At 48.8% G+C, this 72089-nt stretch overlaps 2 protein-coding genes, 1 long non-coding RNA gene and 1 pseudogene across 4 annotated transcripts; all 4 read left to right on the top strand.

The window, feature by feature from the left end:
- The first annotated feature begins 34908 nt into the window (after positions 1-34908).
- Positions 34909-45115, top strand: LOC144139678 (uncharacterized). Its single transcript, XM_077671968.1, has 2 exons — positions 34909-35098; positions 42116-45115. The coding sequence occupies exons 1-2, from the start codon at positions 34909-34911 to the stop codon at positions 43504-43506; spliced, it is 1581 nt and encodes a 526-aa protein (XP_077528094.1). The 3' UTR covers positions 43507-45115.
- A 3036-nt stretch (positions 45116-48151) lies between these two features.
- LOC144139216 (uncharacterized) lies at positions 48152-49878 on the top strand (annotated as a pseudogene).
- Positions 49879-59796: 9918 nt separating this feature from the next.
- LOC144138197 (dnaJ homolog subfamily C member 9-like) lies at positions 59797-66716 on the top strand. Its single transcript, XM_077670373.1, has 2 exons — positions 59797-60293; positions 66044-66716. Exons 1-2 carry the CDS (start codon positions 59953-59955, stop codon positions 66456-66458), a joined length of 756 nt encoding a protein of 251 aa, XP_077526499.1. The 5' UTR covers positions 59797-59952; the 3' UTR covers positions 66459-66716.
- On the top strand, positions 60805-64161 carry LOC144138198 (uncharacterized). Of its 2 annotated transcripts, XR_013315833.1 has the most exons (4): positions 60805-61189; positions 61735-61878; positions 61960-62043; positions 62243-64161. It is a non-coding gene; the product is annotated as an uncharacterized LOC144138198 (long non-coding RNA). The 2 variants fall into 2 exon arrangements; XR_013315832.1 differs by having other exon boundaries at positions 60805-61878.
- Positions 66717-72089: the final 5373 nt, after the last annotated feature.

The raw sequence follows: 72089 nt of genomic DNA, 5'->3' as shown, positions 1-72089 counted from the left end.
TATGCGAAGCGCGGATGATTTTAACGCATGCCCTTTGAATTGCTGGATGAGATGATAGCTTGCGTTTTTTTTTTTAGATGCGACGCATCTCTTGCTCTCGGGTATGTCCCCGCGTTGTCGTCGCGGCGTTGTCCGCACGCTCACTGCACATGCGCAACTCTCCTGCGTTCTTCTCTCCGACAGCTGTGCGCAACACTCTCACTCCGTCTCATTATCATAACAACAGTTGCGCGTGTGCGCTTCGCTGCTCTGGGTGCGCGCATGTGTGCGCCTGCGCGCAACTCTCCCCTCTTGGCTCCTCTCCTTTCAAAAGCGGGAATATAAGCGGGGGAGCGCACGGCGCCGGATCAGTCCAGTGCTCGCTCTCGCACTTGACTTGACTTTGCTTGACGATACCTCCGTGCAAGATCTTCCGATGAAGACGTGATGGAAGCGACAGTCCCTTCAGCGAGTGGACTGACGCAATCCAATACCAGCGTCAGTCCAAACGCTCCCCCCTGATGCGTCGCATCACATCAGGGTTCCCTCGCGGGAAGATGGGCGTAATTTTTTTTTCTTTTACAAAAACTCTTTATTTTCACGAAGGAAGACTAAGGGTACGGGGACAAAAGGTCCACATAAGTACCTGACTGGGTCCCTGCTCCCTTGCAGCAGAACCATGCAGCAGTAGTCATCACGAACGAATTCTAACAGTAGAGCTGTTTAAGCTTCTAGTTCCGCTGTGTAACGTTACCAGAAAAAAAAATGCCAAGAAAAAAACCGAGCTCACGTGAGCGTGCGGCTCGTGAGGAGCGCCCGGCGTCGGCCATCTCGACCCAGAATATTCTGCCCAGCGTACGTAGTAGCGTGACCTCTCGCGTGCTCTTCTACTCGCTAGTTTACGTGCGTTCGCGCCTGAAGTGTGGAGCACAGACGCCGAGTTTGCGAAGCCGGTCGCCGCTGTTTCTAGCGCGTGATAACGCGACTCACTTTTGTAGGGATGTGAAAGGCAGCGGTCAAAAACGATTCCGGCCTAGCAGTCATGGAAAACTTTCAGCGGCAAGTTGGGAAATCCATGTGAGGTGCAACAGCCGGGTCTCCGACGGAGGGAGAGGTGCCGCCAGCTCTGCTGTTTCTTATGCCTTGAACCAATGGAGTTCAAGCTTTGCCAATTTTTAGATACGAAGGCATCTCATTCACTCGCCTTGTCCCTGCATTCGGCGTCGGCGTCGTCGTCGTTGTTGTCGGCGTCCACCCCTCCCTCATTTTCCTCGCCGCGCCAGCTGCGCTCTCCGCCGCTCACCCCCTCTCCTCTCCGATAGCGAAAACTCTCTCGCGAGGGGCATTGGATTGGATTCGATTGGATTGGCTTATCCTGGCTTGGCTTGGATTGGATTTGGATTGGATTGGATTAAAGTGGATTGTATTGCGTCATAGCCGCGGCAGACGCACTGGCGCCGGCGCGCCCCCTCACCGTTATGCGCGCTATAAAACGCGGTGCCTGCGCCGCTCAGCTCCATCGTTCCAGCGCCGTTCCTCCGCTGTCCAACGCTGCAACGTGAACCCCCTATGCGTCGCATCTACACAGGAGTTCCCGCGAGGGGAGGTGGTAGTTTTTAAAGACGATAGTCTTTCTTGGGCTACTGAAACCCTGAAATTTTGGTCTGTCTGTATGTCTGTCTGTCTGTCTGTCTGTCTGTCCGTCCGTCTGTCTGTCTGTAACTCGATTCAGCCACCCGACCAAAGTAAAATGCTTAATGCGCAATAGTCTTGTATACTCACAGCCAAATATAAACGTCTAAGCCCGGTTTATATGTTCATACTTGTCAACTTTGTTGAACAAGAACAAGACATTACGCAAATATAAGACAGGAAATTAGTACACAAGGGATATTTACAGTGTTCCTTTGTTAAAAAATTCCTGGATGCTTGGTTTTGCGATGGCAAATGATATTCTACATCTACTGCAGAACAACACGTACCGCCTGCTGTTGCCCGCGCCACCTACGGGTGGCATATGAGAAATCACGCGGCAACAGCAAAGAAGGTTCCACTAGCTAGGTTTCACGTTCTGCTTGGAACGCAAGTGGAGCACGGCAACGCGGTTCTATAAACCTTGAATTTGGCCGCCTCGATTCACGCGCGTCTCCGCCGTACTGCAGCGCTGGCATCGAGGAACCTCGCCTGTAGCAGTGGAACGCGGTAAATTCAAATCGCTTTGAGCAAACCTTTAGTGTGTTTCCCTTGGGATGAGCCCAATGGAACAGGAACAGCATGAGAGGTGAGCGGGAAAACGAAGGGGAGCATTTCCTTGGCAAATGTCTACAAAGACTATCGTCTTTTGACGACATTTGCAACGAAAGGAGCAGATACGCAGCCAATTTTTTTCTTCGCAATGCTGACAAAGTAGAATCAACGTTGGTAATAAAGATAGAAATTATTTTCGGTATCACGGTAAATGACAAGAAAATGTTGCAGAGTATCCTCAACCGACTGTTTGGTTAGATGTCTGCGAGAGAGCGTTTCTTTTGGATAGTTTCATCAACGAGTCGCCTGCCAATCTTAACTCTAAGGCTACAATCTCGCCATCAAACTAGCTGCAGCTAGTTGCTGTGGGATCACTATATATGCGTCTACGACGCTGTCTCAACACATGCTGAAAGCCAATCGGAGAGTGTGGGCGAGATTTGATTCACGCGCTTTTGTGTCAGTTTTATTTTTCTCTCCGGCACGCGCTATGTAACGGGTTGCAGCAAATGTGACTTGAGCTCGCGCAGAGGGTTAAGACACGTTTATTCTCCGACGTAGCCTAGGTGCTCGTAGGTGCCGACGTAGCGTAGGCCCCGTAGGTCGGCGAATGCGCGCCTTGTACAGTCCGGCGTCATACAACCGCCAGCGCGTCCGGTGGCCCTCAGCGCACATCCGCGGCACAGGCGTTGAGTTAGAACACGTCTCTATTCGGCACCAGGCGCGTCAGCCACGTCGGCCCCGTACCCAGAATTCACCTTGCCAGATACTGGGAGAACGGACGTCCGCTAGCTCGGCCACGGCCCGGCGCGACTCGACGGCTTCGTAAAGTTTATCGGAGTTGGCGCTCCTGTCGCAGAATCTTCTGCGCATGCGCCAGCCTGAGGGCGCGCTGGCTGCCATCTTCTTACGCATAGCTACGCTGAGCCGGCCGTGTTTGAGGGTGCGGAGGCATAAATTGCCGCTGGAGCAGCCTAGCCAGCGTGCCATTGCCGACCGCGCCGACGCGCGCCAGCCCATCGAAAAAGTCGGAGTATAAACGCGCCTTGGACACCTATTGCGGACGCCAGCTGGGTGCGCGCTTTCTCCAACGTAGCCAAGTGGCGCTTTCGCTTTAAAAATGTACTGTAATGTTTTCCTATGCCTCACAAATGCACTTCTACTGTACGAGTACGGTTTAACGAGTCGAACTGAGCACAGACGCCAAGGAACAGCTTACGTAGCCAATCATCATCACCATCATCATCATCATCATCATCATCACCAGCCTATCTACGCCCACTGCGGGGCAGAGGCCTCTCCCATTAATATCCAATTATTATGGTCCGGTGCTAACTGCGGCCAATTTGTCACCGCAAACTTCTTGATCTCATCTGTCCACCTAACTTTCTGCCGCCCCCTACCACGCTTGCGTTCTCTAGGGATTCACTCTGTTACCCTTAATGACCAACGCTTATCTTGCCTTCGCGTTACATGGCCTGGCCACGTCCATTTCTTATTCTTAATTTCTGATAATAATATGTCCTTAACACGCGTTTGTTCCCTGACCCACTCCGTTCTCTTTTTGTCCCCATACATGTCCAATACACAGTGTTAAAACTTGGGCTGGTTGGTACAGTCATGGGTAAATGAAATGTGAACAAAAAAAAATGAACAAGCACACACAAAAGGTGTGATTTCTTTCCTTACAAGTGAAATTGGCGCGCAGCTTTATTAGAGTAACAAAGATGGAAAATGTGTCCATAGAAACGTACAACTAGCGGGCCATTATTTTAACTCAACTATCCATATTCTTTGACTTTGTGTGCTCTGGTTCATATTTTCGTGTTCTGATTTCATTTGTGCATTTCAGTACATCACCGTTGGAATGAGAATGACGCGTTAATCAGGACGCGTTAATCAGAATTGGTCGCAGTTAGCACCGGACCATAACATTTGGATATTAATGGGAGAGGCCTTCGCCCTGCAGTGGGCGTAGATAGGCTGGTGGTGATGATGAAGAAGATGATTATGATGATTGGCTACGTAAGCTGTTCCTTGGCGGCTGTGCCCAGTTCTTCTCGTTAACCGTACTCGTATAGTAGAAGTGCATTGGTGAGGCATAGGAAAACGTTACAGTACATTTTTAAAGCGAAAGCGTTACTTGGCTACGTTGGCGAAAGCGCGCACCCAGCTGGCGTCCGCAATAGGTGTCCTAAGGCGCGTTTATACTTCACCTTTTTCAGGAAACAAGGGACACGAGAGGCGGCAGTCTTAAGCACCGTGTTTTAAAGACGATAGTCTTTCTTGGGCTACTTAAACGCAGAAATTTTGGTCTGCCTGTCTGTCTGTGACGAGATTCAGAACTACCCTGCCAAAGTGAAACAGCAACTGCATAATAGTCTTATATACCAAGAGCCAAATCTAGACGCCTAATTCCGGTGTTAATGTTCGTACTTGACAACATTGTTGAAAAAGAAGAAGACATTATGCAAATATAAGGCAGAAAATTGCATGAGTGATATTTTCAGTGTTCTTTTATTTAAAAAAAAACTGGAGAAAACCGTCGCCTGCCGTTTCCCGCGCTATCTAGCAGCCTTTAAAGAATGTCATACGGCAACTGCAAAGAAAGGTTCCAACCCGCCGCGGTGGCTCAGTGGCTAAGGCGTTGCGCTGCTGAGCACGAGGTCGCGGGTTCGATTCCCGGCCGCGGCGGCCGCTTTTCTGATGGAGGCGAAAAGCAAAAACGCCCGTGTGTACGAGATTTCGGCGCACGTTAAAGATCCCCAGGTGGTCAAAATTAATCCGGAGCCCTCCACTACGGCGCGCCTCATCGCCTGCGTTGCGTCGGCGCGTTAAACCCCGCAATCAATCAATCAAAGAAAGGTTCCACCAGATAGGTTTCACCTTCCGCTTGAAACGCTGGAGTAGAGAAAGGCGGTTCTGTAAACGTTGTAGTAGGGCGCTTCGATTCACGCGTGTCTCTGCCGCACGGCGGCGCCGGCATCGAGGGACCCGACGTGGAGCAGGTAACCCGGTAAATTTAAATTAGGCAGTTTCAGCATATCGTTACTGTGTTTATGTTAACGTTTACAGCGTTTTCGGGAGTAGACTGCGCATCGCCAGAGTTACCGCAAACGGTAACTTACCGGCACAGGCTTCACCGTCGCCAGCGCTTCCGGTAACACGGTAAACGGTAACGCAAACACTGTAACGATATACTAAAACTGCCCGTTGACATGAGCAAAACTCTAGTGTGTTATCTTGGGAGGAATGAGACGGGAGAGAAAAAGCATGAGATGTGAGCGGGAAAGAGAAGGGAGACATTTACTTGCCAGGGGCGCCAGTAAACTATCGTCTTTCGTCGACATTTGCAACAAAAGGAGCAGATACTTGGCCAATTTTTTAGATAGGTTTCACAGGAGTCCTCCGGTGCTTCTTATGAGGACTAGATACTTGGACGTTTTAAGGAATATTTATTATCTTCTTATAATTTGATAAGCAAATCCTCTCCTTTTTTATCATCTCGATGAACATAACGATCAGCAGAATATGGATAAAATCTTGGAGGTCTTTCAGGTTGAGTTGAATTTCTTACAGCTGATGTCCGGAACCCCCGTAGTTCACAGACATGATTTGAGGCCTTGAAGTAACGTTTAATAATTCACATGTGTGTTGGACTGACACACATTTTCAAAAGCCTGTTACCCTACTCTTTAGCTGAATCGAAAATTTCGTGCATTAGGCGCTCTTGAAATCTAAAAAAATTAGGTATAACGTAGCGACTCCCATTTCAGCCCCCCAAAATTACCACGAGCCATTCCAGCCAGCCTGCCAAGGTGGATACCCATCCTTAGTGCACGACGTTGAGGGCACACAGAAAAAAGTAGAAAACGCAGTATCCGACGGCACTCCATACGACATTCGAATATTTCAGACTAGGCTAGCACTGGCCAAACCGTCTGTCGTTGTATAAAGAGGATCCGTCTTAGCTTCCTGATACCAGGGACGGTGGTTCGAGACCGCCTCTTGCCTCGGTTGTTGTCTTTTTTTTTCATCTGTGAGTTGAAATACAATTTTTATCACACGTTACTTTTGGTGTTTTAAGTGATTTGTTTGTGTGCGTTAGGTCATGTTATGTTACGTTTAGTTTACATTGCCTAGTTTTACGTTATCTACTGCGATGTAGTGCCAAACGAGGCAGTTTTGTTACAGAACGCCGGTGGACGTCGATATAGTGGAGTGCTTATGGTGCCGTCGGACGGCACTCTGGACACGGCCAAACGAGAAACGTTTGATCGATGTTTATGGCTCCCGAGCGTTGATAGAGGTCGTTTTTGTACGACGTACACGCAAGCACGCACTTTTACTTTGTTCTCCTGATCTTGAGAAATAATGTACATTGTAGTGGGGTTTACTGGCAGGACGTTGTAGCAAGGCCTTGCAGCCGTGATGTGCAAACGCGTCCAAGCGAGCTCTCGGGTATCAGAAGCAGACTCGCGCACAGCCCGCTCGATGGGGCTGCCTAGCCCAGATCCAACCACACACCCACTTGCGGTGGATTGTTCCATATTCAAGCACATACCCACTTTGCGTGAATTGTCCTAGAACTACACACATACCTTGTCTGTCTTGAGACGCGTACGGCACATTCACATTTAAGAATGTGCAATTGCTGCCCGTAGTACCTTCATTACCATGTTACCACGTAACCAACTCAAGGTGCATATCAAAATGAACAGACATATAAGCTTGCGGTCTAATTCAGGCTCCAATCTCGAAATGGTGGGCCTCCTCGATTATCATTTGCCGATCGTTCTCGGGAACCACCGTCTTTGTTCCAGACCGCAACGAGATCACTTCCGAGGCGTTTCTTTCGCCTAAGGACTGCAGCATCCCTGTTGGTATCACCGGCGCTGAAATGGGTGCGGCGGCTGTGTGCTTCTAAAGTACGGCGCGCTCCTGACTTCATCGCTTGAGGTGTGCGGACTTGTGAAGGGTTTGTGTGTGTGTGTGTGGGGGGGGGGGGGGGGGTAAATTTTTTTATGGCTTTATTTGTTGTCCGACTCGCGAGATTTTTGAGCAGGAATTTTACGTCGTCACTCGTATCTTTCTGTTTCCACTCATACAAGGATCATATATGCAGTTGTGGTTCCCACCTTAGCACCAATATAAAATCAGCTGTTCCACCCACTCTGTGAATGGGAATGAACAGCTGGGTCCTTTGCCGCGTGACATTGGGGGGACACAGAATTTAGGTGGACACCACGAGCGAATGGTATTGCGCTTGACCTTTGAAGGCGGCCATTCCTCACGAATACATAGTTTCAGCTTTTCAGCCGTTTTCTGTTGAGAATTTGCGACAAAGTTGGCCTTGCCGCAAGACGTTTTTTGCAGACGAAGAGCAAAGTTCAGTGCCTTTCCAATCTGTGAAGAAGTATGACAAGCGGAGGAAGGCGTTAAGCAGTGCATGAAATAAACACTTAGCAGAAAGAAACTCGGTGTGATTACGCAGTCCTCTTAGCTGGTATGGTGATGATGACAATCTCAGCTGGTAATTTCAGAATTTTTCTACGCAGCACTTTGGCGCCCGCTACTGTGCTTTGGCGGCACAGATGTTCTCGTAACCGAGGGAGGGAACGAGCCACCGAAGGTAGAACGAAAACATTACACCATCTTCCCGTGGGGAACCCTGATGAAGATGCGAAGCATCATGGGGGTTTCGTGTTCCATTGTATTGCCGTTAGGTTGAGTGATCTGGTGTTTAGTAGCGCCAGAGGGAATTCCGCGTCCGGGTCCACACCGATGGCAAAGGCACGCAAGTACTGTTGTATTACGGTGAGTAGGCGGTGGTTCTCGAGGCGCCGAAACTCGTCCATCATGTTCTTGTCGATATTGTCGTCTCTGGTAGAATCGGTAGTCTCCGTCAGCGTTGGTGAGGTAAAGGTTGTTGACGTTGGTGCACCGGCTGAGAGCAACGTACACGTCCTCCTCTTCGCAGCTTTGTCTTCTTCTCCTTCTTCTTCAGCGGTTCCCCTACGGGAAGATGACGACGGTGGTTGAACGCGAAGCTATCCCGTGATGGATTCTTTGGTTGGCCAATCCCTAGGGGCATCCTGCCACAATCATCATCAGAGGCGCTGCGGACGGGGCACGGACGCGGGACATCGCCCGACCAAGAGATGCATCGCATCTAACTAATGAGGAGAGTCTGCCGAAAGCGCGAGGAAGAGAGCGCTTCACGGCGGCGACCAATGGCAAAAGTGGGAGGGAAAACAGTGAGACATGCTGGACCTTGGTAATGCGCTGGGAAATGACGCCGTAGTATCGCGTGCCGTCGTGCGCTCGACGATGACGTGTTCACTTCCTCAGACACATTTCGCGCAGCTGACGCATAGGCTTATCATCGCTGCCGTCGAGAGAAGACACTAGTGGATGCTGCCTCAGTGCACTACAGCCCTAGGATTGAGTGCTGTACGAAGAGTGAGGCAACCGGGTGATGTGCTTCTCCTCCCCGTCACGTGGCTCATCATCCGAACAACGTGACAAATTTGCACGGAAGGTACAAGCACGAATTACAACAACATGCTCGGCGGCGGATGCACTGCGACATAAGAGTAGCGCGCGCCGCCGCACGTTCGCCGGTCACTCGATTCCTTACATAGTGAGCAGCTATGCGTGGTGACATAGAAGACTACAGTTCGAACTGCGCGCAAATTTCGCATTAGGGAGTGTAGTAATGATCAGTTGCTTTAAGTGCAATGCACTTCTTAAGCGACCCTGAACCTGCGTCCACCGGCGATGTCCGCGCACGTGGAAATGGGCGCGCGCAGCCTGGCCGCTGACATGGCACATACCAACGTGGGGGATTGACCAGGAATCTCCTCGTCTTCCTTGGCAACGGGGGGAGATGGGCGCGCGCTGCCTGGCCGCTGACATGGCACATACCCACGTGGGGGATTGGCCAAGAATCGGGCGTGAGAAGGGCTACTGCACCTGCTTAAAGGAGTACTGACACGAAATTTCAAAGCTGAGATCCGCTCTAGCAATCAAGTACAACGACAACTAAAATAGGTGTCTGTGAATAAATGCATCTTCCTTTCTTTGTAGTTGTGTGTATGTGTGTGTGATCTCTCTTTCGCGAACATTACCGAACCGCGCAAATTCAACTCGTGCATTTGCACTTTCACATTCTTCCCCTCGGGGAAATGCGGGGAATTTTATTCTTTCAAGACGGCTGCTATATATTGAGATCTACAGAGCATTTACCAGAAAGCTAGCTTTGCTGCAGCATTAAATTTTCTCGACGCGACTCAACTTTGACGCTTGGCTTCGCAGCTCTCGAAAGTCTGGATTTGCGTGTCGTCGCTGCTGCCGTTGACTGGCGAGCTCCTGCGGCAGCTCGCTTCATGCGGACTGCATGGTGCGAATGAACGTGCGCCGGCGATACACCCTTTTCCTTCCCCGTTGCGTGCTCTGATTGGTCCGCTCCTACTGCAGTGACGTATGTGACAACATGGCCGCGTGGGCGCACCCGAAGTTCGCCTCATTTTCGTATTTGACTAGAGGAATCGAACAACTATGCACACATTTGTATGCTTAGGCGATCTTAAAGACACAAATTATGCTTACATTCGGCAAGAATGCATACAATTGACCTAAAAGAAGATATTGCAGCACAAAAATGCCTGTGCTGCGAAAAGGAATCGAGATCACTGGGGATCGAATTCAGGGCGTTAACATGACGTATATACAGCCTACCCCCTACGTCACTGTCAGCGGTTTGTTTCTACTTCTTGCAACTGTCGAGATTCGCCTTCCGCCAATCATTTCGCTAGGATCTCATTGATTCTTATTCACTGGGATCAGCTCGCCCACTGCTTCATCATTTATCTGCCTTCTGTGCTTGTTTTAACGGCGGGACTGTTGTGTAAGCCCTAAGTTCGTCGTTGCAGAAAAAAATACCAAGAAAATGCCGAGCGCTCGTGAGCGCGTGCCTCGCGTCGTCCGCATGCTCAATGGCTTTAGCAACAACAACAACAAAAAAACAGCCCTGTCTTTAACCGCTGCAGCGCATGTAAAAACAAACTCCAGTGCTAATGCTAAAGATGAAGGGACACTCCACTTGAGACAGGGCACCGCGGCCACCGCATTCCGTGGACGCCATTAAGGATAATTGGACACGCGGCTACGAGAGGGCCAACCCTTCCCGAGACGACTTGCAGATCCCGCCACCGCTGCCTCGGGTCGATGACGGAGAGCTGGTGGAAGTCTACAATGCCGAGGATGACTTTGCATCCACCACTCGCCGCGAAGAAGACGACGAGCTCTTCGATGCATATGACGATGATTGCTAGAGCCGCAGCTAGGCAAACAACAGTGATACTGGAACTCACTCATTCCAGCATTCAAACTGATGAGTCCTAACGCATTGTGTGAGAGCTTTATATTTACGTTCTCCTATATAGCAACAACGATTTACTGCTCATGTCCGTATTTCTAACGCATTTATACGATCGACATGTCTGAAGCCCTTCATTCAAAAATCCCGCTTCACGTGTTTTCTTCGTCTTCATTTTATTGGCAGTGGTAAAGTACCACCCTCCGGCTTTGCAGCCATTCACTCCTTCGCTCCTGCAGCTTGGTTCACTTGGTTCAACCTTTTTTCCGCTATTTTGTTTGTGGCTGTCACGTGTTTAAAATATTTTCAGGCAATGCTCTGATTTTTGAGATTGTATTGTAGCCAGCCGGGTTCAGAGGCTAGTTAACCTTTCTTCCTTCACTTCACTTCGAAGCTTCCTGCTTCCGAGCTAAATCATCTAAGACCAGAGCATTTAGGGTGCCCCTAGTGCGGAAGACGTATGCGCTATTGCAACCAAGGTAGCTTTCCAGATATAGACAAGCTAATGTACATTAAGATTAAGTTTTCATTTGAATCTCGGTGGTGGCAGGTGGTATGCTTGAAAAACTTCATTCATATATTCATAACTATGGCCATAATGATAAAAACGCTGGTTCATCTTTTTCCCGGAGAGGCATCGAGCGGCTGAGGCAAAGGCTAACTTCCCTAGTGAGCCACTCAACTTGAAAAGCAAGAGAGAGAGAGAGAGAGAGAGAGAGAGAGAGAGAGAGAGAGAGAATAAAAGTTTAATATAGAAAAAGGTGGCCGTTGAGCCGTCACTCGGTGGGGTTGCTTCGCGTCAGTCGAGGTATCATTGGGCATTGGATGCAGTCCTGGTACAGTTGTGCGGAAAGATCTTGTCAGCGTGTAGTTTTTACAAGCCCTGTCCATGTGCGCAACGGTGTTCTTGAACGTATGCATGAAATTATTATGCAATGTTACTCGAGATTTCATTTAGTTTATGCCAATGAGCGTATATACTTGCGTAAAAAAGAAACAAAAACAAAAGGCTCCGGCTGCCCCGAACCCAAACTTACGCATACATGAAATATGGAACATATCCACACAACAGATTGACCAAACATTTTAACGCCAATACGTTACAAGTGTATCTTTCAATCACATGCCAAATACCAATGACCACTTTATTGTCACGCAGAAACGAATGACAATTAACCAAACAACGTTTATTAGGGGTGAACTTGTGCACAAAACAAGACAAAAGGAACAAGCGTGGCGTTTACGTTGCGAAGCACTGCCCAACTGCGCCCGCGTGATCCTCCTCTTCTTTTTAAATGCAGAGCATTTCAGTAACTCACGATGTCACCCGCGTTGGCGTCCGTAGTCCGCACCGCACCCCTCCCTACTATATAAAAAAAATAATACTATCCGGCGCCCGGTTTCGATCCCTCGACCCTGCGGGTGGAATGCACTGTACATGGTGCTTTACCCACTGCGCCACAAAGCCGACACAGAATGGGACGCTATTAACGCGCCTTATATCGTTGACTCATTCAAATTACTGCTGACGAGCGCTCTCTCGTCAGCAGTTGCCACAAGTGCAACAACATTAACGTAACGCAAACTACTTAACGTCGTGCGCCCCCGGAAATGCTCTGCATTTGATCGTGCCCCTCGGGAGGGGGATGTTTACTAAACGCAAGATGTGGCAGTGCAACGCCGGCACGTGCAGGGAGAAAAGCACAAATAGAACAGAACTCAGGCTGGCGCAGTTTCAAGCAGGGGGCGCGCGAGCACTGCAAAGGCGGGAAATTGGAATTGCATTTGGTGGTAACAGTGAGCGGAGAACGGTGCTACAGCCCGTTATGGCGAAACCACTTCTCTGCGCTCCCAACAGCTTTTATGCAGAAATGCATTATAGTCGGGGTTGTCGTGCGTCCTTTGGCCGGCGTCCGCAGCGCGTCTGATGGTGATTGTGGCATGATGCCCCTAGGGATTGGCCAACCAAACAATCCATCACGAGATAGCTTCGCGTTCAACCACCATCGTCATCTTCCCGTAGGGGAACCGCTGAAAAAGAAGAAGGAGAAGAAGACAAAGCTGCGAAGAGGAAAGCTGCGTGAGTTTTGGCTACCGTTATCCTCCTTGGCCGGCGCATCTTCCCGATCTGAACCCGGTCGAAGAGCGGCTCATCGCGCCTCGACTCCCCTTCATGAGCATCAGGCGGCTGACTCGAGGCAACGGGCAGTTTGGAATCAAGGGACAGGCGGTGAACGTGCCCATCGACGTATCGAAGGTTGTGCGGTGCCTTCAGTTAAATTTCGCCTCTCCATCTTCTTGGCGAACTGATGGAGGCGAAATAGGGATGTTCTTTTGATGCGCGAGCCGAGAGGACGATCTCGACTCGCTCCGATGATCGACGACCGGTGCTTGGAGCGGGTGAGGGATGAGGACTGCCTTCCTTGCTGGATATTAGGTTTATTTACACTTATTTACATTACTCCAAGTTTACATCAGGTCAGAGTGACGGTTACATTGTCACTCTGACAGCAGCAGCCTGTTCGGCCGAGATCTATACTGAACTAGATCTCCTCTCGACCGACCCTCGACAAAACCCAACACTCCGGTTTTGATAGCAAAAACCCCGCCTCCAAAAAGGGGGCGTACAAGAAAGAGAGAAAAAACCTTTCAAACAATTAATAGAAACCATTGATTGGCCACAGGAACCAGCCAATCACACACATGTCCCCACCTGCGGTCACGTGACCTAACACTCTCTCTTACACACTCATAGTGCGTTTCCTACGCACGCTGTTGCACCCGGCCAGAAAATACAGGCCATCTGCGGCCTAAAGTGAACCATCCATTACGTTCAGCGGGCGGCATCTGCACAAACAACAGCCAAGCCGAGGGCCCGGAGCGGTCCCCGCGCGGCTGACCTCCCTCCGCGCGACGCCTCCCACGACGTCGGGCGTCTGCGCGCGCGGCGTGACAATGAGGGTTGCTAATTCCCTCCCAGACTAAAGGGGCGCCGCCGGCCACCTGAACAGACCACGGGGAGAGACGCTGCCAGCCGAGGCGACCATCGTCGAGGCGAACGACCCGTCGACGAAGAGCGCCCGCCGCCGGAGTCGAAGATTTTCCAAACTTACACCGCGCGCGCTTTCAACACTAAGAGATACGATCATCTGGCCGCCCGTCAGCTTGTTATGCCGAATGACCCCGCCACCCTCGACGCGACAGAGGCACTCAGGCTAATCGCCCCCATCCTTTGACACACCAAAGGGACGGGCACAACAGCTCTCCGCGGCTCCGAACTTGGCGTCCGCGCGCCTACATGAAAGGGACCCGGGAAAGTAGCCACCAGCGGAGGCGACGCCAATACATGGGCCACCGGCGGCCTTCATTAATTACATGCGGAGCCCGAACTTAACACCTTCCTCACATGGTACCCGAGGACGTTGCGTTCGACGTTCACATCAAGCGGAGGCTGATGAGTCCGGCAACGTACAAGCGCGGGTTGGTGAAGCGCGGCAACATCCTGGCTTGGCTCAAGCACCTGGAACACACCCCGCTGTATCGCGCCATCAACGTTCGGGTCGATTGGAGTCGGCTCGATCACTTCGATGACGGCGGCGAACGAGAGGAACCGCAGGAAGACGACGTCGATGATGCTGACGGGGAGTTCGAAACGATTCCCGACGACTTTGACGTGAACGTACCTCTGCAGTTGGCGGTTGCGCTCAACGCGGTCTCGAAGACGCTTCTCTATAACGAAGCGGAAATGACGGGTGTGGGAAAAGAAAAAAATAAATGATTACGCTCACACTCTCGCCTCTCTCTTCGCCATTAATCGCATCACACTCATCGGTGCACCCAATGCATTTCTGCATCCTCACAATCCCCCTCGGGGAGGTGCGGGGGAATTTTTCTTCCCAGAGACATCTCAGCGCGTGCTCACGTGAGACCCTTCGCCTGAGGCGCTCGCGAGCCCGCTGCGAGACTAGGAGGGCACGCGCTGATGCGACTCGCATTCCGCCAGTGTATGTGGCAATATGAAAGCGTAAAACATGCCCGAGTTCAAGCCGAGATTAATTTCGGCAAACGTCGCCAACAACGATACCGCCGGCTGAGGCAGTGAGAGTTGACCGACGTACAACATGTGGCTAAACTATTAAGTACAGCGCACCTTAGGGGCTTGGCTTGTCGTCGTAGCTCGCTCGCTGGGCCAAAGTAGAGCCACACGGCGTTCCGTCGTCGCGGCGTAACCCAGAGGCGTCGATCGCCAAGTGGTAAATATAACTCATAAGCGTTCGAATCTCGTGTACCGCTGGCGCTTGTCATACATCTCCCCATTTTTTTTGCGCAAAGTAAACTGTAGGTATATTTGAGGCAAAATATACGTTATTAACCGGCAGCGCCCACGTTCATCTAGTTAGGTATGGTTGTTGGGTCGGTTTTTACGACTGTAAGCGAAAAAAAATACTGGCGATTACGATACTCCCGAATGCGATATTTGGGTGCAGCAGCAGTGCGCTGAGGCAGCACTCACTCGCGGGTTCTCTCGAAGACAGCGGTGACGATCCTCTACGCCGTCGGCGCAAATTGCGTCTCAGGAAAGCACCGCGAACTGCGTCTTAAGTGAACGCCAGGCGTCACGCCGTCGAAAGCCTCGTGCGGGCACAGCATACTGCCCCCTCCACTCCCCCACCGCACACTTTCGGAGAGGGCCCGCTGGCGCCGCCACGGCGAACCACCCTCCACTCCCGATTTCGCGACACTCTCCTGCTTTCACTCATCCTTCGCTGTTTCTGTCACTCGTGCAAGCGCAAATGCAAGCGCAAATAGCTCGTTCGGCAAGCGTATATATGCTCTGCCTAAGTTACGTTTGCTTTTGCCGGCCTCAGCCAATCGCAGAGCTGGGTGTTATGACATCATAGGTTCTGTTGCAGGAAATGAGCTAGTGGGTTGCATGGTCATTCCGTTATTTCCTAAGTACATAGCTTATTTTAGCGAAGTTCACGTTAAAAGTGGTATCAATATGATTCTAACGAGCCAATCTTTTGAATGAACCAAACTTGTGTTTTGTTTTCATGGCTCCTTTAAACGGGATTGCTCACAACACAAGTTAACCCTGCGTGCTGATACCGTATAAGAGCTCAAGTTTTTCTGAAATACTTAAATTAGTAACCGCAATTCGCTAAACTACGGAAGCTATTTTTACCCATGAAATAAAGCACACAATGTCATCGGCACCGCCGGGGTAATTCCCGCCAAAACACGCCGCCACAGTGGATCGACATCATACTACGATGGTGTCAGGCTGTGATAGCTGTGATCAGGCTGTGATTCAGGATTACACGTACTTTATTAGGCATAGAAACATTGAGCAACTCTGCGTTATACCGGCCCTTGGGCTTAGCACGGTTCAGCGTGTACAGGCTGGTGAGCACCTTTCCAAGTAGAGTTTGTAGTATTAATTCCACACCAGATATCGGGGTGTGGGAAACTACGTGGTAACGATACACGTACAAAACAAAAAGAGGCACCCTGCTGGCCCAGGCCGCAGAAGATTTTCAACTCATCTTGCTCAATGACCCGGATTCACCCACCCTTACGGGCGCAAGTACTGCCAGAGACACAACTCCCGATTTATCCTATTAAGCCCAGAATCTCGTTGTAATTTGGACTTCAACTCATAAAAATTTGGCCTCCGATCACGACATTGTTCAACTGAACGTTCGGAATAAGAATTAGAGTGACACAACAGGTGCGGCCCGTGTCACTAATTGGGACGTCTTCCGAAGGGCTAGATCCTCCCGCTCAATTGATACCACTCAACCCCTTAGCGCTTGGATTGACGACCTGGTCAAAACAGTACGGGCGCACACCAAAAGCATAGCCAGGTTCTATGAAACATCCAGCGTCGACCCCAAACTCCTTCACATTTGGGAAGCCCGTCGGAGCCTGGCTAAGCGATGGAAAAGCCAATGCCGTAATCGCCGACATCGCCATAAAATTGCCGCACTAAATCAAACCGCCACTGAATATGCCAAGCAACTATCGAAAGAGAATTAGCTTCAACCGTGCGATTGTCTTCAAAAGCCCCTAACCAAACGTAAAACCTGGCGCTTACTCAGACATCTTATCGACCCCCTAAATAGCAAGAGTGAATCCCGACGAAGGATGATTCGGACCATACATTCATTTCAAAGTTCACCAAAATCCCTTTTGCAAACTTCAACAGATCGATACCTCAACACCAGCAAGAACTTTTGCCCAACCCTATACACAGGCCTGTTGAATGACCTACTCAACTGGGTCTTTCACGTTGACAAATTGGAATCAGCTCTCTCAGAATGCAAGAAGAATAACTCTCCCGTACCAGATCAAGTAACTTACAGGTTTCTGGCAAACCTGGACGGCAACTCCCTAGATAATCTACTTCACCACATTAATACCCACTGGCCATCTGATCGCCTTCTTTCCGAATGAAAAACCGCGGAAATAAGCTTCATACCTAAGCCCAACAAGTCACCTCATCTGGACAACTTGCGCCCGATGTCCCTCACATCCTGTAAAAGTAAGCTGGTAGAACGGCTAATACTGAGGCGTCTTCAACCATTTCTGGTGGACAGAGGCCTATTCCCCAATACCATGTATGGGTTCCGCAAACACCTCAGTACCCGTGACAGCCTCCTCCGTTTGAAGGAAGAAGTCTTGGAGTCGGCTACCCGTCACTCTTCAAGGGCCGTCCTAGCACTTGACCTGAAAGACGCCTTCGATAACGTTTTACATCCAGGTATTCTCCCCCGGCCTAATCAGTCTGGATGTGGCCATTGCGTCTACTCCTACATTTCAGATTTTTTAAACCCAACGCCAGGCTATCCTCAATTTGGCGACATCACGTCGGATCCTATGTTCCTTGGTTATCGAGGTACGCCACAAGGTTCCGTATTGTCCCAACTTCTGTTCAATCTGGCCTTACTCGACTTGCTCAAACAACTGGATGTCATCCCCAAGATACATCATGCTCTATATGCAGATGATATCACCATATGGACAGATACTGACTCTACAGGAAACATACAAGATGCTCCCCAAGAAGCCACGTACATTGTGCAGTTTTACGCATTGTCAGTGGGCCTTAAATGCACACCTCATAAGTCAGAATTAATCATTGGGCACAATCACCCACCAACTCGAAATGCTGAGCCCATCTCTTTACATTTGGACGGCCACGACATCAAGCCCAGCTCTTCAATCAAAATGATTGGTCTCGCCATCTGCGGAGATTTGTGCAAAAACACCAGTCCCCCGTTGTTGCCATTTCGGAGTCCCGCCTGTCCACAGGTATACGGCTATCCGGGTACGCAGTCCTGCGTTCATCAACTGGTGCGGCAAAGACGAGAGTCCTGCTATGCGTGAGAAACGACCTCACATTCATGCAACACAATCTGCCGCCTAACGCGTTGAACGAATTCGCAGCTATTACCGTGCGACACGCAGGCGTTTCCTTTACTGTCATCGCTGCGTATATTCCGCCCCATGCATCGCTGAACACTCAGCGCCTGGAGGAAATAATTCGTCGTACACCACCTCCACACATCCTCACGGGGGACTTCAAGGTTCATCATCCGTCATGGGGAACCAAGGAAACGACGGCCAAAGGACGTCGCCTGTTGGACATTGCAAACCGCTTCAGTTTGTGTGTTATTAACACTGGGCAACCAACCTTTTATCGTGGATAGATGTCAAGTGCCATCGACGTCACGATGGTTTGTCAACTGGTTTGTCAATTTGTCAACTGGGGTAACTTCACCACAGCAGTCTAGACAAGCGCTGGTGATTTCTCGGTATACGACGACGGTATTGAATCGCAAAACCCGGAGGTTGTACAGCAAAACCGCGAGCCTGCCAAAGGAGTATGCAGTGGCTGACGTCGAGTATGAAAATCTCAGGGCGATTCGTAGAAGGGCAGAAAGGCGCGCGCGGAAGACTTCCCCACTAGAAGATATACGAACAGCCAGACGCACGCAAAAGCTCATTCAGAGACATCTGAAGAAGCTTGCCAAACGTGAATGGGCGTCCTTTTGTTCGAAGCTTGACCCTCGGAAGCCGCTCACAAGGATATGGAGTTTAGTACGTGGTCTCCGTGCACCGCGAACTCAGTTGTACCCTTATAGCTCCATTTCTCTGAGAATGAAGGTAAGCGGCTTAAATGTCGCTGAAGCCTCCTGTGCTAAAATTACTGCCGCACCGGGGTCTTCCCCAACGACCATTTCCAGGGCTGCGAACCCCTCCCCGAACACACCCTACATGGATGAACCGTTCTCTATGGCTTCTATGGCAGAACTTGAAGCTGCTCTGGTTAAGTTAGGGCACAGATAGTATACTTACTTTAGAGGAAACTGCGCCTCGGTTCATGGGAAGACCCCCTTTTTTGGCTTGAGCTTGGCATGACAATTGGATTCCTAAGCGGTTTTTGGGATTTGCTTTCTTCACTATGCATTAACACGTTTACGAGCTACAAGGAAGCCGAAATCCTCCCGTTTCTGTGCTAGCCGTGTTCAGTGAAACAGCAGGCAATGCGTGATCGCACCTGACGTTGCTCATGCCGCAGTCGAAGGACGTATGACTGAGCAGGTAATATGCCGCCGCGAAATTTGTAGCCGACGAAAAGAAGAAACAAAACGTACAGGTCCGCGCAGAAATAAACGGAGCACGGGAGCGGTGGCCGAACTGCATCGCTGCGCCGTGCATGGGCGCCGACGGGAACCATGGAGCGCCGGTCAAAGAGTGTGTTCGCACTGCCCCCGCCGCCCTATCTGATATGTTTAATCACCGATCTGCTGGCGTGTCATGCTCGGCGAGACGGTCTTCAAAAGACAGCGCTGGGCTATAGAGGGGCGCTGGTTGCACTGCCGCTCGCAGGTATCAGCGGCGACCGAATCCGCTGCTCATGAGCTCGACGAAGCTGCGCGCGCCCGGAAGCGTGCCTTGCTGCACGTTGTAAAGGGCGGCATAAAATGGTAAGCCGCCGTGGTTTGCAATAGCATTTTAATTGCATAGCATATATTAATTGTAAGCCGGCGACAAAATTGTTATGTACAATATAGAAAGCACATTCACAGATATTTTCGTTGTTCGGAAAAAAAAAATCTCGCTAATGAGATTTCTTCTTTAATTTTGGGTTTGTCCCAAGCTATTGCTGCCGATCAGTCAAGGTCTGTTCTGAACAAAGGGAAATAAAAAAAATTCCATGCGGTGGAAATTCTGCATTACAGAACACCGTAAAGAACAGGTACAATCGTTACAGCGGGCCTCATAGGACGCATATTTTTTTGTCGCATTAAAACTGACGTAGTTATTTTTATCGAGCACCTTATATTAGTTAAGAAAGTGTTGTAGATTTAAATAAAACTCCGCATTCAATTAAAAGATGACTTCACCGCATAACCCTAGTGGCTTGCAAAAAAGTACCTTCCAGGCCCCAAAATGACCAATGACTAGGATAGTGGTCATGACCGATGGCGACCATACTCTTAATTGGTTAATTTGGTACAAAATCTTATGACGGCTATCCTCGTCAGCGTGAGTGAAAGGGTTAATGCGACAACCAAATATGCGCCCTATGAGGCACGCTGTAATAGCAGGCAACGATTGCACCTATTCATTACAGTGTTCTGCAATGCAGAATTTCCACCGCATAGACATTTTTTTATTCCCCTTTGTTCAGAACCGAGGTGGACTGACCGGCAGAAAACTCTTGGGACAAACCCAAAATTAAAAAAAAAAAAAAAAATATCGGAAGCGAGATTTTTTTTTTCCGAACAACGAATATGTTTGTGAATGTGCTTTCTATATTGTACATATCAATTCTGTTGCCGGCTTACAATTAATTATATCGCTATGACATGCTATGCCAACCCGCAGCAGCCTACAATTTTATGCCGCCCTTTACAGCGCGCAACAAGGCCCGTTTCCGGGCGTGTGCAGCTTCGTCCAGCTCGTGAGCAGCGGATTCGGTCGCCGCTGATGCCTGCGAGCGGCAGTGCAACCAGCGCCCCTCTATAGCCCAGCGCTGCCTTTTGAAGACCGTCTCGCCGAGCATGACACGCCAGCAGATCGGCGATTAAACATATCAGATAGGGCGGCGGGGGCAGTGCGGACACACTCTTTGACCGGCACTCCATGGTTCCCGTCGGCACCCATACGCGGCGCAGCGATGCAGTTTGGCCACCGCTCCCGTGCTCCGTTTACTTCTGCGCGGACCTCTACTTCGACGAAGACAAGGTACGGCAGATACGGGTGCCTGTATGCGTCATATCTTTCCATAGTCCACAACTGTTCAACGCCACGTTTTCTTTTTTCTTATTAAAATAGCTGGCGGTCGGTGCACCGGTTCACCACGAAGGCAACGTTTTCATAGGCACGCTCAAAAAACTCTGGAAACTCTTCAAACAACTTAATATTTGAAATGATGGTCAAATTAATAAAATCACAGTCTCCAATGAGTTACCCCCAAATATTAACATTGTTCGTAACTACAACCTTGGCCTGCGGAATAGCAGGCACAACCGTTCCTGCAAAAATACGCTTTACTTCCTTTTTCCTTAATTTTAAAACAGCCTGTTTTTATTTTCCAATTGCATAATTGCACACTATTCTTCGCATTTTCGTGGCACTTTGTTTAAATTTGCGGTCACTAAAACGTTTCAATCCAAGCCAATGATGAAACTATGGCGAGCGTGATGTATAATGGCGGTCCATGACGACACAGCTAGACGACCTTCTTAAAATGAGCCGCATAGACGCTAGCGCCAGATTCCTGTCTAGTGTATACTGTAAGAAACTCTATGGCCGTGCCCGCTTGCGTTTATTGCATGCGGCGCTTTCGCGGCGAACAGGTCCTTCCGAGCATAAAGCTTCATACAATAATAACTAAAGAGGAATCTGGCGTTGCGATCGTTCGCCGCGATGGACGTGATGGGTAGAGGTGGATTCGGATTGGCACTCGATATCTCGATATGCTTCGCGGGAAGTACTACGGACTAAATCGTGCAGCCAGTTTTTTTTTTTTTTTTTTCGTCGTGGCATTGCATGCTCAAACGCCTTGCCTATGCAGGGTGTCGGGAAGGGTTGAAAAATACGTTTCTCCTTCATCTGAATGTCGCACGCATGCTGACGCCGCGCTGAGTAGAAATGTTCAAAGATGCGGATCGGCTGGATTACCAATTTATTGCCGACACAGCGAGCACGAGAAAACTAATGACGGTGCCGTAAACGAATTTGCCTGATAATTAAGAGTTGCGGCGCCGCTCATTCGGCAGCAGTGTTGCGAAATGGGCCTCCCCATTCCATTCGGATTCCATTCCTCGGAATTAGAACTTGTCGTGATTCCATTCCTTTCAATTCCTCGGAATGACAGAGGTTAGCCCATTCCAACTCCTGCAATGGACGCTTAGGGAGAAGTGATAATCCTTGGACGTTACCTTAGTGGAGCGTACGCTAAGACGTGTCTCTCTCGTTCCGAGCAAGTGTTGCCGTAATTATGGTGAACACTGGAGGCTTAGAATTTTCTTAGTTTTGTTAACTTCCGGACGATCACCACGAGGCACGCCCTCACGTGCGCGCACTCGGCAATTTCGCGGTATTTCTAACTGCGAACACGCAAAATTACGATTTGCTAAACAGCTTCGCTGGTAAAACATGGTCAACAATTCCGCTTTAAAACAACCCCCAATAAATGACGAAATCCGACACCATTTCTTCCGGGGTCAAGTTGCATACGAACCCGACCGCATCGCTTTTATGACGAGCGCAAATCAAAGAAACGCGTTCTGTAATAAGGAACAAACAGCCGGAAAATAAAACTTCTCAAGCCACATCTGACGTGTACCAAAACATTATTCGCGTAACGTTCAGGTGGAAAGGGTGGTTTTGACGTTTTGACGAGGGTGCCGTAGGGAACGATCTTGACTGACAGTTGTCTCTTGTCTCTTTTGGACACATGCAAAAGGTTACCTGAGGGCATATCTGAAATTTGCTTCCCGAATGCGGGCGCTGGCCCGCGCACAACCAGCTGCATATCAAGTCGCGCTAAATAAACACGCTTATCCCACATCGTCAGTACGGGGATATCCATCTCCTTGGGAGATGGGGGCGGGAGTTTTTCAGCGGTGTTTTGACTTCAGCAAATGTTTTATGGTGAGTGGATGCAGACGAAAAGCGTCGCCTCATCAACCGTGCAGCGTATGTATTCTGAGTGCTGGGCACCTCGATATGAGGTTAGCCTCGTGCCAAAGTGTTTCCGTAAACTGCCGACTGTAGGCTCTACGCTCAGGTCCTTTGTGAACCGTTGTTGCCAAGTCTGGTAGCAACGCGAATACCAGTGGATCGACAAACCCCACTCTCATTCGTTTAGCTGTACTGAGTTTTTAGGTCACGAAGTCACCTTCACTACGAGTGCGATGCCAAGGTGTAAGTGTGCGCATGAATGTTTACGTTTTTGTGCTGTTTATTCCCGCGGTTTTGCCACCATATATAGTAGCACCGTGCCATTCTTTTGCTGTTATTCTATCATGCACGTTGTTGAATGCGCGAATTTTATATATATATATATATATATATATATATATATATATATATATATATATATATATATATATATATATATATATATATATATATTGAACCCTCTTAAGCTTCCTATGGCACCAAGACTTCGGATCCCACCTGGCGGGCATTTTTTCTCCACTTTCTTTCTTTCTTTCCAAATTCTTTATCTGTTTCAATGACCTACCACATCCTCCCCTTTGGTTTCCGAGGTTTCCTTGACTGCCAACTTTTATTTCTGTGTTATTTTCCACGAGCCCCTCATTTCCTATTCTGATTCGCTACATGCATAGCGAGGGCCTCTGTTCTGGCAGTCTTGGTGCCATAGGAAGCTTAATAGGGTTCAACGAGGGTTCAACGATTATTAAAGCTTTCAAAGGCCATCGAAATTGTAGTGGGGTACGGCGGATTCTCAATGGCATTCGAAGCAACCCATTTGAGTCGAATGACATTTAGTTTAAATGACATTCGGACCCTAGTGTGGTATCAAAGAACGAAGACGCAGGAATGCCAAGCGAAAAGTGAGCAAGTACAGAGTGTCGCGACTGCTAGTGACGCTGACGAAGAGCAAAACTTTTCTGTGGTTAAACGCTGTAAATCAGAATTTGTCGAACGAAAGCTCTGTTTTCGCATCGAGTGCACGCAATAAACGCGCACAATTGCACCGCAAGGCAAAATACGCACGCTGCTCTGCGCACTCGGCGCTGTAGACGCGAACGCGCAGGGAACTCCAATGCAGCCAGCGCCTCCTTATACCATTTTTTGGTGGTGCCTGCCCTTACTTTTTCCCCCTCTCCCCATCCCTTCCTTTGGAACGAACGACCGATTACACACTTTCACTCCGCGACAGCGCGCGAGGCGCTGGCTTGTCCTTGGCTGAGCTTGAAGGTCAGATTGACGCTACGAGGAAGAGAGAGAGGTAAACTTTGTTAGCGCCCATAATGGACTAAGCAAGGAGATGGGAAGGAGCCTTCACGAGTCCTCCGCCCTTAAATGGTGGTCAGGAGCCCTGACGGTGTGGGATGTGAGAAAGAAGGTCTCCCATTTCTATGGACTCTTATCAAGTATGACCTACCGCATTTTACCCTTTGCCGTCTGTCTGTCTGTCAAGTTGAAATTGAAATAACTCTGCAAAAAAAGGTTCCCATAAATAAAACCGCTCCAAACAACTGAGACCACTGGAATTGTCCATGCATGTTCACTTCATGCAGGAGCAAAAAAAACCTCAACTCAGGAAAGGGTCAGTACGTAACCGCGGGAAGACTCCCTTCGACAAAGTATCCTTACGTACGCATTATAACGATGAAATGTGTTAACTTCGTGAATTGCAAATTCTTGTGCAAATGCAGAGCTTTACGGGATTCCTCCGCTTTTTAGTCCGTGTTTCAGTTTGTTTTGGGTGCTAAATATATGTAATGAATAAATACTGACTCGCGTCTGTCCACTCAGGCACTACCTCAAGTATCGCCAAAGCGTATAGGTTGGCCTCAGCAAATATCTTGTAGCGAATGGATAAGAACAAGAACAGCGTCATCGCATTAATTGTGCAACGTATTTATTCTGAATGCTGGACCTCGCGATAGGAGGTTAGCCTTGCGTCAAAGTTAGTCCGCAAATTTCCGACTGTACGGTCTATTCTCACGTTCATTGTGAAATTGGTGTCGAGTCTGGTAGCAACACATGTACCAGAGGGTCGACTAACCCCACTCTCGTACGTTTAGCTGTACCAATTTTTGTGGTCAGGAACTCCCGTTTACTACCAGTACGATGCAAAGGAGTAAGTATGCGCATGAACATTTCCGCCCTTGTGTGTTGTTTATTCTGACGGTTTTGTCACCATCGTAGAGCTGTGCCATTCCTATGTTTTCATTCTGGCCCGCTTGCTTCCACATGTGCTATATATTATATATATATATATATATATATATATATATATATATATATATATATATATATATATATATATATATATATATATATATATATATATATATATATATATATATATATATATATATATATATATATATACGGTCGAACAAAAGAAGTTTCCAATGGTCCAGAAAAAATATCAAGAAGTAGAGCCCGACGCAAGTCTCAAAAAACAAAAACAAACATGTTTACTAACGTTTCGACTGGTGGTCCAGTCTTCATCGGAGTAACATTTACAGTACACTGCAGAACGCTTTTATAGGTGCGTGTGGAGAGAGGAGGAAGTTGCGCTACAGTGCACCCTCTTTGAAAGAAATCATACGTCATCATTTAGCAAAACAAGAAAAAACGCAAGACATACACATGAGAGGGAATGCACTGCCCTCCCTCTTTTTTGGGAGAAAAGGTGCGCTACAATGCGCCCTGTTTAAAAGTAGTTATTGGCAAGTGGTACAACAAAGAGAAAAGAAAAATGCAAAGGGCGTCCAGGAAGGAGGTAAATTGGCGCCTCTCCTCATAGGAATTAACAGAAGAAGCGGGGGCGGGGAAGAGAAAGGAGTAAAGGCGGCAGAACGAGATAAGGAAGTGGGGAACGCGCGTCAGCACGTCATCGCTTTTCGTCTTAGGAATGTGTCAACAGAAGAAGCGGGGGGAAAGCGGCAGAACGAGATAAGGAACTGGGGAGCACGCGTCAGTGCGCCTTCGCTTTTCGTCTTAGGAATGTGTCACGTGAAGCCGGTGCTATGTGGCTAAGCCGGCGCTAAGAGGCTAATTGAGTGAACCTGGAGGGATAAAGCCGGCGCTGGTATGCCTAAAAAGAGGATTGGTCACGCAAGAAGCGAACGGAAGAAAGGCGAGTAATTATTGTGGCAAACATGTCAACGCGCCTACGCCTTCGTTCAGCCCAGACGATGCGGTTTTGAACTTAAATATGAGATATGATTCGCGAACTTCGCGTGCGTGGTTGCTGTTGAAATTGGATTCAATTATTGTTACCTTCAAATTATTAAATGAATGACCCGGGATTCCGACGTGACGGGACAAAGGAAGGTTAGGAAGAGACTTGGCGTGTGCCCTATGATTGTTGAACCTTAATCTAAAAGCGTTCGCCGTCTGGCCAATATATTGCAGGTGGCAGGTATTGCACTCGAGCAGGTAAACTACGTTGGCGCTGTCAGAGTTAAAATTTCCCTTCAGTTCTACAGAGAAGTGCGAGGCGGTGCTAGAGGCGGTTTTTGTTTTCGTCATGTGGGGGCATACCTGACAACGAGGCTTGTTGCAGGGCCCACAACCGGTCACTGGTGAATGGCTGAGCCTTGAAGATGTCAGAATGTCGCGCAGGTTTTTGTTTCGCTATAGACAACACGTGGTGGTTCGGAAAATATAGATGCTAGTCGAGGACTTTGATTTAATATGTTGTGATGCTTTCGAAGTATGCCAGAAACATTCGGCACAGATGCGGAGTGAGTGAGAACTAGGTTACTTGAAGGGCGTCGGTCGGCTGGCTTCCTGGAGTTAAGGAGTTCATTGCGGCTCAGCGCTCCTGCTCGGCGAATGGAATCGTCAATTAATTGGAGCGGGTACTTTTGTTTGAGCAGATCGTTTTTTAGTCCCTCAAAGTTGGAAAGAAAATCTGTTTCCTTGGAGCATATCCGGCGGAAGCGGTGCGCTTGACTGTAGGGTATGCCCGTTTGTAGGGTATGCTCCAAGGAAACAGATTTTCTTTCCAACTGTGAGGGACTAAAAAACGATCTGCTCAAGCAAAAGTACCCGCTCCAATTAATTGACGATTCCATTCGCCGAGCAGGAGCGCTGAGCCGCAATGAACTCCTTAACTCCAGGAAGCCAGCCGACCGACGCCCTTCAAGTAACCTAGTTCTCACTCACTCCGCATCTGTGCCGAATGTTTCTGGCATACTTCGAAAGCATCACAACATATTAAATCAAAGTCCTCGACTAGCATCTATATTTTCCGAACCACCACGTGTTGTCTATAGCGAAACAAAAACCTGCGCGACATTCTGACATCTTCAAGGCTCAGCCATTCACCAGTGACCGGTTGTGGGCCCTGCAACAAGCCTCGTTGTCAGGTATGCCCCCACATGACGAAAACAAAAACCGCCTCTAGCACCGCCTCGCACTTCTCTGTAGAACTGAAGGGAAATTTTAACTCTGACAGCGCCAACGTAGTTTACCTGCTCGAGTGCAATACCTGCCACCTGCAATATATTGGCCAGACGGCGAACGCTTTTAGATTAAGGTTCAACAATCATAGGGCACACGCCAAGTCTCTTCCTAACCTTCCTTTGTCCCGTCACGTCGGAATCCCGGGTCATTCATTTAATAATTTGAAGGTAACAATAATTGAATCCAATTTCAACAGCAACCACGCACGCGAAGTTCGCGAATCATATCTCATATTTAAGTTCAAAACCGCATCGTCTGGGCTGAACGAAGGCGTAGGCGCGTTGACATGTTTGCCACAATAATTACTCGCCTTTCTTCCGTTCGCTTCTTGCGTGACCAATCCTCTTTTTAGGCATACCAGCGCCGGCTTTATCCCTCCAGGTTCACTCAATTAGCCTCTTAGCGCCGGCTTAGCCACATAGCACCGGCTTCACGTGACACATTCCTAAGACGAAAAGCGAAGGCGCACTGACGCGTGCTCCCCAGTTCCTTATCTCGTTCTGCCGCTTTCCCCCCGCTTCTTCTGTTGACACATTCCTAAGACGAAAAGCGATGACGTGCTGACGCGCGTTCCCCACTTCCTTATCTCGTTCTGCCGCCTTTACTCCTTTCTCTTCCCCGCCCCCGCTTCTTCTGTTAATTCCTATGAGGAGAGGCGCCAATTTACCTCCTTCCTGGACGCCCTTTGCATTTTTCTTTTCTCTTTGTTGTACCACTTGCCAATAACTACTTTTAAACAGGGCGCATTGTAGCGCACCTTTTCTCCCAAAAAAGAGGGAGGGCAGTGCGTTCCCTCTCATGTGTATGTCTTGCGTTTTTTCTTGTTTTGCTGAATGATGACGTATGATTTCTTTCAAAGAGGGCGCACTGTAGCGCAACTTCCTCCTCTCTCCACACGCACCTATAAAAGCGTTCTGCAGTGTACTGTAAATGTTACTCCGATGAAGACTGGACCACCAGTCGAAACGTTAGTAAACATGTTTGTTTTTGTTTTTTGAGACTTGCGTCGGACTCTACTTTTTGATATATATATATATATATATATATATATATATATATATATATATATATATATATATATATATATATATTTTATATATATATATATATATATATATATATATTCTGGAAGTCGTGGGTTCGTATCCCACCTGGCAGGCATTTTTTCTTCACTTTCTTTCTTTCTTTCCAAATTCTTAATCTGTTTCAATGATCTACAAATCCTCCCCTTTGCTTTCCGAGGTTTTCTCGACTGCCAACCCTTATTTCTATATATATATATACAGCTTTAGATTTGGGAAATCAGGCGCTCGTTGAAATGAAGACAGAAATAAGAGTAGTGGTCAAGAAAGCCAAGGAAACCAAAGGAGAAAATATGGTAGGTCAGATATATTTTTTTAAAGAAAGAAAGAAAGAACGAAAGAAAGAAAGTGGAGAAAAAATGCCCGCCGGGTGAGGATCCGAACCCACGCTGGCGCTGGCTACCACCCCCAAGCACAGGAAAAAATTACCTTGGGTTAAATATCCAAGAAAGTGGAGGGCAAAATAGCCCCGCCCGTAGCGTAATGCTCATCGCACCAGACGCGTATTCTTGCGGTCGCGGTATCGGATCCCACCCGGCGGGCATTTTTTCTCCGCTTTCTTTGTTTCAGGAAAAATATATCTGATCTACCACATTTTCCCCGTTGGTTTATTTGGCTTTTTTGACCACCTACTCTTATGTCTATATATATATATATATATATATATATATATATATATATATATATATATATATATATATATATATATATATATATATATATATATATATATATAGTATAAGTAAAGAGTCGGATACACAGCAAGAACAATAACAAACAATGTTTACTTACGTAGCGGCAACGGGACTTGTAAAGTTACATGATTTTGCTGTCGCAAACATTTTGAACACATTTCTTATATAGGTTTGCATAAAGCTATGAGAAAGAGCGGAAAATGTTTCGGAAATGGCGAGTGTGCATACAGTCAGGCTACGCCTATGTTACAACATCAACAAACAAACAAGAAAAAAATAAATAAAAAGGGGGGGGGAGCGAGAGAGAGAAAAAGGGGTCGTGTTAACAATGCAGCGTTCAAGGTTGCACCATGACGGGTCAACGTATGCCGCGCGGGCTGCAAGTTCAGACAATGGGGGAAACTGGACAACCGCGGTTTGAAAAGAAAGGGAAGAGTATACACTGAGGTATTCAGTGACTGCTGAGACTGGTTCGGGGGGAAGCGAAGATGGGTGTGCCCCCCGCGGGTCAAGAGAATCGATAGGGGGCACAAAAGAGCATTTCACAGAAGCTAGCAATTGAACAGGAAATAGGTAGGGTCACAAAAGGTTAAACATGAATAGATCACAAAGAGATCACAAACATGAATAGATCACAAACATTTTGAACACATTTCTTATATAGGTTTGCATAAAACTGTGAGAAAGAGAGGAAAATGTTTCGGAAATGGGGAGCGTGCATACAGTCAGGCTTCGCCTATGTTACAACATCAACAAACAAACAAGAAAAATAAAAAAAGGGGGGGGGGAGCGAGAGAGAGAAAAAGGGGTCGTGTTAACAATGCAGCGTTCAAGGTTGCACCATGACGGGTCAACGTATGCCGCGCGGGCTGCAAGTTCAGACAATGGGGGAAACTGGACAACCGCGGTTTGAAAAGAAAGGGAAGAGTATACACTGAGGTATTCAGTGACTGCTGAGATTGGTTCGGGGGGAAGCGAAGATGGGTGTGCCCCCCGCGGGTCAAGAGAATAGATAGGAGGCACAAAAGAGCATTTCACAGAAGCTAGCAATTGAACAGGAAATAGGTAGGGTCACAAAAGGTTAAACATGAATAGATCACAAAGAGATCACAAACATGAATAGATCACAAACATTTTGAACACATTTCTTATATAGGTTTGCATAAAACTGTGAGAAAGAGAGGAAAATGTTTCGGAAATGGGGAGCGTGCATACAGTCAGGCTTCGCCTATGTTACAACATCAACAAACAAACAAGAAAAATAAAAAAGGGGGGGGGGAGCGAGAGAGAGAAAAAGGGGTCGTGTTAACAATGCAGCGTTCAAGGTTGCACCATGACGGGTCAACGTATGCCGCGCGGGCTGCAAGTTCAGACAATGGGGGAAACTGGACAACCGCGGTTTGAAAAGAAAGGGAAGAGTATACACTGAGGTATTCAGTGACTGCTGAGACTGGTTCGGGGGGAAGCGAAGATGGGTGTGCCCCCCGCGGGTCAAGAGAATCGATAGGGGGCACAAAAGAGCATTTCACAGAAGCTAGCAAATGAACAGGAAATAGGTAGGGTCACAAAAGGTTAAACATGAATAGATCCCAAAGAGTTAAACATTCTTAAGTGATGGTGGGAACGAGGCCTCCCTCCCCAGGACAAATGGCATTGTTGAGCCGCATTAGGCTAATAAAGCTGCTGTATTAGGAGAGTTTCTGCGAATTCTGATGGCAAACTCGAGGGTAGGAATAATGAACATAGTTATAAAAATTATGAAGCCGCTAATTTTAATCGAGGGATAAGCACGTTAGTTTTCCGTAACTTTCATTAATTCCTAGCGTGGCTGACCCAAACTTATAAATGAGATAAGATTCCCGAACCTCGCGGTCGTGGTGCGTTTTGAAGGCGGATTCTAAAATCGTTGCTTTAAGATGTTCAAATGCATGCCCGGGACTGTTCACATGTCTTGACAGGGGCAAATAAGGGCAGCTTTTTGCATGAGAGCGGTGATTTTTGAACCGTATTCGGAAGGGCGTTTCAGTTTGGCCTATATATTGTTGCCTACAAACAGTGCACTCTAGAAGATATACGACATTAGCGGAGTCACAGTTAAAGTTACCTTTTATATTTACGTAGTAGTCTGAAGCCGTGCTGGTGGCGCGCTGTGTAGTGGTCATGTGTGGGCATACTTTACATCGGGGCTTATTGCAGGGCATGCAGCCAGTAGTTGCCGGTCGGTTGATACGAGAGTTAGTAAGAAAGTCACCTAAATTCTTATTACGCCGGTAGACAACGCGTGGTGGTTCGGGGAATATGCTTTCTAAGCGGTCACTTTGCATTAGGATATTATGATGTTTTTTGAGCACGGTTGACACTCTTGGAGCGGAGGATGAGTGGGTTAGAACTAAGTTAGTTTGCGGGTTCCCGTTGGGGGCTTTTTTCTTACAGATTTCGTTACGGTCTAATTGGTTGGCTCGCACAATAGCGTCGTCGATAACTTTTTCCGGATATTTTTTATTCAGGAGGGCGGTCTTGAGTTCTCGACAGTTTGAGTCAAAGTCGGCTTGGTTTGAGCAAATTCTCCTAAATCGGTGGGCTTGGCTGTAAGGTATTGCTGTCTTGCAGTGTCTGACATGGCTGCTTCGGAAGAGCAAATACTGCCGCGTGTCTGTCGGTTTTCTATACAGTTTAGTTTGAAGCCGACCTTGGAAGGTAGTAACGGTGACGTCCAGAAAGTTTACACTGTGTTCCGCATAGGAATGAGCAAGGGAAATACTAGGATGGGCTAGGTTAAATGCCTCAATGAAGGTGAGGAGCTCCGCCTCACCGTGTTGCCAGATCATGAATATGTCATCAATGTACCTTTTATAGTACATTGTACTATAAAAGGTACTATAACCAAAAAGGTACTATAACCAAGGTACTATAACCAAAGGTACTATAACCATTGTACTATAACCAATGTACTATAAAAGGTACATTGATGACATATTCATGATCTGGCAACACGGTGAGGCGGAGCTCCTCACCTTCATTGAGGCATTTAACCTAGCCCATCCTAGTATTTCCCTTGCTCATTCCTATTCGGAACACAGTGTAAACTTTCTGGACGTCACCGTTACTACCTTCCAAGGTCGGCTTCAAACTAAACTGTATAGAAAACCGACAGACACGCGGCAGTATTTGCACTTCCGAAGCAGCCATGTCAGACACTGCAAGACAGCAATACGTTACAGCCAAGCCCACCGATTTAGGAGAATTTGCTCAAACCAAGCCGACTTTGACTCAAACTGTCGAGAACTCAAGACCGCCCTCCTGAATAAAAAATACCCGGAAAAAGTTATCGACGACGCTATTGTGCGAGCCAACCAATTAGACCGTAACGAAATCTGTAAGAAAAAAGCCCCCAACGGGAACCCGCAAACTAACTTAGTTCTAACCCACTCATCCTCCGCTCCAAGAGTGTCAACCGTGCTCAAAAAACATCATAATATCCTAATGCAAAGTGACCGCTTAGAAAGCATATTCCCCGAACCACCACGCGTTGTCTACCGGCGTAATAAGAATTTAGGTGACTTTCTTAATAACTCTCGTATCAACCGACCGGCAACTACTGGCTGCATGCCCTGCAATAAGCCCCGATGTAAAGTATGCCCACACATGACCACTACACAGCGCGCCACCAGCACGGCTTCAGACTACTACGTAAATATAAAAGGTAACTTTAACTGTGACTCCGCTAATGTCGTATATCTTCTAGAGTGCACTGTTTGTAGGCAACAATATATAGGCCAAACTGAAACGCCCTTCCGAATACGGTTCAAAAATCACCGCTCTCATGCAAAAAGCTGCCCTTATTTGCCCCTGTCAAGACATGTGAACAGTCCCGGGCATGCATTTGAACATCTTAAAGCAACGATTTTAGAATCCGCCTTCAAAACGCACCACGACCGCGAGGTTCGGGAATCTTATCTCATTTATAAGTTTGGGTCAGCCACGCTAGGAATTAATGAAAGTTACGGAAAACTAACGTGCTTATCCCTCGATTAAAATTAGCGGCTTCATAATTTTTATAACTATGTTCATTATTCCTACCCTCGAGTTTGCCATCAGAATTCGCAGAAACTCTCCTAATACAGCAGCTTTATTAGCCTAATGCGGCTCAACAATGCCATTTGTCCTGGGGAGGGAGGCCTCGTTCCCACCATCACTTAAGAATGTTTAACTCTTTGGGATCTATTCATGTTTAACCTTTTGTGACCCTACCTATTTCCTGTTCATTTGCTAGCTTCTGTGAAATGCTCTTTTGTGCCCCCTATCGATTCTCTTGACCCGCGGGGGGCACACCCATCTTCGCTTCCCCCCGAACCAGTCTCAGCAGTCACTGAATACCTCAGTGTATACTCTTCCCTTTCTTTTCAAACCGCGGTTGTCCAGTTTCCCCCATTGTCTGAACTTGCAGCCCGCGCGGCATACGTTGACCCGTCATGGTGCAACCTTGAACGCTGCATTGTTAACACGACCCCTTTTTCTCTCTCTCGCTCCCCCCCCCCTTTTTTTATTTTTCTTGTTTGTTTGTTGATGTTGTAACATAGGCGAAGCCTGACTGTATGCACGCTCCCCATTTCCGAAACATTTTCCTCTCTTTCTAACAGTTTTATGCAAACCTATATAAGAAATGTGTTCAAAATGTTTGTGATCTATTCATGTTTGTGATCTCTTTGTGATCTATTCATGTTTAACCTTTTGTGACCCTACCTATTTCCTGTTCAATTGCTAGCTTCTGTGAAATGCTCTTTTGTGCCCCCTTTCTATTCTCTTGACCCGTGGGGGGCACACCCATCTTCGCTTCCCCCCGAACCAATCTCAGCAGTCACTGAATACCTCAGTGTATACTCTTCCCTTTCTTTTCAAACCGCGGTTGTCCAGTTTCCCCCATTGTCTGAACTTGCAGCCCGCGCGGCATACGTTGACCCGTAATGGTGCAACCTTGAACGCTGCATTGTTAACACGACCCCTTTTTCTCTCTCTCGCTCCCCCCCCCCCTTTTTATTTATTTTTTTTTTCTTGTTTGTTTGTTGATGGGTTCGCCACTAGGGGGCCGACACAGCCACACGCGCTTCGTTTCGGCTCCCGCTTCTCGCTTCGCCACCCGCGAACGGGCACCTCCTGCCCACCTGATTTCGCCACCAATCGAACCGGTACGATGCACGGATTCCCCTGATACCACTTTCGTCGTGATCCATCCAACAGGCGAGTAACCCTGTCTAGTGCAAAATTCACGACCACCAACGGAGGGCTAACCCTAACGCCACAGCGAGGAACAGCATCGGCCTCGCCTCGCGCCGCAGCTGCCTTCAGCTGCCGGCTGCATCCCACGTGCGGAGCTCGTGACATCTCTACCATGGATTGCGGCGACGAGGAACGTGCAGCGCTCACAGCGCACAGCGAGCATTCTTCTCTACCGGCAAACCCTTGGATACAAGTTATCAGCAAGCGATCGCAACGCAATGCATCCAAACAACTGAAAACGGACCAGAAAGCACCCCCTACGCAAGCGTCAAGACTTCCTACTCCGCGTATACCGGCCGACCAGTTCGTCGCGGTAATACGACCGACCGGCAACGTGTGCGTCAAAAACTGGGCCACATCTGAAATCACCAACAGCCTTCTCACCACCACCGGCTTCGGTCGCGCAGAATTCATACGCCAGGTAACTATCATAAATCAAGACACGACAAACCTGGTAGTAATCGGATCCAAGAACATCGATCTTATCGACCGCATATCCCGAATCACGGACTTGACCATCCTCTCCACCACATACCAAGTTCGTGCCTACATGAAGCCTCCCCCGGGCACCTCGCGAGGCGTTATCAATGGCGTCTCGGAGGAAATTGACCTGCCGACTCTACATGAACTCCTAGCCCCCAATGAACCCTACCTGGTCCACGCCCGCTTTATGGGACAGACGAGGTCGGTTCTACTAACATTTGACGGCTATCGTGTCCCATACTACGTCAAACTCGGATGTAAGCTCGTCAGGTGCCATCCTTATCGCCGGATGACGCAAGTCTGTACCAACTGTGGAGACACTGGACACCGAAGAGATGTGTGCCCCTCACCCCCTCAGACCATCTGTGGACAATGTGCAACTGTGGACCCCTCTGCTACTCACCATTGTGTACCGAAATGCAAACTATGCGACGGTCCCCATCCAACTGCTAACAAGGACTGTCCACAACGTTCACGCCCCCCCATCAGACCCCCGACTCGCACTTCTGATCAGACTTACACAAAAAACTCGCCCACTTCGACTCTGCCACTGGACAAGGACAACTTCCCGGCTCTACCCAAGACCAACCAGCCAGCGCCCCGCCACCAGGTGAGCTGGTCAGCTGTTCTTGCCTCCTCTTCCACTGCTCCACCCTTTCCCCCCCATGACAACCCCTCCCCTCCCACCAACCACCAATCACAGTCAACACAACTGACACTCGAATATGTCTATGCACAGCACATGGAACTCCTGCAGCGGCACAACCGCCTTGCCGAACAGGTTTCTGCCCTCGAAACACACCTCGTGACTGAGATTCACCTCAAGTTAAAGGCCGCGGTGGCCACACTTACCAACACCATACACCAAGCAGTAGCTCCTATACACGCCACATTATCCGTACCCAACGAAGAACACGCCACATTATCCGTACCCAACGAAGAACAAGAATCCATGGATGCACAGCCTATTCCGCACCAACAACCCGAGTCCTCTCCTGCCACACCGATCATCAAAAAAGCCAAGCTCGTATTTCCACCCTCACACACAATCCAACAAACACACACTTCCCAGGACACTAGGACTACACCGGGACCATGAAGACACAACCCACCGTACCGCTGCACATCCTTCAATGGAATTGCCGATCTTTCACAAGCAAGAAACATCAACTAGATCTCTTCCTCGCATCTGATCCTGCAGACGTAGTCGCCCTTCAAGAAACGAATGTCCCGCAACCTAAACTGATTGGCTACCAAACGTTCACAACTGACCCGTACCACCGGACGGCTACTTTTGTACAAGCTCATCTCCCGGTGTTAACTCACATCATTGCCTCTGATACCCCCAACACGTTTGTAGAAATCCTGCCGACAACAACAAATTCAGCATCACTCTTCATTCTCAACGTGTATAGCCCACCTACCCATCAACTCAGCGATGTCAATACCCTCATCCAAAAAGCTATTACAGTAGCAAGAGACGCCCCCTTCGTATTACTTGGTGACTTCAACGCTCCACATATGGGATGGGGATACCACCAAAACTCCAAGAAAGGCACGCGCCTACAGAAAGCCATCCACGATCATAGACTTTGTCTCCAAAACGACCTTACTCAACCAACCCGCATCGGAAATAGCGTAACGCGTGACACTATTCCGGACCTCACCCTTACGAAGAACTGCCCGCTAATACAGTGGACGTGCCAAGCCAATCGCTTAGGCAGTGATCATGCCATTATCTCCATCAGACTAACTTACCAAACTAATCCAATACGAATCGGGCAAGCTCGAATCACCGACTGGCAAAAATTCCGCGAAGATAACGCCCCTCTCCCTTCCCCGCAAGAAAATCTCGCCGCATGGATTGATGCACTCGAACAACGGCTGCGGAAGCACACGACAACGATATCATTGACGACGGAACACCCTGTAGCAGACCCACATCTCCTCCACATTTGGGAAGCCAGACAGAGTCTTACTAGGCGGTGGCGTAAACAAAAGCACAATAAACGCTTAAAGCAACGTATTGCTATCTTAAACCAACAAGCCCAAGATTACTCCAAAATTTTACAGAAACAAAACTGGGCATCTTTCTGCAACCAGCTTCAAGGTACGCTAAGCACGAAGAAAACATGGCACATACTCCGCTCTCTCATCGACAAAGAACAGACGCGCACCGTTACTTCAAACCAAATTCACCGCCTAGTACAAACCTCAGACTTATCACCTGAGGAACTCCTTCAATCCGTTCGCCGGAAGATCTTTGGCCACGAATCCCAATACCCACCATCAAATGATTCCAAGCGATATACTGGAAATGACAATGCAGAGCTAGACTCCCCGTTCACCATGGAAGAACTCCATCAGGTGCTACAAATGTTAACACGCAACAGTGCCCCTGGACACGATCGAATAACTAACCGACTACTCCGCAATCTCGACGAAGAAACCATACAAGCCCTTCTTGACCTTTTCAATCAACATTGGGAAACCGGAACTCTACCTGAACAGTGGAAAAGATCGAATATCATCCTCATACCGAAACCCCACAAATCCCTAGGACTCAACAATCTCCGACCTATCTCTCTTACGTCTTGTGTTGGCAAAATTTTTGAGCACTTGGTTCATATACGTCTAACCACGCATCTTGAAACAACCGGACAGTATCCCAACACCATGTTTGGCTTTCGTACTGGACTATCCACTCAAGACGTGCTGCTACAGCTCAAAGAGCAAGTAATCCAAACCCTTAGCCGCAGCCATCCCAAAATGATCATGACTCTCGATGTGCAGGGGGCATTCGATAACGTTTACCATTCTGCAATTCTGGACAATCTTGCCACTACACACTGCGGCCATCGAACCTTCAACTACGTCAAGGCTTTCCTCCACAACCGAACGGCCACACTTCGACTCGGCCCGCACTCGACCCCCCTTTTTAACATGCCTGCGCGCGGCACACCCCAAGGCTCCGTCATTTCACCCCTCCTCTTTAATATTGCTTTACTTCATCTACCCGTAGAGCTCGACCACATCCCGGACCTTCACCATGCTTTCTATGCCGACGACATCACGTTGTGGACAACTCAAGGGTCAGTCGGAGCCCAACAAGACACCCTACAGCAAGCCATAAACACCATCAATACGTATCTCATACCACGAGGGCTTCGCTGTCAAGCCGAGAAGTCTGCAGTGCTGATGCTTCGCTCGCGCATACGAGGTAGACCTCCTGAACCCCCAATGAATCCTAATCTGAAAATCCAAAACACTTCTATCCCCCAAGTGCCTACTCTACGTATTCTCGGCGTTCCTTTCCATCACGATGGCTCTGGTGCCGCCCTTATCCCTCAACTGAACAAAACATGCGCCCAGCTTACCCATCTGATAAAACGTGTAAGCCATCAACATGCAGGGCTAAGGGAGAATGAATCCTGCAAGCTCATACAAGCTTTGCTGCTTAGCCGCATCACCTATGGGACGCCGTATGTTGCACTCAAACCCGCCGAATTGAGAAAACTTGATATATTAGTACGAAAAGCCTACAAAACGGCCCTTCATCTGCCCACCTTTACGCCCACACAAAAACTCCTCGAATTGGGTTCTCACAATACTATTTCGGAGCTTCTTGAAGCACAACGCACGACCCAAATCCATCGCCTTCAACTTACTTCAACAGGACGACACCTGCTCGGTCTTCTGGGACATGACACCCCAAGAGCTCAGGATACGCCCAATCCGATCCCAATTTCTTTGCGCCAACGTATTCACATCGCTCCTATCCCGAGGCACATGCACCCAAGTCATAACAGGGGCAGAAGAATAGCTCGTGTCCGAATGCTACAAAGAAGACTGGACAAGGATCCACACGTCCGATATACAGATATTGCGTCTACTCACCACGACCGGCGTACCACAATTGTGGCTCTTGACTCTACGGGTACCACCATGACTGCTGCCACCTATCGTGGAATCTCCTCCACTACCGCTGAATCGATCGCAATAGCTCACGCCGCTACCACGCACCGCAGTGAACACCCCCTCACGATTGTTACGGACTCTCTACAGGCATGCCTACGCTACCGTCGTGGACAAGCTCCTGTCGCAGCTATTCTGCTTCTGCAAAAGCTTCCCCCTCAACTATTCATCACAATAATATGGACCCCTGCTCACACCGGCCTGCTGGGGAATGAAGCAGCCCATGCTGCAGCCCGCGAGATCCACAACCGGGTATCCTCAGCATCCGAATCGGCAGCCACGGAAGACATCACCACCGAACCTCTGACCACCACTGAAGCAATTCTCACCCACTACAGGCACCTCCGCTACAAATATCCTCCGCCGCACCCCTCTCTCACGCACGCCCAAGCATACACCTGGCGACGCCTACAAACAGATACCTATTACAACTGTACACGACTTCACCACATTTCTCCTACGCTCTACCCGAAAACCTGTCAACCATGTAATACCCCACTAGACACTTTCCATCTTGTCATTGAATGCCCGCACTCCCCACCCCTCCCTCCCCGCCTGACCCCCACCCCTTCCCGTGAGCAGTGGGAGAGGTTGCTGACCAGCTCCGACCGTGAAGATCAAGCTATGCTGGTCGACCGGGCGGTGACGGCGGCGTCCTCTCGCGGCCTCCTGGACATAGGAGGCTGACCACACCCCCTTCCCCCAACCCTTTGCTCTATAATAAACGTTTGTTCATCATCATCATGTTTGTTGATGTTGTAACATAGGCGTAGCCTGACTGTATGCACACTCCCCATTTCCGAAACATTTTCCGCTCTTTCTCATAGCTTTATGCAAACCTATATAAGAAATGTGTTCAAAATGTTTGCGACAGCAAAATCATGTAACTTTACTCTGATGAAGGCAAGTCCCGTTGCCGCTACGTAAGTAAACATTGTTTGTTATTGTTCTTGCTGTGTATCCGACTCTTTACTTATACTATTTCTGCGCGCTTTGTGAGTTTATCTTTCTCTAGATTTATATATATATATATATATATATATATATATATATATATATATATATATATATATATATATATATATATATATATATATATATATATATAAGATAACTTTAAGCGACCTCGATTGTCGCAACGTTTCGGCAAGGAGACACCATCGGCAGGGAGCTTTCTTTTTCTTGTGCTCCCTACCACTTCCAAAGTTTCATCATCAGCAGCAGCAGCAGCAGCAGCCTGCTCAGGTCCACTGCAGGACGAAAGCCTCTTCCATTGACCTCCAACCGCTTCTGTCCTGCGTCGCAGACGCCAGTTCGCGAAGCCGTTTGCCGCGGGTTCTCGCGCCTGCAAACGCGGTCCACTTTTCGAGAGACGTGAAAGATTGCGAACAAAATGATCCGGTCCTGCCAGTCATGGCGAACTTTCAGCGGCAAGTAGGGAAATCCACGCGAGGCGCAACAGCCGGGTCTCCGACGGAGGGAGATGGCGCTGCCAGCTCTGCTGTTTTTTATTCCTTGAACCACCAGTGCAAGCTGCGGCAATTTCTTCTCGCGTTCCCGAAATCTGATTACGCTTGTTTTCATCCAAGTCAAGATTCATTTTTCTCAACTTATCTTTTTGTATTGTATATTTAAGTTTTTCTGTTGATGTTGCTATTGGCATGGTATCGGGTATTTAATTTATCGCCGTATCATGTGTGCGTATGTGTACGTGTATATTAATTTTTTCTCTTGTCCGTACTTTTTGACCCATTTAGTTATGTGTAAAATAATCAATAACCCCACCCATCGGAAGGACATCCGCAGCCGTATCACGAAAAAAGAATGGGGGAGGCTGGAGCCCTTAGTAAAGCAACTCGGTACCTGACGACCGTACGGTCGCTACACCCATCATCGGCGGGGCCAGGAAAGTTCCATACGCGTTCGCACGCTACCTCTAGGAGTTCGCTGCAAAGGCTGTTGTTTGATGTATAACGTGGTTAATCTGCACTTAGATTGTATTGTAACTCAATTACGTTATTTTGGTATTTCAACTAAGATTTAGAGAGAAAGCTCTACTACGTTACATCTTTCAAGGTCTTTCATCGCGTCGCGATGACCTTCAGCCACCGGCGCGCAACCTGCGACTTTCTTATCGCTTCGCTTTCTCCGAGCTTAACTGTTAGGGTACCAGACAACTGGGCGAGGGGCAAATCGCTTCTTCGCATTTGACTTTTCGCCAAGCAGCAGCTGGGCCGTCTGTGGGCGCGCACCAGTGCAAGAGAACCCCGTGGCGAGGGTTACATCATCAGCCTATCTACGTCCACTGCAGGGCAAAGTCCTCCCCCATAGATCTCCAATGATCTCGGTCCTGTGCTAACTGCGACCAATTTATCCCCGCAAACTTATTGATCTCATCTGCCCGTCTAGCCTTCTGCCGCCCCCTGCCACACGCTTGCCTTCTCTAGGGATCCACTCTATTACCCTTAATGACCAACGGTTATCTTGCCTCCGCATTACATGCCCTGCCCACACCCATTTCTTTTTAATTTCTGCTAATATGTCCTTAACACGCGTTTCTTCCCTGATCCACTCCGCTCCCTTTTTGTCCCTTAATGTTACACCTATCATCTTCCCTTCCATTGCTCGCTGGGTCGTCCTCAATTTAAGTTGAACCTTCTTAGTGAGCATCCAAATTTCCGCCCCGTAGGTGAGTACCCGTAACATGCAGCTGTCATAAACTTTCTTCTTCAGGGACTATGGTAGGCTGACATTCATTTTTTGAGAATGCCTGCTAAATGCACTCCTCCCCATTCTTATCCTTTTAATTATCTCTGCCACATGGTTGGGATCCGGGATCACTACTTGGCCTAAGTAGACATATTCACTTACTACTTCCACTGCCTCCCCTCATTTCGAATCGTTGTGATCTCCCGAGGTTATGGATCATTACTTTATGGATCCACTCTGTTGGGGTTTAACAACTGATATACGAAATCGCTAGGGTGACTGAGTTTACAGGAGTGAAGACTACAGAAACACACGATGCGCGCGCATGAAAGCGATCCTATGCTGGCTGCTTTGCCAGCGTTTGGTTCCTAAGTCTCGCCCTCGATGGCGCTCCGGCTGCCTTCTGTATGGGTGCGTTCACCGCAAGCGAAAGAATGAAATCCAATCATTTATTAGTTAGACGGCAAGCTGATAAATCTCAAGGAATGGCCAACTTTTTGGAAACGCTTTGTGCATCGTCCTTGCTTTTGCTAGCAATAACTAGGTGTAGAAGTGTTAAATCTGAGCCATTTCATCTTTGGATTTCGCAGATACCTGTCGGAGGCCTCTACCGTCAACTGCAAAACGTACGTGGCTATGCGTACTTGGCTTACTTGGAGTCATATACCTGCCATTTGGTATTCCGAACTGCGACCCTGCCATTCCACAGACACGGCAGCAAATTCCGCGGAACACTTCCAAATCAAGTATTCACTTCATCAGAAAAAAACACACAGGCCGTCCAAGTTCGCTCCTTCCAGACGCACATACAAATTACGGCCATTCTCCTCAGCAAGCTTCAAAAAGAAAGCCATATGACGCAACAACGAATTCGACGACTAGAAGCCAAAATAGCAGCTCAACCTGGAAGCCTTGGAAGGAGCTCTCGAAAGGATACGACAGGGTGCCATTCCCTCTAGAAAACTGCAGTGTTTTACCCACTGCCAGGAAGGTTCTCTCGGAATGCAGAAAAAATCTGGATTACCTCTTTTTTGTCCACACCGCCTCCACCCATTCCAGCCACCGGCGCATCCTAAGAGAGTCCGTCGGCAACGCATCGCTTGAAGCCCGGTACAACTGGTCCATCGTTTTCTTCGTCGGTTTGTCAAACGTCGAGAAGGTCTCGCAGGGGGTGTTCACTGAAGCGCAGGCTCACGGCGACATCGTCGTTCTGCCTTTCCTTGATACTTACCGGAACCTCACGTACAAGTTTGTCTACGGAATCAAGTGGACCGTTGAGAACTGCCCAGAGGTGCGGTTCATCCTCAAGATGGACGACGACATCGTGATACACATACCGACAATAATGAAGAAATTCGGGAGGATACCAGAGTCGCGCGTGGCAGCTGGTGGTCCCAAGATCCACTGCTGCGTTTGGGACAAAATGCCGGTTCTCAGGCAAACGGCTCTTCCGTGGTACTTATCCGAAAAGATGTACCCGAAGAATGTGTTCCCTAGGTACTGTTCCGGAAGTGCAGTGTTCATAGACGCATCCGCACTTCCGGCCCTGTACAACGCTACCTTTAGCGTTCCTTACATTCCAGTGGACGATGCCTACGTCACGGGAGAACTAGCCGCTGCGGCTGGTATTACCCACGAACCACTAAATAACGTTTACTCTTTTGACACCTATCGCTGGACGTCGGTGGGCAATGGCTCGCTCCTCGTCGTGCAATTGTCCAACGCAGACTTGCGTGCGAAGGCGTGGAAAATTGTTCTGAACGCGCTGAGTGAGAACTCTGCTTCAACGACGACGACAGCTTCGCCTAAAACGCAGGCAGCTTCTCCATCGAGTGAACCACTTTCACGCCTAACGTCACCAACTTCAGCCTTGACGCAAAGAACTGTTCCTATTGTGCGAGCTGTAAATGTGTCAGTGACGGTCTCTTCGACTCAAATCACACACATGAAGGAAGGCAATACCTCAAAGAAAACTCTTTAAAGGGGCCATGGGGACAAAATGCAAGTTTTGTTCATTCAAAAGATTGCCTCTTTAGGATCGTGCTGACACCACTTTTAACGCAGACTTCGCTCAAATAAGCTGTATAATTAGGAAAAAAGGGAATGGCCATGCGACCGACTAGCTCGTTTCCCACAACACAACGTATCATGTTATACCAGCCAGCTCTGCGATTGGCGGAGGCCGGAAAAAGCAAACGCAAATTAGGCAGAACTTATAAGATTGCCGAACGAGCTATTTGCGCTTAAATTTAGAGCACATTCCTTGTTTATCAGTAAGAATGGTAGAAAAAAGTGTAGGTTAGGAAAGTACACGCACACATAGAAGTACTGATGCTTAGTGCTGTTGGTACTGCGCGCACTATAATTCGTTTAAATGCACACCACTGCGGGGCCTTGGGGTTGTCTCAGACGACTCTGGCTAATTGGCGCAAACGACGGTGTCTTACGTGATCCAGAGATCTCGCCCACCAGGCCGCGGAGGAGACAGCGGAACCCACGCCACTCAGAACCTTCCACGAAATTACCCAACACTACAGGCTCAGTAGAAGAACATTCCCGGCACCACACCCAGGGCTCTCAAGGAACCAAGAAACCACACTCAGACTAATACAGACGAATACGTTTCCAAATCCAGTCAGGATGCATCTGTTATTTTCTACACAATTCGACGCACAACGTAAATCCTGTACTAGAGCAGGCACTCTACGGCACATAATATGAGAGTGTGTCAAAAACCCAGACCTGCCAGCCCCTTTTCCTTCCCCTACCCCGGAGCTGTGGGAGATACTGTTGTCCAGCTCCCTCCATCGAGATCAACTTCTGCTGGTCGAGAGGGCCAGTCGAGCAGGGACGGCACATGGTTACCTGAAATGAGGAACCACCCCACCTTAGTTCAATAAAAAAGTTTTGCCTCTCTCTTTCTCTCCGGCGAGCACCAGGTTCCACGAAACGATTATTTTCTCCATGAACAAAAACAAGACAGGTTTAAATACGGTCACAAACAAACCAAAGGCAGAAAACGGCTTGCCGCAGTGTGGTGGCGCCATCTAGGCTGCTAACAGTAAGTGAGCCTCCACTCCACACCAAGTTTAGCTGAAAGACCTGTTCTTATGATGTCATTGAAAACGTCGTTCAAAAACACGTTCTCGCGCCAGAATAAAAATTTTAGCTTAAAGTGATTAATTTCGCAGTGAATAAGGAAAGCATCGTTTGCTCCCGCGCAAGCACTGGGGTCACTACAGAACACGAAATCTTTCGAATAATACAACCTTGTATTTTGTCTTCATGGCCCCTTTAAATTTCCCCCACAAGGGACTGAAGACTGTGGACGGGGCAGAGCAAATCGGTGTTTTACAACTTCGGCCTGTTTTGGTCCCAAATGTCGCATCACAGAAGCACAAGTGCCTTGACATGGTCCCGACAACATGATGTGGTAATTTTTATAGCTGATTTATGCGCATCGCTTAGAAACTTAAAAACATGACTGAGAGTTCACTTGCAGGCATACCACTGAACTTTGCTATTTTGTTGAAACCAAGGTTTTACAAGCCAGTTGGCCTATATTGGTTGACCACCATAGTGCCTTGAATATGAATGCACCTTTCGCAGCAGCGAGGTGTTTATTCACATGTGCATTGAGGATGCATTTGAGGCACGGTTATTTGAGGGTACATTGTAGACATTTCAGGTGTATATTGTACGTTCTTTATGATACTTCATATACATCGGAAACGTCAAAGCGCGTAAAAAATGGCTCCAATTTACGCTGTTAAGGTGGTTGGACTGCGAAGCTGTAAACAGCACCCACAACGATCCTCCATGCGGCGTCATTTGAATTCACACACGTGGCATCTGCTCACTTCTGCCACCCATCACACTCTTCTCCTCCCTGTCTCACTCCTCTCTCGATGAATTGAACAGAAGTTTTATGAGTGCAATTCAAATTTCCCGCCTTTTGCAGTGCCCACGCTCCCCCTGCCTGAACAGCGCGAGCGGGAGTTCCGTTCTTTTTTTCCTTGCTTTCATGTCGCACGTGCCGGCGCCCTACTGCGCAGTTTGGAACACGGCGTTTCTGGCGGCCACTTTTAGCGTCTTTCGAAGGGTGGGGACAAGGGCCACATGTGCGTCTTTGGTTTCATCTCTCTCACTGATTCCCCTCACTCTTGTTTAATGCATCCCCGCCAAAGAGCGTCCTCCCCGACCTCCCCAAAAGCTGAATCCAAATCACCATCTGAATCTTCACTTTCTCCACGTGTGGCCGTAACTTAGTCGCCAAGAAGGCAGGCTCTAGCTGGCTCTCCATGCGGGTCTAGGTTCGATCCCTGGCGGTGCTAGCAGTTTGGGTAGCCACGGGTGTGCCAGTAGTAGCCCGGGAGTTTTCTGCTGACGCGGGCACGAAAGTTTCTTTGGGTGGGTACAGGTATACTGCTTCGCACCAAAATGGGTAGTAGTACTTGTACGAAACCTTAATAAGCCTTAAAAAGTAGGATTCGGGAATCCAAGTGATGACCGGGCGACCGACGCCTTAGATGCCAGGTTCTCCCACAGCTCATGGACGTGGAGGGGGAAGGAAAGGGTGGGAGGTCGGGGCTATGCACACACTCTAATAAAATGTGGAGCAGTGTGCCAGGCTTGAGCAAATAGTGCATTGGGCGGGAAATTGAATGGGAAACACGTGGTGTAAGCGAATTGGATGGACGAAGGTGTTCGTTCGGATGCGACAAAGAGTCGTTTCTTCTGGTTTGGACAGCTTGGAGTGTGGTTGAGGGAATTGTCTGTCGAGTCGATAGTACTGTGTAATGTCCTGAAGTGTAACGAATGGTGTGGACTCCGCTTGTTCTCCTGCGGCGTGGGAGGAGAGTGCGCTGGCTTGGTAATGGGCAAAATTATTGCCCGTCAACGTACAGTGGGCGGGTATCCAGACGAGGGCGACGTTTCTTTGTGGCTGATGTTACGAGAGGAGGTGGAGAGTTGGTGGGGCCACCATTCCCGCCAAGAAGTTCCGACAGGCAGCTTGGGAGTCGGTTAAGATGACCGCGCTCTTGGTGTGAATAAGTGCGAGTGCAATGGCCAGTTCTTCAGCAATCTGCGTGGATGAATTGAAGCACAGGTTAAAAGGGCGATTTGGTGGTGACGGTTGCAACCTTGTGCTGCCCGCCTCAATATGAGCTAGCGTCTGTATAGGCGACGTCCGGACGGTTCCCATAGATGCTCTCGTGGGCTTAAGTCCGTGCTTGTCTTCTTGTCTTCTCCCCGGGTGGAGGCCAGGGTGCATGTTCTTTGGTATTGGGCGAACCCGTACAGCAGATCTCCAATCCTCGGAGAGGACAAGAAGAGCAGGAGGATTCTGGGTGCGCGAGCCGTAGGTGCTTGAGCAAAACAAGGCCCGCAGGTGTTTGAGTGAGCCGGACACGTTGGCTGGCAAGGTGGCCTTCGGTTAATTCTGAAACTTTGTTATGAAGCCCCAGTTAAAGAAGCCGCTAAGTAGAGTTGTTAGTAGGCAGGACCAATGCTTGTTTGAATGCCTTGCGTATGAGCTTGTCAAAGAAGTCCAAGTCTCCTTTGGTGAGGCAGAGGTATGAAGAGAGAGAGAGAGAGAACAATCTTTAATAAAAAAAATTCCCTCGCACTTCCCCGAGGGGGAGAGTGTGTAAGTGCGAATGCACGGTTGCATTCGCACTTAAAAGAAAGATGCATTTATTCACAGACACCTATTTGTGTTGTCGTTGTACGTGATCGCTGAACGGTTGCTGTTAAAACTTGCTGAGAGATATCTCCTGATAAAAAGGAAGCGTTTTACAAAGTTATCTCAGCTTTGAAATTTCGTGTCAGTACTCCTTTAAGCGGGTGCATTAGCCCTTCTCACGCCCGATTCCTGGTCAATCCCTCACGTGGGTATGTGCCATGAGGAGGCGCCCAACACCCGCAGTCACTGAGCGGAGAGAGGAGGAGGAGAGTAGCGCGCGCCCATCTCCCCCCGTTGCTAGGGAAGACGAGGAGGAAGACGAGGAGCGCGCGCACCCGCAGCTGTTGCTATGCGGACTACGGCGGCGGACGATTCAGGCTCGCTTAAGAAGTGCATTCGCACTTAAAACTGGCGATGTCAGCCCAGCTAAGATGCCTGGCTTGCTACGCCAGATGAATGCGATGACGATGGTGATTATAATGATGAAGAGGAATACATATGATTTTAACTAATTACAAAGTCTGATCAAGACTTGTGTCTTTTAGGTATGCCAATAAGGCTTTCGTTGCACGAGCGACCCGTTTGGAAGAGTTCCAAGGACCTAATATGTCCCTCAGTTCTAGTTTTGCGGACATCGGCCGGCCCAGGGACACTGCGAGAGACTCAAGGGGTGCTGCGATAGCCGAAGCGAGCGGACGCGTTCACATCGGCTCCATCATTTATGATTAATTTCGCAGTGCTTTTTTTTTCTAATCGACGTTTTCTTTGTCTGAAGATGCTCGAGAAGTCAAAGGGCACCGACGGATACTAAAAGTTCCCAAAGGTACGCCTTCTACGCCGAATTATCGGACATTTGCTACCACCACCGTTCGAGGGGCCGCTATGCCTCGGCGTGTTCTACGAGCGCTAGGCCTCGTTGCCGTCGCACCTGCCGCGGCTCGCCGCCTCGGCGGCCGCCGTTCAGCCCCGAGATGGAGGATACGTCCCCTCGGGCAACGATCTCCGACTCCCAAATGTGCGTGGAAGTTCAAGGCGAAGACATTTCACCCGAGGAATTCCACAGCGACGCCGGCTGGACGCTCGCGGGGGAACGCATGTCGAGACTCCGTCAACGAGACCTTGTCGCGAAGCTCGCCGGCTCCAACAACCATGTCAACAAGAAAGCGAAAGACAACAAGAACATTCGAGCCTCGGTCATCAAGGCAGCGAGAATGCCAACCACACCACTGCAAGATCGTGATCAGACCACGAGGAGGACTTGACATCGTCAAGAGTGGCACCACGACCGTCGCCACGGCCATTTTTGCCGCGGCAAAGATTGCGACTGAAGAGAGCGCATCGGATACCATCTGCCCGAACGCTCAACAAAACATAATGGTAGTCAGCACGCCCAAGGAGGAAAACGCCGTCCGCTACGCAAGTCTGCAAACGATCAACATTCAAGACAAGACCTTTGAAGTCAGCGCGTACCGCACGGCGCCGTACGACAGCGTGAAGGGCGTAATCCGTGGAATCCCTGTCGACGCGAGCGCCGAAGAACTGGACCGAAACATCGTCAACCACAGAAACCCACTCGCCGTAGGCGCTAAACGAATCGGCAACACGACCACGATCATCGTAGCCTTCAGAGGACCCAAGGTACCGAACTTTGTCCGATACGGCGTCACGCTCATACCATGCCACCTGTACAGAAAGTAAATTGACGTCTGCCACCAGTGCGGCAGGGTCGGGCACCGCAAGGACGTGTGCCCGACTCCAACCAGCAGGATCTGCATGGGCTGCGGCGAAGCAAACCCCAAAGAAGACCACAACTGCACCCCCAAATGCAAACTATGCGGTGGCGCTCACCCGACCGCCGCGAGAGATTGTAAAGCCAAATTGAAGGTACCCTACGTCGTCCGCAGGCAGCAGTGGGAGCGCCGAAAGGTCAGCAGCCAGCTCCCGTCGGAGAGCGACTTCCCGCCACTAGACCAGCCAGCTGCGCGCAAGTCAAGGACGCCATCGAGAAACCGCGCACCGTCGAGAGATCGCAGTTTCAGGAGCCAGAGCAGAGACGCGCGAAAAATGGGAACCCAAAGATCACCGTCGGGCGAGAGAGTCAGTTGGGCCGACACTGCGCGAGGTGTCATGAAAACCAGACCGAGCGACAACACCAAGAAAGATGACAAAGCTTCAACCAAGGAACGAGATATCAACGAGGCCCTAAGACAGGAGAACGCGGTCCTGAGAGCCACCATCAACAACCTCACCAAGGAAATCGCGGATATCCGCAACGCTCTCCGCAACGTCGAACAGCTAAGATTGAACCCGAGCGGCAGCAACAAGGGCGAAGAAACTATGGCCGCTGAAGACAAGGAACCGGCACCGAAGAAGAGGGCCGTTGAATTGCGCAAGACCAAGAGCAACGTGAGCGACTGCAGCGCCGGCAGCAGCAACAACAACGTCGAGGCCAAACTCAACAGCCTGGAGGGTATGATCAAGTCGATGAAGGACGCCATAGACGGCTTTCAAACGGAGAACGTCACCAGACTCAACAATCTGGAAAGAAGCGTGCAACTAATACTAAGCCACCCAACGTTCGCGCCCCTACAGCAGCCAGTAAACCAAGTGCCGCAACCCGGAGAATTCCGACTAGGACAATCATGGCCACCAACTCCACAGGCATAACAGTGTGGCAGTGTAACTGCCGCGGCTTCGTCAAGAAGAGGGCAGTGGTCCAGCAATACATTGTGCACGCCGCGCGCAAGCCCGACGTGCTTCTACTTCAAGAAACGCTAACGGACAAGCCGTCCCTTCCAGGCTACAGGGTGCACGCGGGCCCGCCCGATGGCAGAGGCCTGTACCGCCCTGGTCAGGAAGGGACTCACCTTCGTTGAACACCGGCTAAGCAACGTGAAGATCGAACACACGCTCACCGAACTCATACCGACCAAGAAAAGAAGAAACAGCATCTTCATTTTGAACATCTACAGTAATCCATCGCAGAGACTGCAGAAGTTCAAATCCATTCTTCACAAGGCAAGCAGGACGGCCGGCCAGAACACGCTGATTGCGTGCGGTGACTTTATCGCGATGGATACGGCGTGGGGCTACGTCAAAAGCAATGCGAAAGGCAGAAACCTATCCCAAGACGCGGCGGAACTTGGCTATGCCCTCATAACCAACCCGGCTCACCCAACGAGACTTGGTAACTCCGTTTCCCGAGATACCACCCCCGACCTAACGTTCGTCAAGAACAATGAACCGATCACGATCACGTGGAGGAACACGGGGGTGGACCTCGGCAGCGACCATATGATCGTGGAAATCGTCGTACCGGAGCAGAACAGTAATAACGTCAGGAAACATACTTGGATCGATTTGACCGCTTTCAGAGACACCAGAAATCAGGAGGAGGAAGAAAACAAGCCCACAGTAAGACAGCTACGCCGCAGTGCCAGCCGCAGGATGGCACGAAGGCGGCAGCTGTCTTTCAACAAGCCCACAGTAAGACAGCTACGCCGCAGTGCCAGCCGCAGGATGGCACGAAGGCGGCAGCTGTCTTTCAACAAGCCCACAGTAAGACAGCTACGCCGCAGTGCCAGCCGCAGGATGGCACGAAGGCGGCAGCTGTCTTTCAACAAGCCCACAGTAAGACAGCTACGCCGCAGTGCCAGCCGCAGGATGGCACGAAGGCGGCAGCTGTCTTTCAACAAGCCCACAGTAAGACAGCTACGCCGCAGTGCCAGCCGCAGGATGGCACGAAGGCGGCAGCTGTCTTTCAACAAGCCCACAGTAAGACAGCTACGCCGCAGTGCCAGCCGCAGGATGGCACGAAGGCGGCAGCTGTCTTTCAACAAGCCCACAGTAAGACAGCTACGCCGCAGTGCCAGCCGCAGGATGGCACGAAGGCGGCAGCTGTCTTTCAACAAGCCCACAGTAAGACAGCTACGCCGCAGTGCCAGCCGCAGGATGGCACGAAGGCGGCAGCTGTCTTTCAACAAGCCCACAGTAAGACAGCTACGCCGCAGTGCCAGCCGCAGGATGGCACGAAGGCGGCAGCTGTCTTTCAACAAGCCCACAGTAAGACAGCTACGCCGCAGTGCCAGCCGCAGGATGGCACGAAGGCGGCAGCTGTCTTTCAACAAGCCCACAGTAAGACAGCTACGCCGCAGTGCCAGCCGCAGGATGGCACGAAGGCGGCAGCTGTCTTTCAACAAGCCCACAGTAAGACAGCTACGCCGCAGTGCCAGCCGCAGGATGGCACGAAGGCGGCAGCTGTCTTTCAACAAGCCCACAGTAAGACAGCTACGCCGCAGTGCCAGCCGCAGGATGGCACGAAGGCGGCAGCTGTCTTTCAACAAGCCCACAGTAAGACAGCTACGCCGCAGTGCCGCAGTGCAACGTTGTTGTTGTTGTTGTTGTTGTTGTTGTTGTTGTTGTTGTTGCCTGAAGCTGCCCGAATTTTTTTATTTTTACAATCCAAAAAATACTAGTACCTTTGAAATGGTACAGTAAGAGGTGCAGATACGCATACGCCCCTTGTGCTCACACTCTAACAAGCTCGAAAGCCGACTTCACTGTCATAATACCCTATCTGCAGTGGTGCACCCTTTACAAGCGCCCCAGTTTTTTCTTTGTATGTTTTTGCTAATGCTGCCGAAACTACCTCCTGAAGCTTAAAGAGCTTCACTGGTAATAAATTATGCCAATTCATATTGCTGTAAACATCGTGAGGCACAACCCCCCCCCCGCCCGCTTGTAGAGAATGTTCAGTCCACCCGTGTAAACAGGTACAAAATGCCTCCAAAATTGGAGGTCTCTCCACCTTTTTTCTTCGTTGCCGGTCTTTTCTTACACCCTTTTTTTCTTTGCGCCCTGTTTCTTAGTTTCGAACACCCTAATTTGTAGCTTTACACCCTTCTGGGAAAGTGTGTTGAAATAATGAACACCCTTTTTGAAGGGTGTTGAGGTGGCAGGGAAGATTTGTATGGTATTTAATAAAATTCTTTAAGTTACGGATCAGAAAAACTACCGCGTAATTAAAAAGGTTTTGCAAATCCACGTGTTGATTTGTATATTCTCGTAGTAAAATCTATACTTCCAAAATTAGCGCTAAAATATCAGTTTTTTGCGACAAGCCCACCGACTCCATCTGGGGGCTTTCCTCTGCTGGGTATAAAAGCAAGAACAGAACATGTATTGCTAAGTAAGTATGCACTCCCTGTACCGCTTGCATCCCGTGTTCCAACTGTAACTTGTACGTATTGGCTGTTTGTGTTGAATGCTGCGCGCTCCACCGTTTGACATTGCCTCTGCGCATGCCATCACCTCAAAAAAAGGGTGTGAGACTCAACACCCCTTTTTTTAGGGTGTTGAGCATCCTCAACACCCTTTTTTTAAGGTGTTCAGCTCAACACCCTTTTTTCATCTATACCAGTGTTGCGGAATGGGCGTCCCCATTCCATTCCAATTCCATTCCGGGGAATTACAAGTTGCCTAAATTCCATTCCTTTCAATTCCTCGGAATGCCGGAACATCGCCCATTCCCACTCCGGGAATTGCCGGGCAGTTCAATTCCATTCCTTTAATTCCTCAACGTTTTATCGGGTGATTATCAAGTTACCAATGAACCCACCATTAGATGTTATTACACGTGTTAAGAACTGCTAAAATACGGAAAACACGTAACCAAGGCCGAGGGATAATGGCTTTCTGGCATATCTCGTTCAGTGCAATGACCCTACTAATTCCCACAGGGGCAGTTCTCCAGGCAGTTATGATAGTATTTGCATGGTGAGCTTTACGAGTTTTGATGCTTTAATATTGTTTAAGTGTGCATGTGTTAATGCTAATGTGACGACATGTTCTATTTTTGTGCTCACAAAAGTATGGTTGAACAAGACATTATATTCCTTAAGCAGTTAACACGCGTATGGAGCGGTCGTGAGCATGGTTAAAACTATAAGTTTGTTAACGAGGAACAGAACCTCCGGATATGGTGGCATCAGTTGGAAGAATTACCGCTCGAGCCCCTTGTCCTGCCTTTGCACCAATACGGATCACGGGCCGCACAGGTCGTCAGCACTCACGCATGTCAAGCGCGCTTTGAAAGCACGGATAGGTTCAGTACTTCCTGTGCTTGCGTGTGCGCAGGTATGCAATGCCGCCCTTGCCGAAGCTTAGTTACATGCGTCAGGTATCATCCACTGCGCACGAGTTAAAGGCTTAGAGTATGCGCGACCTTTGTATGGGTGTCTCGATGAGAATCAATGCGCAGGGAGAATTCTTTTTTCTCACGTTAGTGTATACTGGGATAGTGCATTTGTTCGTATACTAATCCGAGTCTTGTTTTTTTTTTCTTTTAGAAATTGGGAGATTGTTCACACTTTAGCACCACGGAACCTTTGGCTCTAGCTAACTGAAGAAGGACTTAGAGAATGCGTTGCGGCCTTGGACTCTGCAAAACTCAGTCCAAGGCCTGCGTAACTAATTGTATAACTGAGGCCTATATAATTAATTTGAGGAGTTGCATGCAGTGGAGTAGCAATGAAGGTTCCCCCAAGTGTCCTCTGGTACCTCTGGTCTGGGCGATCAACCGAAAGAAAAGATGTAAAGAAAAATGATAACGATAATAATAGAAGGACACGTTCGGCAGCCGGTCTGTCTAGTGTTGTGGAAATCCCTACGCCAGAGAAAAGTGTGTAGGTGTCCTCGTTGATATATTGTAGGGTTTAACGCGCCGACGCAACGCAGGCAGTGAGGCGCGCCGTAGTGGAGAGCTCCGGATTAATTTTAACCACCTTAGGCCGAAATCTCGTAAACACGGGCGTTTTTGCTTTTCGCCCCCACCAGGAAAGTGGCCGCCGCGGCCGGGAATCGAACCGCGACCTCGTGCTCAGCAGCGCTATTAGGTCTCCTGGTGAATTTTATATGCTGCAATAAATGTCTCAAGCTGCCGCGGTGAAAGGTTGAAAAAAGTTTATTTTGGTTTCATTCATCAAAATTACGTATCCAAAATGGTGTGAGCCAAATGGGCGCTTCGCCGTTCTGTTCTGAAAACAAGAAGTGTAAATGACGGCTGCTTGAACGACCAGCTGCTGAAAAGAAGTGTTTGAGAGCCGGTTTCGCTTCGCTGTGTGTCACTAAAAGAGATGCCGTTCGAAACACGCGTTCCACGTCAGCTGACGTCACATTTACAACGGAAACTGCCCTTGCGAGTCGGGAAAGCAAGGGAAAGTGGCTAGCGTTCGCTTTCCGTTAGGTATGAACCTTTTAGGAACAAAGCTTGCAGCGTGCAGATTGCAGGCGCAGGCGTGACCGCAGTTCCTATTACATGGGCTCTCCTGTTTCGGGTGGATTCTCGAACCAATATTTTAGGCCTTCGTAGACGCTGCTTCGGGCGAAGGCGTCCGAGTGTCTAGACAGGAGGTCCAGTATTGCAAAACGTCCTGGGGGAGGAGCGGGAGCGCGAAGGGAGATGGGGCGTCAGCTGATATGCGAAATTTCGCAGTAGACACAAGCACCGCGCCAGCGTCCCGATGACGGCAGGTGGGATGCGATCACCGGCGGCTCCGGACGCAAAAAACAAAAGTGAAGCGTAGGGAGACAGCTCGCAGCCGGGGTGAAGGCGCCGCCAAGGTAAAAGGGCCCATCTCCCCGTGAGGGGGACTCGAGTAAATGCGTCGCATAAGGGGTGGGTGTATTGCGTTAACGTTTAGTGTTTGGGGAGTTGGTGGTAGTAAATGCGTTGTATCAGCAGCTTTTTGACGTAGTTTGAATGAGTCAAGGATATAAGGCGCGTTCGTAGCCTTTCATTCTATGTCGGTTTTGTGGCGCAGTGGGAAGAGCACCATGTACCTCGCGTTCCGCCCACAGGTAGTGAATGCGTTGTATCAGCAGCTTCTTGAAGTAGTTTGAATGAGTAAAGGATATAAGGCGCGTTCGTAGCCTTCCATTCTGTGTCGGCTTTGTGGCGCAGTGGGTAGAGCACCATGTACCTGGTTTCGACCCACGACCCTGCGGGCGGAACGCCCGCAGCGTCGTGGGATCGAAACCAGGCGCCGGTAAGTATTATTTTTTTATATAGTGTAGGGGGAGGGGTGCGGACCTGTTGTTGAGAGCGAGGAGGGTAGCGTGATGCGGGAGAGGAGGAGTGGGGAGAGGGCGCTCCTGGAACGGCTGTTGCGGACGCCCAGGCACGCCGACAACGGCGGGTGACATCGCGAGTAAAGAAATTCCCTGCATTTAAAAAATCACAAGGCGAAGTTGGTGGGAGAGATAAGGGGGGTGGGATGCCACCGCGGTAGTTCCCCACGACGGATACCAACGGCTTAGAGCCGCGTTTATTATGCAGAAAATCGCGGCGAACTTCGTAGCAGCACTGTATTTAAGGGCATAATTGTAGTAGAATCGCTGCTTATAAATATACCGTGCTTGTAATCAGCCAATCAATTTTAACAGTACTGAGTTATTGTTAAATTCAAGGCTCCGGCTTACCAATGTTTGAACTTGGGCTGGTCGGATCTTTTGCGTATTTTTGCATATTTTGACCAAAAACAGCGCGTAGAAGGAAAAGTGCGCTTTATTTTGGGAAAAATACATGTAATTCCATTCCCATTCCATTCCGGGCAAAATGCGCTTAATTCCATTCCAATTCCATTCTTCAAGTATTGTCGCCATTCCATTCCCATTCCATTCCGGGGTCGCGAAAATGTGGAATGATTCCGGATTCATTCCAATTCCGGACTGGTAAGACCGCAACACTGATCTATACACCCTTGTTTTGCCAAAACACCTTTTAAGGGTGTTAGCCATGGGACAAGATTTTTACACCCTTTTCGGCCCAAAAGGGTGTAAAAAAGTTTAGTGTGAGGGACGACAGCGCTTCGGGGGTTGCACAGGCTGAAATGGCTCAGTTTCCTCTGCTACCGGAGTGGAGTCATTAACGTAGATGACAGTTTCGGAAGCAGAGTCTGTGAGTTCTGACATGTCGTCCATGTCATCCGGCAGAGGCTTATCAGCGGGATTAATCACAGGACTCACTTGTCCCGGGGGAAGCGACGACCCAAGATTGGTGCTGCAGGGGCTTGTTGTAACTGCAGGTGGTTCTGAAGAGGCTGCGAACAGCGAAGCGGCAGGGGAACCCGGCTCCATGCTTGGGCCTGGCGGTTCACTCGGCGGTTGTTCCATGAGCGACGTTGACGGCGGCAAACACGAAGCCGCGCCCGTCGCAGGGAGCATATATCCGACGCTTGAAATACTGCGTAACTTGATGGCAGGCTCAACAAATGCCCAGTAAGACGAAAATAACAGAGAGATGATCGAACTAAGCTCCCAGAGGTATGGAGCAACGCAGGTAACGCTTGACATTAGAAGTGCTCGAATCAGTATCATCATATCTTGCTCTTTCAGGCCCCGATGGCGGTTAGAGGTGCGTCAGAGCATGTGCGTAACTTGAATGAATGTCTTGGATAATTTGGATAAGGTCAGATCGTTCCGTGTATTTGCCTATATGGCGAGACCGAGAGAAAGAGAGAAAGAATAACTTTAATGAAGACCAGCGATGTTAGACGAGCCGTCGGGCTGGCTTGCTACGATAGATAAGAGAAGAAAAACAAAAAGAAAAAAAGGAGAAAAAAAAATGTGAAAACGAAAAGATGTCATTTGATCCGCCCAAAATTTTCAATCACAAAACTCTGTCCATTTGTGTGCTCCGAAGAAACTCCAAGAGAGCTTTGATTGCACGTGCAGCCTATGCGGAATGGCTTCGTCGCCCTTGCTAAGTCCAGGTGGCATTCTGAAGGTGTACTTGGGATCAATCGCGTGAAGAGGTGCGTATTGCTGTCTTGCATCAGTCCAGATAGACATCTGCGCTTTCCATGCGGTTGATGAGGCGAGTATTGCCACATCCTTTCTGGTATATGGGATCGGCAGAGCTTGAGTGCAGATACTGCGGGAAGATGAGGCGGCTTTGTCAGCTGCGTCGTTGCCGGCAACTCCGCAGTGGGCAGGAAGCCACTGTAGACCACGCTGTGTCCCCTTCGTATGGCTTGTAAGTGCAAAAGATTAATTTCCCAAGCCAGCTGTTCTTTTGAAAGCTAATTTAAGCTCTCGAGTGCTGACCTGGAGTCTGTAATCAATGGGCTGTATTTATAAATACAGCCCATTGATTAGCCGGCTGCTTTGGAATATACTGAAAAGCAGCGCGCAGTCCATCCAGCTCAGTAACGGTCGTCGAGGACTTGTGGCTCAATAGGGCGCAGAGCGACGAGGGAATCGAGATCCCTATCGCCCACGATGTAACCGTCACTGAGTCATCAGTGTACCCATGTGTGTGGGCTTTGTATTTGTTGTTAATATGCTCCAAGGCAAAGAACTTCAGAGCCGGGGCTGGTATATCCGCCTTCCGCATAAATCCAGGTACCGTACTACGGGATCACACTGCTTATTATAGTACGTGCATGTTAGCATGTTTTAACGGTTTTTTTCTAGCGCGACGCGAGATGAAGCAGCTATTACATTGATGTCTGCTTTTTCCGTTTCGCTGCCCAGTCTGCGGCGTGCTATCTTGCTGTCTGCTTTGCGTACCATCATACCAGCGTAATTAGTATGTTGTGGATAACTCACAGACATGCCGCGCGGAGCTCGCTCACATGTACTACATGCATTCGAAATGCTTACTTGAATCATTTCAAGTGAATTAACAGGACTGAGCGCTAATGCTACTGTACCAACGCCAGAGATGTAAGGGCAGCGGCACGGAACACCGTTAACAGTTTTTGAGTAAGACAGTCGCCACCGCTTCCACGTTGACCTCCATTTCGCTTGTTTATTTCCCTGGCCTTAACTCAGCACAATCTGTTAAATAAAGGGCATTATTTATGACCCCCTAATTTAAAGTGACAGAACCATATCGTGACGGCAGCCATAGCAAAATGATGAAATATAGACAGGCAGTTTGTTTCCCCGAACGAGCAATGTATGTGCACAAGCACCTGATCAAAATTGTGAAATGAGACCTACCTGTCTGAATAGTGGCGGTGCTCCAACTTTCAAGCCGAGGACTAAGGCTTCAGTAATCAGATGCGTTTGTAACCAGGCGCAAATGCCACGTGAACAGAAGCAAAGCAACCAACCACGAAGAAGTTCGGCACAACTGGATGAAAGGGCCGTACACGCGCGTCGAAGCAAAGCACGGTGTCGCACTGCTGAGAGCTGTCAAATCACTCGCAAAAAAGGGCGCTATTCTAGCCGCAACTGCTAGAAGCAAACGCCCTTCGGCAGGTGTGTGTGTTCTGCATTGTCTTACATAATATCTAATAATATCTAGTGTAACCGTATATCCCAGCTGCCCACTACCGTAGCCGCAGTAGCAGAGCGTGGAGGTAGAAAGCTCGGTAACATATCCGAAGCGTTCATGTTTCATGCGCAAACGCTTTAGATTGTTAGCTTCAATACTTCGCAGCATCAGCTTGCGGTGAGACACACCGCGGCTTCAGATGCGCGCCGTTCATGTCCCCCCCTTACTGCTTGTCGATGCCTGCTGGCCTGGTCACACGGCGCCTGCTACTGATAGAGACGCCGGTATGCCATCGGCGCCACGGACAGTTGTACAGAGAAGGTTCCTGCCGAAGCACGACGAGTCGATCTAATGGCGCCACCGGCCAAACGCGCTTGCGCCGCTCGAAGTTCACTGCGGCAGGCTGCGCGGATTCAGTGACTCCAGATGTCGGGTATGCGTTCTCGTTTTTGTCAGTGGTGAACCTATTGAGATATACCGATGCAGTCGTCGTCTCAGACTAATTAAGTAGCCGGAAGGCGCCAGCAATGGTGATGCCATCGTCTAAAAATCCCAATTCCATTCCCATTCCATTCCGGGCAAAAGGCATTCCCATTTCATTCCTCCAAGATATAATCTAGACACTATATTCTAGGCACTATATCCGGTATATTCTAGGCACTATATTCTAGGCACTAGGCAGTATATTTTATGCACTATATCCAAGCGCTGCCCTCATTCAATTCCCATTCCATTCCGGCATCTCGGAAAGGTGGAACGAATCCGGAATCATTCCAGAGCAACGCATTTTCGAAACTGGCGAAGGTTTGTGTGAATGCTTGTGTGAACGTTTGACCGTTTGTGTGAGCGCCGGGCTCCTACGGCGTAGTTTAGCCGGACCGGTGGCCGATGAAAACGCAGGTTGATGAATGTCACTAATCCAGGCTAGAATAACTTCTCCACGGGTAATTGGTTTCTTTTTTTTATTATTAGCACAAAACTTTCTTTAATAGTAACAACAACATGCGCCTAAACATTTACAAATAGGTAGCGAGTCGGGTCCCGTTACCCGCTTTCGAATGATCGATGATCAATAAGCTTTATTGTGCCCAAAAGAACCAAGAGCAAATAGATCTACAAACGTTGTCACGTGTGTTACTTTCAAGGAAAACATACCGTAAAATGTGACAGTAGTGCTAAATTTTACTTCAATGAAGCGAAAATGTGCTCAAAAATTGTCAAAGGCTCATTCATTACTGCAACGCCCCGAGGCCATAGAGCCGAGGCTAGAAACAAATACCGAAACTAGATTCGCCACTGACACGAAGCGCGGTAAACGCAGTCGAGCCAATCCGGAGCGCATCCGCAGCGCACTAAGTTTTTCATTCCCGCCAGAATCGGAACTGCCAACCGCCACAAGTTCCACAACAGCAACACCAGAAACACTCGCGCATACCTCAACTGGTGTCAGGCAGCGCAAGATGGGCCTCCTCTCGGACTGCGAGGAATTGTTCGGCACTTCCGATCTCTACAAGCTCCTCGGAGTGCCCAAGGAAGCGTCCGAAGCGGCCATTAAAAAGGCCTACCGGCGTCTCTCGCTGCTCGTCCACCCGGATCGAGCCGAAGGGGTCCACAAAGAAGCGGCCACGAGAAAGTTCCAAGTTCTCTCCAAGGCGCACCTCGTACTCAGCGACGCCGACAAGCGCGCATGCTACGACGACACCGGTTGCGTGGACGAGGACGACGATGTGGCGGACGACCGCGACTGGACGTCGTACTGGCGCGCCCTGTTCCCGAAAATCACAACTGCCGACATCGATAAGTACGTGAGAGATTGGTTTCGCTACGTCGGCGACTAAATACCAAAAACGCGTGCTTGAGACTGCGGGAGTCGCACTTGCGTTGTTAGATGGGCGTTGTTGGCTGAGGCTTACGCGCGGCTTCGTTAGTTTCCGAAATAGGGTTTTTAAAGCGCATATAATAAATTGAGCGATTGCCTTATAAACAGCTAGCCAGCGCCAAAAGAAAAAGCGTGGAAGAGTTGGAATTTGAATCCGGAGCCTTTGTACACAAGTTGGAGGCGGTACCTATAGTTTACCACAAGCTGCATGATGCACTGTGGAGGCTACATTGTTGTCAATAGAGCGCCCACAGAGGGGCGCCTAATTCACCGTGAAGGGGGTTTTGAAAGGACCTTTCAGCCTCCCCTCTCGGCAGGTCGAACCGCAAAGCCCCGGCGCCTATTCTCGCTTTCCTTCGCGGAGGCTGTACTGCCAACAATGTAACAATGTAGCCTGCCCAGTGCTGCATGCAGCTTGAGGTATGAACTATACGGGGTATTCATTGACGCGCAGCGCGCGGTGCATTGTGGGAGAGTTCGCCATTTTGAAGTCCTCGGTCAGTCGGCGCAGCACGGGAAAAACGTTTACGGGAGCACTCTGGCGAACCCATCGTGATCGCGTATTCTACTACTACGTGCGACAATGGTTTACTGTGCGATAGTCGGTTGCACCAGCCGTACGCAAACCAAAAAGAGGAAAATGGAAAGCAACAGCAAAGATCCAGGCTTCTTCAAAGTCCCGAAAGTGCGCACAACGGAGTGTGAGAAGACGAAGCTCCTGTCGGAAAAGCGTCGTCGCGAGTGGCTCGCGCGGATCAGCCGGCCGGGAACCATGGACCCCGACAGGTACCGAGTGTGTTCAAGACATTTTCTATCGGGTACGTAAGCGTCATTTCATCAATTTAACACCGTGTGCGAAAAAAAAAATGACCGAGTGGCAACACCACTGTGTTCGCGACATGGCGAAATCGCGAAGCTTTTCAAGGAGGCGCCTTTAAGCTCTATCTACGGCGTAGCGGGGAAGAAAAATATATATCGAGGAGCTAATTTGTGGGAGCTTATGTTCGCGACAGCTAATTGGCAGTGAAATGATAAAAATCGTCAGGGTAGCCGCTTTGGAAACAGCGACGCATTAATCGTTGCATGGCATGCGAAAAAAAAGGAGAGTGGCTCGCGGGCAAGCTGTCGTCCAGGCTGCACGTCAAAACCACGAAACTTCCGAGGACATATCGAACCCAGACTGCAAAAACGCTGTTGGAGTTGGAGTAAGTCACACCCAAGTGAAACATTGAGAAGAAACAGCTGTGCATGTGTATGCATTTCAACGCCCCCTTTTCTCGGACGCTGGTTCACTTGCCAAGCTCTGCGACGAGTGTAGCCATACATGTGTGTGTATCTAAACGCCCATTTTTCTGACACGCAGGTTCACCAGCCAAGCTTTTTGATGAGTGTAGCCCTGACTGGGCTCCTTCGCTTCACCTGGGCTATGAAGCAAAGCCTGCCAACGAGGGCAGGTACAATCGCCTGAAAACACGACGCACTCAGAGTCAGCAACAAGTTTCTGCAGGTGAAAAGTGTCTGATATTTTACATCCAATTACATTTCACTGTAGAAACAAGGTACTAGGATGCCTTTCTTTCAAATGCAGTTGCAAGTGTGGACATCCCAGCTGGGGCATTTGTGGACGAGGAGCCAGCTGTGGACGAGGAGCCAGTCCTGGAACTCTGCCACAGTAAAAATTTTCTTCAGAGGCCTCTCGCAGCCCATAACCTGATTCTATCACGTTACATTTACGAAGTGTAGTCTGAATAACATACTGTATTATCAGCTGATGCGCTCTTTCCTGGCATGTGAAAGTAGCCGCTCATTTTAAATTCTACATAATGAGCTTCTCGAACTGATTGTCTGTTATGCATTTCTTTTCTTGCTAGGCATCAGCTGCCAAACAGATATGACAGGCAACGACATCCAGCAGCTTCAAGATGCGGCGGCCAATCTGCAGAACGAGCTCACAGATGTCAAGACGAAATTGTTAGCATCCAAGTTTTCGGAAGACAGTCTTAGGGAAGATGATCAAAAAGTGGCATTCTACACCGGTTTGCCTTCCTTTCTGATGTTGTTTTCGTTGTTCAAGCTTTTGAAAGATCACGCCTCGCACTGCTCAAGGAATGCCCTCACACAGTTCGAGGAAATGATGTTATTTCTTATGAGGCTGAGGTTGGGACTCCACACTCAGGATCTTGCATATCGTTTTAATGTGTCACAGCCCACTGCATGCAGAATCCTTGAGAAGTGGCTAGATGTTTTCTATGACCGGCTTGGTCCACTTGTGTATTGGCCAGAGAAAGAAGACATTATGAAAACTATGCCAGTTGCTTTTGTTGAGAATTTTGGCTTGAAAGTACGGATAATCTTGGATTGCTTTGAAATTTTCATTCAGAGACCAAGTTCACTAATTACACGGGCAGAGACGTGGTCCCAATATAAGCACCACAATACCGTGAAATTTCTTATAGGCATCTGTCCACAAGGCATGATTACATTCATTTCGAAATCCTTTGGCGGACGTGCCAGTGACAAAGTGATCACAGAGGATAGTGGGGTACTGCATCTTCTGGACAGAGGCGATGTTGTCTTAGCAGATAGGGGTTTCCTGATAGCTGAGAGTGTTGGGATGTGTTGTGCTACACTGGCCATTCCCGCTTTTACGAAAGGAAAAAAGCAGTTGTCCAGCACAGAGGTCGAACGGACAAGAGAAATTGCCAATGTCCGAATTCACGTGGAGCGAGTCATTGGCATGGTACGAAATAAGTATACCTTACTGAAGCACACATTGCCTGTCGAAATGGCAAGGAATTTCGGCACGAATGAATGCCAAATCGACAGGATTGTTAAGGTATGCTGTGCCCTAACGAACTTGTGCAACTCCGTCGTGCCGTTTAATTAAACGTCTCAGTAGATGACTGTGGTATTCAGGAGTGCAGTGATCAGGGGACCTTACTTGCAAATGCCCAACATATGCTGTGTAAAGGTCGTGTGAACATTTATGTTACGTGGAACCTTCTGTTAAGTGTACGTGTAACGATTTTGGTTTTGTAAAGTTACGTTGTGTTATCTCTTCTGTTGTGTGTGAACATTTATTTATATTTGAGTACTGCGACTAAATATGTGATTGCTTGTTTGTTAATGCTTATTTGCCTAACGTTTCACGCTTAACAGCTTTCATACAAGTATATAAAAAAGAAGTAGCTGGCACGACATATAAACAAAAACCACTTGTAAAATACATTCACTAAGAAAAGACACCATGACACATGGCAAGACATGTAAATGTGTTTATTACGACATCATGTTTGCTGCAAAAGTCAATTTTTCTTAGCAGCATCGCGGCATGAGCTGCAAAACCACAGCTTGGATTTTGGTGCTCTTTTTAAACCTACACAGCTGTAGTGAAACCATTTCAGACGGCAGTTTTCGTTGTCACAAGCAATCATTCGCCCTTCGTCGGGTCCTCCACAAACACAGAAAGTGTCAGCTGCAGTGTTGCATGCATCACTTCCTTGTGGATCCTGGTTGTCGAGCACGACAGCGTTTGATGCAAGGGGTACCAATGGTGCAGTACTCTCTCCAGGTAACCTGTCGTTGCTTGAGGCGCCATGGACCATGTCCTGAATGTTATTGCCTTCAGAAAACCACCGCGCTACAAGCTCTGGCAACAAAACTGCTTTGAAAAATCTTCTTGCTGTTGATACAAGCGGTGAAATAAAGCTGTCATCTCTCTGTATTCTCTGCACATTAATTTCCTGTGCGTTCCACAGTACAAAATCTGCATAGTTCTTCTTGCACACGTACATCTGCGCTTGAATTTGGTGGTAGTAGCGGTGGGTTTGCTTCAACTGCAGCTCACCATCAACTTCTCTCACACAGCTGTTCGTGTCTTTAAGCAAGTCGGTGAGGAGTCCATCTCTTCCCTTCCATGGGCACTTTACTTCAACAACACCAGCCCCGCAGCAGCTGCACTCGACGAGCATGTCGGGGGTTGCGGCTAAATATAAGTGCTCCTTAGAAATAAAAAGCCCTGCTTCCTTGAATTGCACGTCAGTGTGACCAGCTGCCATCAACGTTCTGTACTGTCCAAGAGCCACTGCCTCCTTTTCTCTGCCATATTTAACTGAAGGGACTGACAGTTCTTTGGAGTTCGGGAAGCAAATGCGGTTAATCAGGCTCTTGGAGGGTGCATTAAACTGCGTGTGACATACGTCGTACAGTGTCGAGGCAGTAATGCGGCCTGTTCTGTAGGCAAACCAATTTGTGCTCTTTGCTTGGTTTCGCGTGCGTTGCTCTATGCTGTTGATTGCTGCCTCATTGATTTCTAGACTACTGAAAGTCGTCTCGCACTGCTCGATAAGTTCATCGTAACTTCTTTTCGCTGCTCCTTGGTCATAGAGCAGGCGTAGGTCAGCACCATTGCACGTCCTCACAGCTGGCATGTACAAACTGCTGTACTCTGGTTTGGTGCTGAGCACCGCTGGTCGAAGCCCTGAGGCAGTCACAGCACCAAAAAACTCACTCCACTCGTCCGCTGTAGGGGGTGGCGCCGATTTTCTCGCAGGGAGCTGTGGAGGAGCGCACAGATTCTCGTCGAGTCGTCGCTTTTTCATTTTTGCGGAAGAAAAATCCATTTCAGCAACTGGTCGAGCCTCGATCTTGCGAACATGTGCTGGAAGCCAGGCGTTGTCGCTGTCGGTGCAAGAACGCTCCTCACGTGCCCGTGTCCCACACTCGATGTAAAAGAGTAGTGCAGCAACGTGTGAGCACGCCTCTCCGTTTCCTGCCATGCACGAACAGTGAGCAGCAAGCACCTCGCCGTCGCATCTGGCATGAATCCACACTTTCACAGGCGGGACCGAGAGGCTCTGCGAGTGATTGACCTGCATGCACAAGGAAACAAATGAGCGCTACACGCAATATACCAAAAAAAAAAAAAATGTAGGACGTCCTACCTGGGTTACGACGACGACAGTTTCCGGGCCTGTTTCCTTCGTCGATGGTTGTCGTACCCATCCGCTGGTCACATAATTATGCCCATCTAGGGCCTTGTACGACTTAAGCTGATTTTTAGTGACAAAGCTTGTCCTCAGCACGAGGAAATCGAATATGTCGCACATGGTAACATGGGGCAAAAGGGCACAGCTTTTCTCGCAGTCCCGGGCGTCAAGCTCGAAAGGGTCGAAGCCGCAGAGATCGACCTTTAGCGCATAGCGCTCTCTGTCTATGTCACACAAGCCACTCATATAGCTGGTATTAATCGCAGCCGACGTCCCTGCCATCGTGTTATCGGCGGCACAATCGCGTTCACGTCACTTGAACGGCACCACAAAAACAAATACAACTTGGGGGCAACCTGCCGCGCACGCGAATGCTTCGAAACGCTCGCTTCGGTGGCGTTGGCGATGCCGCTTTGATTTCCGTAGGACTTCAAAATGGCGTCCGCTTCACGGAGCAGGTGCTCTGACGTCATCTGAATACCCCCTATAGGTACAGTTAAACCAAGCGGTGTTTCTTCCGTAACTGATGCCGGAGAATATGTGCTCTCATGCATATAGCGTAATTCTAAGAATATATTACATGGTCCATCAAATTTGCTATGTCTGCAAGTGTCAAAGCAGTAATAACTCGTCATACTTTTAATTTGTTATCCTGACGATCCTTGTCGCCTCATTCATTGGCAGGTACCTAAAGAGCTACCGGGGTTCCAAAGAGGAGACACAAGACCTCAAGGATCACTACGAACGCTTCAAAGGAGACTTCGATGCCATCAGTGAACACCTCATCGGCTATGACTTCAACCAGGAAGACCGTTACCGTGACATCCTCAACAGCCTCATCGAAGAGGGTGACGTGGAGGCATACCCAAAGTTCACCAAAGAGACCAAGAAGGCACGTGACGCCAGACGCAAACGGCATGCCCAAGAGGCAGAGGAAGCCGAAGAGATGAAGGCCGAGTTAGGCCTAGATGGTGGTGAGGAGTCACTTGTCAAAGCCATAGCCAAGAGGCAGCAGTCGAGAGAAGCCAACTTTGGAAGCCTCATGGCAAGCTTAGAGGCCAAGTACTGCAAACCGAAAAAGAAGAGGGGGGCGAAGTGATCCTTTTCTGTTTCCTTTTGAAGAATTTTCGGTGAATTGTTCAGCCGGGCCAGACAAAATTGAGGTATGCCATCAATACTCGTCCTGAAAGAGGCCCGGTGGAAACGATTTTAGTTTCAATTTGTTGCTGCTAAGTCTTGACTTTGTGTGTACTGTTTGAGAGGTTCCCGATGAGTGTTGCGAAATTTTTTTTGCATAGGCATATGTTTCAGGCCGAATAACTGCATTGCGAATCATTAAAATATTTCACTCCTTTGGGCTTCTGGTTTTGTCTTGCTGTGCGGTTGGCCGTTTCCTCGAGTAAATAATTTTGTGGAAAGAGCAGCAAGTTTTAGTAACAAATAACATCAGTATAATTGCAAGTTGCACAAGTATTGTGCTTTTAAGAAGTACCAGGGCGACCGTTACCGTGAAATCCTCAACAGCCTTATCGAGGCTGGCTAAGTGGAGGCATACCAAAAGTTCACCAATGAGACAAAGAAGGCACGTGACTCCCAACACAAGGAAAAGTGGCATGTCAAGCCTTTAAGTTCACAATGTGTTAAAGGTTACATGGTACTTTCAAGAATATTGTGGAAAAAATTTTCGTAGTTAGACCCCTAGGGCCCGTTCGTCAACAAAATGATTTGGTTGACTTTATTACTGCTCTGTGTTATGTCTTGTTTGCTAAAAAACTGTTTCTCATTCATTGCATTATTTCATCTGTCTGTTGCGAGAAATTACTAATATGCTGATGGATTCAAAATTTTCATTTCTCTTCATCCCAGTCTTTTTAGAGACCTCAACTTTAAAAGCACACCATATGCCATTGTACCCATGTGTTCCCTGGCCTGTAGAGCTTTCTTTTAATACTTTGCACAATACTTGCGTTTTCTTAGCAAATTTGCATATGAAAACACTACCAAGCTTTGAATGTGTATAGGAATCTATACTAGAAAACTTCGATCTTGGTGAAAAGGATGACAATTGAGTACTGACTGTACAGATGACATTCAGATGTGATGGCTTGTAGTAGAATTCCTTGAACCGTAGTTGCTTGAATTCCTAATGATACGAATACGTATCAGTTGTACAAACAATGGTGCTTGTGTCCATGCAAAACACTCTACGGAAGTGATTATCACTACCGGTTGCACTTTTTTTAAACCCTTGCTGTATGCATAGCATAAAGAAAGTGGAGAATGGAGGCAGAAATGTAGAGTAATTTATTTGGCTTCCACTTTTCACTGCTGAAAATACCCTACACAAAATACTTGCTTGTTCAGGTGTGTTTTGCACTACTTGAAAGCTCCTTGCAAAGTTCCGCTTGGTACTAGGCTTTGTTCATACCTGAAAGATGATTTTGCTGGGTTCCACTTTTGAAGCCTGAACTTCAAATGGTTGTGACTTCTGCTACAACACAGATAGGGTGATGCACTTATTGCACTCCTTGGCTTGTGCACAGTTCACTGACTCCACGTTCAGGTTCATCTCTTGAGCAATTTTTTTTATAATAGCTGTAACAAGATTACATCTGTAAATGTGAATAAATTAGGAATCAGTCGTCCTGCACAAAAACAGAATTTACATCTACAAGCACAGTGGGAAACTGCGCACGTGCCCCGCTTTTTATCATAACTATAATTATGAAGTTTTTGATTTAACACCTTCACCCCACCCCTAAACATTGTCAAGTAATCGAAATAACAAAGCACTCTGCATTTCAATCTGAGAGCATAACTTGACCCGGTAGGTTGAAAACCTGGCATCCTGCGTCATAAGCAACAAATGGCGCACGAAATGGCCAACAGCGGAGAAAAGCGTAAAAGTAAAGTAATTGAATTGAAAAGAAAATTGTGTACATTTGGCTCCAGCAATGGATCGAGCCGTGGGCTGCCAGAGCTCGATGGCTCTCGCAGTCTAAAGGTGGACCTAGGGAAGGCGTGTGGCCTTTGACTTAGAAACGTGTTGGGGACACATACTAAGGCCTACAGGAGTAATTTGAGCATAGGTGTAGTGATTAGGAAGGTACCGAAATACATTCCTGCTAAATGTTTTCTTAATGTGAATGCAGGTATGCGCTCGGTAACAGAGAAGCACCCTACCGTTTTACGACAATAGTTGACCACAAAGCTTTCTCGTGAAGGATTCCTTGGTTGTCGTGAGCTTTGACCATGATTTGCTAGCAATTTGCACTTTTCATTGCAACAGCTTTGACTGACCCTTTGCCATTTGATTTCACACAAAGAAAGCTTAACGTTCAACTATCGTCATCGTTAGATGAAGGGGTGCATGATTTTTCTGCCTACTTCTGCACATCATGCACCCCTTTCCAAATCCAAACTGCTTCGACCATGCTGGAATGGTACAATCGTATAGGCGTCATCTTCATCACAAGAGGAATCCAGGTTCGATACCGACAAGGGGAAGCATTTTAATTTCTCTTCACCTCATCCACGATCATTATCGTCAGAGAGACTTGGCTTTCCTGCAGTACATGTTGGCCGTCACATATGCCATCAGGTCTGGCAATAGGGTACTAATGTCTTTGCATTAGTTGGATATCAAGGAAGGCTTAGGTGTCCACACACCTTTTCTTTTGTATGCATGATGGTGCGATTACACAATGATTATAAAGAAGCGATTCCTGTTTGCCATTTGTCGTCATAACGTAGTGGTTCCACCTGCATCCCGCCCTAACTGCTGTGGAGAGATGATGGAAGGTAAACTTTTTAAGCAAACGACACACGTAGCAGCTGTTTTCTCATGGCTGTGAAACAGTCAATGGCCAAACAGGTGCTCCCTGTCAGGACATGGTTTCTTGTGTCTCCAAGCAAAACTTCGAGGCATAAATATCACTGTTTCATGATTTACACCACATACATTCCGCTCCTCAGAAGAACTTGAACTAGGGTTGCACCTGGCCGGGTTTTGACCGGCCCGACCGGTTTTTTAGACAGCGGGCCGGTTGCTGTTTGCTGGTCTATGTCTAAAACCGGCCGTCATTGGCTGGTTTCTTGGCCGTCGTGCCACGATTATGATCGTTTTGGCGTTTTGTAAGCGTCAATTCAGTGACTACGAAAATAAATATGTGCCGACGAGCTGCGCAAAGACACATGAGCAAAGAAAATACGTCGCGTGTCTCCAGAAAATCATGTTTAGGTTTCCTTTTTAGACACTCTTAAGCACTTTCTGCGCAAATTTCATGTTGATTTCTCACTAGGAAAACGCTACAATAACCGGCATTGCATGGCAAAAAACACGTGGCGTCTGTTTTCCAACACAAATTCAACCTTCTGTATACCCCCCCGGAGGGCGGGTTTTTTGGGGGGGGGAAAGGTGGCAACCCTAACTTAACGCTTCACTGTGTCTCATACTCTTTGCTTCATTATTAATTATTGTGACCCCCGCCTCCCTTGCTGCAAAGTGAATAATGTGTCGCCTTCACAAACAGCACTGAATTGCCGTGGGACCAGTTTCCCATTCTTGTATGTATAGCCCTCTATTGTAAATGGTGGACCCCTTTTTAATGTGAGGCTTGTGTATGCAAGGGGAATAATATCCAGTGTTGGTGTACGACATTCAGAAGAAGAGGTGTTGGGAAGCACTGCTTAAAAACCGGGCACGGATTAGGCTAATAAATGCCTCACTCAGAAGGAGCTGGGCAGTGCAGTGTTGTTTAGCGGATTTAAGTCCATTCATTTTTAAAATAATTTATCAGGGTACTTGAGCCTTCAGCGCGACAGAGCCAACACCCAATACCTATCCCAACTCGCCTTTCACGTCAATCAAACTATGGGCCTCATCCGTCACATAACAGCCCACAACAAGGGAATGACCGAATTCGAGATTCTTGGACTAATTCATGTCTTCGTGATAAGTCGCATCACATCCTCCCTCTCATTGGTAAATTGCCTCATCCGCAAAGTCTACAAAACGGCGGTACTAATCCCTCAAAGCACTTTTTTTTACCATTTATTTTGCCACAGGGCATATATGGGGGTATGAGTTGATGATGAAAGGCGATTAGATGTTCGCTTCACGTATGAAGCCAAGGAGTGAACAATGGTGGCACCCACGCATCCATGCGGCATATGCGGAGGCGTCGTCTAGTCCGAGGCCCGTCGCCGCAAGGTGCCACAGTCTTGTCGGCCTCAAGGCGAGGTGCAGGTCGGCGATCGCGTTGCTGCGGTGGCAAACTGGGCAACCGGGGCTTGTAAAACAACCTTGGAAGTGAGGCCATTGGTGGGTCACGGCGGGAGTTCAGGCTACCCCAACCCGGATCCTCCTAAGCGCAACCTCCCCGGCATGGGTAAGGACGGGGAAGGTGGCAGCACACGCTGGAATGAGAGCACGTGTGTGGCGCCGGAGGTGTTCTTTTCTCGTCACCAGGAGAGTGGCATCATCCAGCTCTAACGGGGAAATATAAGACGGAACGGAGCCTGCCAGTCCGGCTGCTACATCTGCCTTGCAGTGGTCTGTGAGTAGGTCATGTGGAACCCATTCAATCAGAATCTTGCGAGCGATTCCTGCCACATGGTGGTGAATACTCTGGGCCAGCACAGGGCTACGACTAACTAACCGTAGTAGGCGCACTGCTGGAAGAACATCTGTGCGAACTGGCTGCGGTGACGAGATTCAGGGGCAACTTCTGTTGCCTGTCTCAACTTGTACCCGTGTATAAACTCTATAGTTCGTTCCACAAGCTGTGTGCAGCAGAGTGGATGCTACATTGCTGTCAACAATCCACCTGCATCAACGCGTCAAACTCACCGTGATGTTCTACAGAGGCCGGTTGAAGAAAAGCACCAACAGGCGTTTGGGGCCTTGGAAGGATTTTTCTATTTCCTTACTGGGCAGGTGGAACTGAAAGGCCCCAACGCCTACTGTCACTTTTCTTCAGCCAGCCAGCCTTTGTAGAATGTTACGATGAGTGAGTGGCGCAGGTGTAGGCGGATTGTTGTGAACAACGTAGCATTCACTGTGCTCTGCCCACTATAGGGGAGCCATGGTTGTTAACCCTGTCACTATCGGGTGTTTCTGGCGGTGACGCACCCCCAGTGTCGGCTTGGTTTCAGGAACGTAAGGGAAGGAGCACAGTGATTTACTTGGCTATGATAGCGTCTGGAACGTAACGCGTCGAAAGGAAAGAGCGTGGGTGAGAAATCGCCTTTTTCCCAGATATTTTCAGTTTACCGTGCGCGTTTCTGGGACGACGACCCCACTGTTTCAACATCAGAATCCGACGCTGTGGAACTCACACCCCTTCCTCGGATGAGAAACTCCGAATGCGAATCTGAGCTCGGCTCGTATTCGGATCGGAAATGGGAGAACCATCACTCCTGTCCGCAGTCGAAGGCCCCGTTCGGTCAGCCATCCGAAAGTAACCATGCGCATGGAGGGAGCACTTCCAGCAGCCCGTACGATGCGCCGAAATGACGCATTGTGAAATCATGATGGCAGATAGAGATAAAAAGAGGATACAACAGTGATATAACCACCTCGTTTGCTGCTGACAGCGGCAAGTGAGGGCGCGGCGAGCGAGCGAAAGCCGCGATTGAGTCATGCTTCGGTTTATTGGAGATGCGATGGTGCACTGGGCTTACCTGGCGTGCCGCAGCAGAAGCGGGAACAGAATGAAAAGAAAAAAAA

The sequence above is a fragment of the Haemaphysalis longicornis genome, unplaced genomic scaffold, assembly GCF_048455015.1.
Source record: "Haemaphysalis longicornis isolate Haplotype H1 unplaced genomic scaffold, Haemaphysalis longicornis Haplotype H1 scaffold_5, whole genome shotgun sequence".
Lineage (NCBI taxonomy): Eukaryota > Metazoa > Arthropoda > Arachnida > Ixodida > Ixodidae > Haemaphysalis > Haemaphysalis longicornis.
This window is presented reverse-complemented; position numbering and strand designations above follow the sequence as displayed.

Bases quoted from the DNA above. Each gene is read 5' to 3' on its own strand.
- LOC144139678 (XM_077671968.1), top strand. From the start codon at position 34,909: ATGAAGCCTCCCCCGGGCACCTCGCGAGGCGTTATCAATGGCGTCTCG. The intron at 35,099-42,115 runs GTAAGCTCGTCA...TGGATTTCGCAG, and splicing joins ATACTACGTCAAACTCGGAT to ATACCTGTCGGAGGCCTCTA.
- LOC144138197 (XM_077670373.1), top strand. From the start codon at position 59,953: ATGGGCCTCCTCTCGGACTGCGAGGAATTGTTCGGCACTTCCGATCTC. The intron at 60,294-66,043 runs GTACGTGAGAGA...ATTCATTGGCAG, and splicing joins ACAACTGCCGACATCGATAA to GTACCTAAAGAGCTACCGGG.